General features: G+C 43.1%; 2 protein-coding genes and 1 pseudogene across 3 annotated transcripts in view; 1 reads left to right on the top strand and 2 right to left on the bottom strand.

Moving 5' to 3' along the window:
* IL17F (interleukin 17F) overlaps positions 1 to 686 on the bottom strand; it is a 9,505-nt gene extending 8,819 nt beyond the window's left edge. Inside the window, exon 1 of the mRNA XM_007972269.3 lies at positions 1 to 686. This exon is cut by the window's left edge and continues 1,175 nt beyond it. The gene's annotated coding sequence lies outside the window, so the exon portion shown is untranslated.
* Positions 687 to 883: 197 nt separating this feature from the next.
* Positions 884 to 1,789, top strand: LOC103221369 (mitochondrial carnitine/acylcarnitine carrier protein pseudogene; annotated as a pseudogene).
* A 17,706-nt stretch (positions 1,790 to 19,495) lies between these two features.
* MCM3 (minichromosome maintenance complex component 3) lies at positions 19,496 to 40,708 on the bottom strand. 2 transcript variants are annotated; one of them, XM_007972267.3, is made up of 17 exons: positions 40,523 to 40,708; positions 39,249 to 39,361; positions 38,621 to 38,829; positions 38,010 to 38,140; positions 34,992 to 35,230; positions 34,378 to 34,486; positions 33,146 to 33,299; positions 32,682 to 32,813; positions 31,886 to 32,094; positions 29,384 to 29,558; positions 28,875 to 29,001; positions 27,941 to 28,091; positions 24,432 to 24,572; positions 23,368 to 23,471; positions 22,439 to 22,524; positions 21,892 to 21,961; positions 19,496 to 20,256 (listed from the first exon to the last, which is right to left on the bottom strand). In XM_007972267.3, the coding sequence occupies exons 1-17, from the start codon at positions 40,598 to 40,600 to the stop codon at positions 20,058 to 20,060; spliced, it is 2,427 nt and encodes an 808-aa protein (XP_007970458.3). In that variant the 5' UTR covers positions 40,601 to 40,708; the 3' UTR covers positions 19,496 to 20,057. The 2 variants fall into 2 exon arrangements, with proteins under 2 accessions (XP_007970458.3, XP_007970459.3); XM_007972268.3 differs by lacking the exon at positions 39,249 to 39,361 and having other exon boundaries at positions 40,523 to 40,575.
* Positions 40,709 to 60,948: the final 20,240 nt, after the last annotated feature.

The raw sequence follows: 60,948 nt of genomic DNA on the forward strand, positions 1-60,948 counted from the left end.
CTGGGGTGCACTACCCTCCCAGCACAGGGATAAGCTACTGTTCACCTTTCTTAGAGCCTCCACAAGTTCAAAGGTCCAAAGACTCTTTGTATCCCATCTTCTTGGGCCTTTTATGGAATCTTCATTGGGCAGACATGATTACAACATGGAAAACTGTAAACAAATGTGATTGGATAAAAAGGGTATAACCTGATATTAATAGGTTGAATGAGGAAACCCAGCCAGGCCTGTCTGTTCAGATTCTTCTTGGCCTCTCTGAACAGCATTCCTTCCTCCTGGGTAGAGGGGAGGACCCTTCCTGAATTGAGGGTCTTATGGCCTATGATTAGACAAGGTAAGTCAAAGAATTTCTTTATGACCAGCCCCAAGACAAAAGGTGTGGGAGTGATGTTAGATGAGGAGATATTTTCCGTTTCTATTGTCTTGGGGAAAAAAGGTGGGCAAAAGTTCAGAGAGGGAGATTCTTTTTTCTGAGACCTATTTCTTAGGCCTAAAGTGCTCCAACATTACAATAAAAGACTGTCTTTTTCACCTTTATTGCTCTGAAGTTGTCTGAAGCTGCTTCAGTAACCAAAGACAAAAAAGCTAAATACCCCAATGAAAGATATGCTTATCATTTTTATCACTTGGGATATAATGAGGGCTGTGGGAGTTATGAACCAGGAGCCATGGACAAATATATACATATATATAATATCACATTTATACAACACATAAATGCCCATTACCTTGGCTATCTCTGAGAATGATTTTTTTTTTTAACCAAAATGAATTAGCAAGCAGAAGCCTTTAAATGCAAGACTGGCGGCCCTGGCGCTGCAGCTGGGGCAGCAGAGCCAGGACGGCCCAGGAACTGACAGACTCAGAGATAGGCAGACTGACCATGGCTGATCAGCCGAAGCCCATCAGCCTGCTCAAGAACCTGCTGGCCAGCAGCTTTGGTGGCATGTGCCTGCTGTTCATGGGGCACCCTCTGGACACCGTCAAGGTCCGACTGCAGACAGCTACCGAGTTTGCCTAGACAGCCTCCCATGTACTCTGGGACCTTGGACTGTCTCCCAAAGACTCTTAGAAGGGGCATCACGGGGCTATATCAGTGAATGGCTGCCCCTATCATCGGTGTCACCCCCATGTTTGCTGTGTGCTTCTTTGGGTTTGGTTAAAGGAAGAAACTATGACAGAAACACCCAGAGGATGTGCTCAGCTATCCCCAGCTGTTTGCAGCTGGTATGTTATCTGGTACATTCACCACAGGCATCGTGACCCCTGGAGCACCCATCAAGTGCTGGTTACGGTTTCAGGCTTCTTCAGGGGAAACCAAGTACATTGGAACCTTGGACTGTGCAAAGAAGCTGTACCAGGAGTTTGGGATCCGAGGCATCTACAAAGAGACCATGCTTACCCTTATGTGAGATGTTCCAGCTAGTGGAATGTAATTCATAACATATAAATGGCTAAAAAATATCTTCACTCCTGAAGGAAAGAGGGTCCGTGAGCTCAGTGCGCCTTGAATCCTGGTGGCTGGGGGCATTGCATGGAAGGGATCTTCAACTGGGCTGTGGCAATCCCCCAAGATGTGCTCAAGTCTCACTTCCAGACTGCACCTCCTGGGAAATATCCTAATGGTTTTGGAGATGTGCTGAGGGAGCTCATCTGGGATGAAGGAATCACATCCTTGTCTAAAGGGTCTGATGCAGTGATGAACCAAGCCTTCCCAACCAATGTGGCCTGTTTCCTTGGCCTTGAAGTTGCCCTGAAGTTTCTGAATTAGGCCACCCCCAACTTGTAAGGCTGAAGGCTGCTCAAGACTTCTGGATGCTGGAACTGTCACTGAGAAGGAAGAGTAGTGGGCAGAACTAAGCAGACTTGGAGAGTGAGGGGAGGGTGACGGTAGGATCAGAGCTCTGTGCATGGACTTGGTGAGACTATTGCCTTAATGACATCCTCTACCTTATATAACTTGGTGTGTCATTTCGAAACTTGAATTCATTCTTGTCAATGTAAGGGACCTTAAGAGGATTTGGAGATCTAGTAGTTTCTAGACCAGATACTACCTGTGGCAAGAATGCTGCCTACCAGTTGACGGTGGGCCCTACCTCACCCAAAGTGTTTCTCATTAAAGAGGTAATCTCAGCTTCTCACTGGAGGCACTTTGGATGTTTTCAACCAGCTGACCAGGGGCTGAGATCGTCTTCAATCCCTAGCCAGGAACACCCACTTGATTTCCAAAGTACCACCTAATCCTGGGCTGCACATGGGAATTTGGACTTGAGCCCCACATCTGTATCCAAGTGGACTGGGCTTATATGCCTAGGGAGAGATAACCCATTAGCTGTTGGATTTTGCCTTTTGTTTTTTTGTTTTTTTTTTTTTTTTTTTACATATGCAAGTAATCAAAAGTAAAACTACAGTAGAGTAGCCTAATTTCCCAGGAGCAGGTGAAAAACTTTCCCTCCTACACAGTGAGGACAGTCCCAGCCTGCTGGGATAAGTGAGAAAACCCAGGGTGAAGGAAGGCTCTTTTTGCACACTCTTTTCTCATGAGAGCACCACATTTTAACAAGAAACAATAAATGTTGTTTCTAATTTTTGAAGGAAAAAAAGAAGCCTTTAAATGCTCTGACATGAAACTTAAATGACCTGCAAAAAGTTAATTTGTCTCAGATCAGTTCAGGTTGTCAAACATTTGTTAAACACATTCTATATGTCAGACATTGTGCCCTAGAGATACACAGACATTCCCCAAAAAACAGTAACTTATCTTTTTTTACGTCCATTAAGATCGGGTAAAATTACACATAATCTTTTCACAAGGCAGGACACATTCTAGCAGGGCAAAGTTATTTTTCTCTAGCGTAACATGTTTGAACAACTCTTCACCTGAAGAAAATGAAGAGAAAGTTGTTCTTAGGTTCATTGGAGGGCCCTCCAAAACTGATCAAAATTCTGTGATCACAGGCCTTCCATCCACCCTGCTCCCCTCCATGCCTGTGCAGTCCTCTGCACCTCTCTCTGGAACAACCAGAAGTGTAACTTCTACAAAAAGAATTCTTCAAATCACCCTTTCAGGCAATGTTCCTTTCTTCAACCTCTTGTGCCGATACTTGGTGTATCCTGCCCTCACATACATGTTTTAGGATAGTTCCCTGGGGTCTTCATATATCTGGGTAACTTTACCCTGCTTCCCAATAATCTCTACCAGCCTCCTTCTCCAAATATACATCCTTAAATATACAATCTAGATTAAACAGTGTATTCTATGCAAAGATAGACTCAAGTCCCCTAGCCAACTCCTAGCCAGACTGAAGCCCCTAAGCCCAACTTATGGAGAATTTTCTAGGCCTCCCCGGGAGTGACCTTCCATGTGCACAGTGAAGCTAGCTCCATGAAATCAAGAGCCATGTTTTCATCTTTGCTTGTATCCCTTATGCTCCCAAAGCAACATGTGCAATAGGCCTTTAAATGTGTACTAAATTGAATGGATCGAGTCACTCATCTTCTTCAGTGATCTCTTTTCCATTCAGAGCCATACCTCAATGCATAGAATATACCAGCTCTCTTGAAAGAAAGAATGAATAAATCAGTTGGAACCAAGAGTACCTAATTCAATACAAGAGGATTTGCTAGATTGCAGGGGAGAACAAAATGGTTCTTTACGTAAGTAGGAGGCAACACTGACCTTTGCTAAATTTGGTCACAGTTTTCCCCTTTGGGGTAAAAACAACTGTCCTATCAGGATGCCAAACTAGTAACTGGCTATCACTGAGTTCAAACTGAATCAACAGATTCAGATCCTTATCTCATCAAACATTCATTGAGCACTTCCTATAACACAAATCGTGTGCTAATACCAGGGACACGATAACGAACATATGATGGGAACACAGCTGACAATGGTGGAACCCTTCACTGACTGGCTCTGTACCACTCATGATCTAAGCTGTCACCAGATTTAAGAGTTTCAAAAGTGCATTGGAGCCATTATTCAACACACTGACAGCTAGACTACTACAGTCAACTCCAAGAGCCCACAAAAAAAGACACCAGAAGACTCTGTTGCCTTAGCAATAAGTTATACACAGCCTCAAATGTAGTAAAATATTATAGTTTGTCAAACATCCAAATCAGCAAGATGTTTTCATGCCCTTATGTGTGCTTGGAGCCATGATACATTTTGTTGGGGCTACTATTACAGGTAATAGACTATACTATTAAAGTCTCTGCCTTAATGGGCTTAAAATAGTCATGGAAAAAAGTGAACATGCTCATGTAACCAATCAGATAATAACATGAGATAGCTGGGAATAATGATAATATAAATGTACACATTTGGTTTTACAAATCCAACTTTTAAAAGGTTTTATTCTCATTTTAAAAAGGTGTATCTAGCCAAGTGTGGTGGCTCACGCCTATAATCCCAACATTTTGGGAGGCCAAGGTGGGCAGATCACTTGAGGCCAGGTGTAGTGGTACACACCTGTAGTCCCAGCTACTTGGAGGCTCAGTTCAGAGGATCACTTGAGCCCAGCTACTCGGGAGGTTGAGGCTGCAGTGAGAAGAGATTGTGCCACTGTACTCCAGCCTGGGTTACAGAGTGAGACCCTCTCTCAAAAAGAAAAAAGAAAAAAAAGTGCATCTACTCAAGATATGCTACTGCAACATGACAGTATGTCTGCAGTTACAGAAATTCATGCCTTGAAGTAAAGTGCTATCATAACAAAAAGCATGAAAAAAAGTGGTCAGGTGGCACATCATAATGGCAATAAAATTGCAGGCTGGATAAATGATAATCCATGCTCTACAATGACAAAGCATTTAGTTAAACCATTACCTGCAATAACTTGAGAGGCAGATCTTGTACCTAATAAACTTGAAGCTCTAGAAAAAGAGATTAGAAAATAGAATGTTAGTTGCATGTGTTTGGATACTATTGTCTGCATTTGGCAAGGTAACACATGAAAGAGATGAGTTCAGGAAAGAGTTGGCAGGTTGATAAACAAAAATGAAAGGCAATGAAGAGAGTCCAGAAATTCAGAACCCTAATTAGCCAGGCGTGGCAGTGGGTACCTGTAACCCCAGCTACTATGGAGGCTGAAGCAGGAGAATCGCTTTAGCCTGGAGACAAAGGTTGCAGTGAACTGAGATCACAGCACTGCATTCTAGCCTAGGTGACACAGCAAGACCCTGTCTCAAAAAAAAAAAAAAGAAAAGAAAAGAAAGAAAGAAATTCAGAGCCCTGTAAGGTTGCAAAAACATTAAAAAATAAAAATAACTATTTCTATCCCTCAAGAGTAAAAGATAAGATTGAAAAAGCCTTTGAAAGAGAAATGCACAATAAAAGCTTTCAACCAAGTAAATTACCAAAGGGCAAGAATTAGAATGAAGCATCTGGAAAAAATTTTTAATTGGATAAAAGGACTCAATTAAAAGTGTTATAGTTCTAGTAATCTGCCATCAAATCAAAAGAGAGTTATAGGAATAAAGAAACAAAGAAATAGAAATGTTCTAGGAATTATGCCTCAAAAAGAATTGACTCAGATTAAAAGTTCACTAAGTTTTTGAGAGAGTTCTAGAAATTAATCAGGAACCAATCCTCAGTCCCCCAACCATCAAGGAACAAGAACTAAAGCTCTAAGAAAGGTAAATTCACCAACACCATGTCAGATGTGACCAAAGAGGTTACAAGGAGAAAAAAGATATTTTTTTAAACCTTCCAAGAAGTGGAACCAGGGACCACAGAGTAAAAGGGAAGTGAGCCTCTCCCAGAAAGCAGAAAACTACAGACCCCACAAACTCCACATCATCCTTGGTTTGTTTTTTTTTTTTTTCCCTTTTAATGCAAAAGATTTTCAGTTTCAGACTTTTTTGAACCTACTCATTCAATGTTTCCTATTTGTTTGAGTCAAATATTCAAAACCATTATGCACTTTCTAGAATCTCCACAAAATCACAATTCATAGAAACTAACTCTTCTTTTTAAAGATAATGATTAGGTATGAGTATCGTGGCTCATGCCCGTAATCCCAACACTTTGGAAGGCCGAGGTGGGTAGATAGCCTGACCTCAGGAGTTGGAGACCAGCCTGGGCAACATGGTGAGACTTCGTTTCTACAAAAAAAATACAAAAATTAGCCAGGCATGGTGGTACACACCTACAGTCCCAACTACTCATGAGGTTGAGATGAGGGGATCACTTTAGCTAGATCAAGGCTCCAGGCTCCAGTGACCTGTGATCATGCCACTGCACTCCAGCCTGGGCAACAGAGCAAGATCCTATCTCAAAAAAAAAGTAATGATTATTTGTCAGATGAAAACACTGTACTAGGGTCTTCATATGCCAATATTTGTGAGAGTAGAAATTACTTGGGGCTTAAGTAAACAAAAGATCAAAAAAAAAAAAAACAGAAGTCCTCCTTTCCCTTCTGTCTCTGTAGGTTTCTCTCATTCGTTCTCTTTCTCAAAGCATGCAATTTCTGATCTTCTGATGAAAAAAGAGCTGGGAGAGACGGCAGTGAGAGAAGGGGATCAGAGGCAAAAGTTGAGAAAAGAAAAGTAAGGAAAAAAAAAGACTTAGGAAAGGAGTTTCGCCAGAGTGCTGTGTGAGGATCCTGGGCGGAATACAGTTTAAGTGGCTGGACAAAGTTTCAGATCGCATGAGGGACCTCTCAATTCTGAATCTATTCTGTGGACCTGTGAAGGCTTTTGCATTCAAGTTTTATCTACTTGTTAGCAGAAACATCATTTATTAAACACTCACTCTGTACCACTCTCTGTGCTGGGTAAGAGGAAGAAAAAAGTGCTACCAAAAAAAAAAAAAATTGCCATAACAGTTTTCTCCTTCCAAGAGAGTGGCAAATTTTATGTCAGACCAGATGGCACTTTTGTCTTGAAGAGAACTTACCTTTTTGGAAGTACAAAGACAGAGCCTATTCCAGGGTAAAGACAGGGAAATTGCTACACATAAAAAATAATATGGTCAGGCACGGTGGCTCATGTCTATAATCCCAGCACTTTGGGAAGCTGACGTGAGAGGATCACTTGAGGCCAGGAGTTCAAGACCAGCCTGGGCAACACAGGGAGGCCTCCATCTCTACACAAAATTAAAAAAAAAAAAATGCTGGGTATTGCCAGGCGTGGTGGCCTACGACTGTAATCCCAGCACTTTGGGAGGCTGAGGCGGGCGGATCACGAGGTCAGGAGATGGAGACCATCCTGGCTAACACGGTGAAATCCCATCTCCACTAAAAATACAAAAAATTAGCCGGGCGTGGTGGTGGATGGTAGTCCCAGCTACTCAGGAGTCTGAGGCTGGAGAATGGCATGAACCTGGGAGGCAAAGCTTGCAGTGAGCCGAGATCATGCCACTGCACTCCAGGCTGGGCGACAGAGCGAAACTCCGTCTCAAAAATAAAAATAAAAAATAAAACGCTGGGCATGGTGGCGTGCTCCTGTAGTCCCAGCTACTTGAGGGGCTGACGTGGGAGAATCACTTCAGCCTAGGCAATCAGGGCTTCAGTGAGCCATGATCCTGCTACTGCTCTCCAGTCTGGGTGACAGAGCAAGATCTTGTCTTCAAAATAATTATAATAATAGGAATTTTAGTTAACCCTAGAGAGAAGAGAAATGAGGAGAGCTGCCACCCAGAAACTCCTAGTAGCTGAGATGACCAGGGAACTAAGAGTCATGAGCCTTATACTGAAATTGTTTCAATATGTATGTTGTGCTTTAATTCTTTAATTAATTCTTTAAGTCTCTTTCATTATTTCCATGTCTAAGGTAAACCTCTTTATATATGAAACAGGTTTATGACATCTACATGTGTATATATATAGAGAGAGAGAGAGACAGAGGACAACAGCTTCAGGAGGGGAGGCAGCACATAAGGATAGGGCAAGATTTGGAGTGAGAAAGTTGGCTCTTTCTTACCCCTCAGTCCTGCAATCTAGGAGAATCTTACTGCTCAAAGTTTGGTACTGGGAACAGCAGCATCTAGCTTGTTAGCACCTGGGGGCTTGTTAAAATTGGAGATTTTCCTGCCCCAATCCCACACCTACTCAATCAGGCTGCATTTTCACAAGATGCCTAAATGGTTCATATCACATGAAAGTCTCGGATGCACCTCGTTAGGGAACATTAGGGAAGGTGCTGAACTTCCCATAAAATTGTAGTGAGGTTCATGGAACACATTACATTTTCTGAAACAGAAATTAAGACTCAAGTATCCTTGAAAGGCTATTGAGATTAAAAACAAAACAAAACAAAACAAAAAAACAGAAGTCTTAAATCTCAGAGCTTCACTCCCTGATAGCTAAGAACCATACCTATCTTCCTACTTTGGAAGGTTCTTTGGCAAGCGTGGGGATGAAGAGAATAATGGGAAACTGAGGCTGTTCTTTGTCAACATTTGGTGGCAGCCTCCGTGGGCGTGGCCTGTCTTTGCAACCTCAGGCTGGCAGTAACTCCTCGGGGTTCCGTGCAGACTTCTCTTACTCAGCAGGCAAGCTGATTTCCTGCGTTGAGGTGGATGGAATTAATCAACACGCTGCCAGAACACAATGCCTGGGGAAAGCCCAGCTGAGCATCTGTCAAACGCTGTCACATTTTCCTGGCTTCCTCCCACCAAAATTTCTCCTCAGCTTGATGAACCTGGGATCAGCAACTTTTGCTCCTGTCCTTTCCCCCCAGTCATCATACTGACAACCAACAGAGTTTTGGGATGATGGGTGGGGATGACAAGCCTAGGCCCGGAAAGATGACCATTCTTGCCCAGGATTAAATTTCCAAGATTTTAGGCATTGGCCCAAATCTCATGCCTGCCCCCCAACCTCATTTATTAAAGCAAATTCCTTTCCCAAACCCTCCACATGCGACACACTCAATTTTCTGTTTTTGCTCCACAAAATAGTTTGAATTTCTGAGTCTTCACCCTCTCCAGGCTAGTGTCTTATTCCTGGAAAAACCATTTCAGTTCTGCTCACCTGGGTTCTACCTGACCTCAACATCCACGTCCTCAGACTCAAAATCCACTCGTGTCTTTCCTTCTTCCAAACTCTCATCATACTTTCATGACATTTCATTTAGCAATTAACTAGAGACGATGCGAGAAACAACTTTTTAACTGTCTACTTGAATGGCTATTTGTACGTGCTTTGGCTTTTTAAATTTTAAAGTATTTACTCCTAATCTGCTCTCTGGATTTAAACTTCCTGAAGGAGACAACTGTGACTTCTTTCTGCCTTTTGGCCTTCCCACCACTCTCACACCCCTAGCAAATTATTCTACCCATAGCTGTAGATATTTATTCACTTGATTTAATTTGTTGTCAAGGGTAGCTTATTTCTTCTTCTACCTAATTTCTTGCTACCTTCAATTTCTAATATATCAGTACTCACAAAGTTGTCAACAAAATTATTAAAGTCGGAATGTTCTAGAGAAGAGAAAACTTACACCACATATTTCCAAAACTTTAGAAATTTTTCAAAAGGGAAAGAGATTGGACTGTCTCTAGAACACCAAAGCTTGATCTGGCAGTGACGTTCCAGAGTGGAGTTATGCACGGAGGGGCTGTTTGGATTGGACTACCTCCAAGGTCCCTTCCAACTTTGTGATCCTATGGAAATTCAACAAAAAATCATATTTCATTTAAAGATACAATTTCAGTCTTGGAAGTAGGGGTATGTGTGTGTGCACACACACGCGCGTGGACGCACACATGTATATGGGGTGGGGTAATATATCTTCTGCCCTCTTTAGTTTTCTCCTCCTTCTGTGGAAAACAATCACATAACTCCAAATGCTAAAAATTCCAAGTGTCATAACTGTATGTTTCCCAGGAAGATCCAGATTGAGAAGAGAATAAGAGGCAGCAGAGATCCAGTGAGAGCATTGAAACAACCACACTTCTGAGAAATGTTACTTTCACTCCTGCACGGATCTGACTCAGAATGATGATTCTCAGCTTCCCCTAATTTCAGTTGAAATGCTGTAGAAGGACACGATGAAATGGGTTTCCTGTGAAGGATAGTTCTTCTTCTGTGCAGAGGTAAGGGCTTGAAGGATGTATGAGGGGCAAAGCAGAAAAAAATGAAGATGGGGAGGTACCTGGAAAGGAAAAGTGGAACCTGCCTGCTCTTCCCCGTCTGCCCTCAGGGCTCCAGAGCAGAGGGCAGGAGCTCCTAAGTTAGCAGGGCTCATTCCACTGCTCTCTCCAATGCTTTTGGCCCTGAGTGGGACTGGGGGCAGGGTATTGTCAAACGAAGGTGGATGAGAAAGGACACCAAGGAAAAAATAAAGACTGAAAAGGTTCTTGGCTATGCAGAGCCCCGCCCTTGTTTAAGCTAGAGAGAAGGCTTCTTGTAGATTGCACATTTATGTCAATTATGCAGATTTTGCGTTAAACAACTCGGGAGAATACCACCACTGGCAACTCTGTTATCCTGTGACATCTCTGATACCTTATAGGTCATTCCTAGACCTGGAAACCCATTAGTTTAACCATTAAGTCAGGCAAGACATCTCCTTATCTTTGATATCTGCAGCATCATAGATTTCAGGAGCCACACAGGTCTTCTGAAACAATCTGGTGCAACCCGCTCAGCTGATGATGGGGGCTCAATGGCTTTCCTACAGAGAGCCAGAGGTGGAGAAGCTTGGCCTGGACCCAGGCCTCTTGACTCCCTCTAGACTGTCTACAAATAAAGGGATCCCTCTCTCCAGCTCTTTCAGGGCCATTTTTCCCTGGTCTAACACTATCAGCTCTTTAAGAATGTGCTGACAAAGGAGGGAAATAATTATAATAGGAATAGCCCCGAGCTCTGAATCCTGTCAGATCAGCGAGGCATTAGATTCTCATGGGAGTGGGAATCCTATTGTGAACTGCGCGTGCAAGGGATCTAGGCTGTGCGCTCCTTATGAGAATCTAATGCCTGATGATCTGAGGTGGAATGGTTTCACCCCAAAACCATCTGCTCTCCGGCCCCACATTCACCCTCGGACTGGGAAAAAATGTCTTCCATGAAATCAGTCCCAGGTACTAAAAAAGTTGGGGGGTTGTCAGAGGACCAAATTTATAAAGCAAGCAGCACCTTCTCAGTGATACCTAGGACTTGGGGTCAAGATACCTGAGCAATTCTGTTCTCTAAAAATGAGAAATGAAATTAGTCTTTGGGCTTTTTATTCTGAACCCTTTTTAGCCTTTACATATTATCTTTGTATGAGGAAGTTTTTTTGTTTTGTTTTTTGAGATGGAGTTTCACTCTTGTTGCCCAGGCTGGAGTGCAATGGCACAACCTCAGCTCACTGCAACCTCTGCCTCCCGGGTTCAAGCGATTCTCCTGACTCAGCCCCCAAAGTAGCTGGGATTACAGGCATGTGCCACCACATCCAGCTAATTTGTTTTGTATTTAGTAGAGATAAGGTTTCACCATGTTGTTCTGGCTGGTCTCAAACACCTGACCTCAGGTGATCCACCTGCCTTGGCCTCCCAAAGTGCTGGGATTACAGGTATGAGCCACCGCACCCCGCCTGTATTCCATCCTAATGGAAACAGGATCAGACCAGGTGATTTCAATAATAGCTTTTTCCTTTTTTTTTTTTTTTTTTGGAGACAAAATCTCGCTCTGTTGCCCAGGCTGGAGTGCAGTGGCACGATCTCAGCTCGCTGCAACCTCTGCCTCCTGAGTTCAAGCAATCCTCCAGCCTCAGCCTCCCAAGAAGCTGGGACTATAGGCACGTGCCACCACACTGGCTTATTTTTTGTATTTTTAGTAGAGACAGGGTTCACCACGTTGCCCAGGCTGGTCACAAACTCCTGAGCTCAGGCAATCCACCCACCTCAGCCTTTCAAAGGGCTGGGATTACAGGCGTGAGCCACCGTGCCCAGCCAATGATAGTTCTTAAGATGCAATATTCCACCAACTTTTCACCTCAGGTTCTCAAAGCTTATACAGTGGTGAAAGTTGCCTTTTCTGCACTTTCTCTGTTAATAATAGGAAGAATTTTTAAACCATTTCCATAACTCTGAATTGCAGATGTTACTGAAATTATGTCATGAGAAGTAAGTCTATGTGTGAGACCTTAAAAATAAACTTCAAATCTCAACCAGACTACATGTGGCAATTTTTTAAAGTGGGGATGGGATTGAGGATTATACCCAGTGTCAGCAAAGACATAGGATAATAAAAGCATCCTCATACCTATATGTGGGATATAAATCATCAAGTTAATGAGGTATACCTAAAACTTTAATAATGTTCCTATTTTTGGTCCAGCAATTATACTTCTAGGAAATTGTCCTAAGTAAAATAAGCATGTGCACCCAAATTTGGCAACATGGTTTTTCATCACAGCATTATTTATAATCTAAAAAACTGACAACAAATATCCAACTACAGGTATCTGAAAAAACATACCAGATACGTTTTCTGTGGATTTTAAGTATCTTTTATTTATTTCTTATGGTTATTTTCTAGTGTTTCACCAATGAAAAGATCCTAGTTTTGTAATAGGAAAAAACATTTGAGTTGTTCTTCATTTAAGAATGTTAACAGGCTCCAGTAGGGCAGTTTCCTGGTAACTAGAGCACCTACATTAGCACAAGCTTTTTGAGACAATATGAAATAGCAAACACCAGTCATTACCAAATAGGCCCCTTTGCCCTCAGGGCAAACCCTGGAGATGGCTCAGAGAACATCACTAGCTATAGTCTTCCACTTCATCTCTGAATGCTGGTACCCACACCTTGTCACACTAGAATTGTCATCTAATCCACGAGATTCACTCGTCACACTAGAATTCTGTCATCTAATCCACGAGATTCACTCATAGATGTAGCTCTCTCTTGACCACCTCCAGCTCCCCAGAGCACTCCCAGCCCTTTGAAGGGAGCACACAGTATGCTGGTTAGAATATAGCAGTTGGCCAGGCACGGTGGCTCACGCCTGTAATCCCAACACTTTGGGAGGCCGAGGTGGATGGATCACCTGAGGTTGAGTTCACGACCAGCCCGACCAACATAGAGAAACCCCATCTCTATTAAAAATACAAAATTAGCCGGGCGTGGTGGTGCATGCCTGTACTCCCAGCTTGTCGGTATGCTGAGGCAGGAGAATCACTTGAACCCGGGAGGCAGAGGTTGTGATGAGCCTAGATCGTGCCATTGCACTCCAGCCTGGGCAACAACAGCAAAACTCCATCTCAAAAAAACAAAACAACATAGTAATTAAGAATCAAGAGTGCCAGTAGGATCTCCACCACATTCTAGCTCTGAGACCCTGGGCAAAGTATCTAATCTTTCTAGGCCTATTTCCTCTATAAAATTGAGATAATAAAATCCATGTCGGCTGGGTGCGGGGGCTCAAGCCTGTAATCCCAGCACTTTGGGAGGCCGAGACGGGTAGATCACGAGGTCAGGAGATCGAGACCATCCTGGCTAACACGGTGAAACCCCGACTCTACTAACAAATACAAAAAACTAGCCAGGCGAGGTGGCGGGCGCCTGTAGTCCCGGCTACTCGGGAGGCTGAGGCAGGAGAATGGCGTAAACCTGGGAGGCGGAGCTTGCAGTGAGCTGAGATCCGGCCACTGCACTCCAGCCTGGGCGACGGAGTGAGACTCCGTCTCAAAAAATATAAAATAAAAAAATAAAATAAAATCCATGTCACAGGTGGTAGAAACATTTATTATAATTTATATGGTGCCTAGTATATAGCAGCAGGGCCATCGCTTCTCATCTGTCCCAGTCACTGAGTACATAAAGTTGTGCCTGGGAGCCAAAGTTTGGTTGGGAGTTTAGAACCTATATACATCATCCCTATGTTAAACTCTCAATTTTCTCAGCTTTTTATTCTCCATTAGGGTTAAATGTGACCTGTGAACATTTGCCTTTCTCCTGCAATCAAAGCTTCAAACATTTGACTTCAAATTCAGTTTCAAAAACATTTTTTGTCCCTAAATTCCTAAACCATTGTTAATCTCAAGTGCCTAATCTGAAGCTTGCTTATACAACTGGATATATTATGAAGTGTCACTCTTAAAACTGGTTTTAAGATTCACCAAAAACGAGTTATAGTAGTTATATTAGGGTAATAAGATAATTTTTGTTCTCTAGCTTCCTGAATATTCCATGTCATATTTGTAGTAATATTTTGTTTTAAATAGTTCAGGTGCAGTGACTCATGCCTGAAAGGCCAGCACTTTGGGAGGCTGAGGTCGGAGGATTGTTTGAGGCCGGGAATTCTAGACCAGCCTGGGCAACATAGAGACCCCGTCTCTACAAAAAGATTTAAAAATTAGCCAGGCATGGTAGTCCCAGCTGCCTGGGAGGCTGAGGTGGAAAGACTGCTTAAGCCCAGGAGTTTGAGGCTGCAGTGAGCCATGTTTGCACCATTGCACTCCAACCTGGACAACAGAGCAAGACTGTCTCAAAAAAGACAGAAAAAAACCACCACACACTTTCGTTTTTGGAGATTTTTATCAGGTTTTATTGTGGTTCCTATTCAGGACTACATGCACTGAAATTACTAGAAAAGCAGCACACATATGCAATATAACAGGAGCTGACCTTTCTATTTCAAGGTTAAATAGTGGTACTTCAAGTTAGGAAGGTTTAGCTTGCTACAAAAAGTACCTGCTGGGAGAACTATTATCAGAATGGTAAATCTCAGCAGAGGCTAATATACTCCTACAGGCTGTGGGAAAATACTTAGAACTTAATAGTAAAAATATTCACGAAAAGACTGAAGAGAATGAGCTAGGATTACACACTGGTTAATAATGGACCAGCCAGAATCCAAGACACATCACTAAGGAGCCAGGTCTGAAAAAGAAAGTAAACCAGGTTTATTTTTCAGGAATTTAAAATGGAGTTAAAATTAATTTTGTTCTAAAGTGTTTCTAGGATGGCCAGATGTGGCGGCTCACACCTGTAATCCCAGCAATTTGGGAGGCCAAGGTGAGCGGATCACCTGAGGTCAGGAGCTCAGGACAAGCCTGGCCAACATGGTGAAACCCCCATCTCTACTAAAAATACAAAAAATAGACAGACATGGTCGCAGGTGCCTGTAATGCCGGTTACTTGGGAGGCTGCGGTGGGAGAATCACTTGAACCCAGGAGGCAGAGTTTGCAGTAAGCCACGATCAGGCCACTACACTCCAGCCTGGGCAACAAAGTCAGACCTCGTGTCAAAAAAAAAAAAAAAAAAAAAGTATTTCTAGAAATTCAATAAAATCTCTTGAAATAATTGGCAACATCCTGGGACACTACCCACAAAGATGTAATAAATAAGGAGGCATAGAAATCACTGTCCCTAAAAGGCATATTTAACATGGTGACCGACAACCCATTCTGACCTGCCTCTCCAAGCAGTCCAACCCAGGTTTTATCAAGCGGTGCCAGTGCTAACACATCTTGTGGGTGGAACTGACACTGAATGTAAAGAAAATCATGGCCAGGCATGGTGGCTTATGCCTATAATCCCCACAGTTTGGGAGGCTGAGGTGGGAAGCTCACTTCAGCCCAGGAGTTCGAGACCAGCCTGAGCAACAGAGAGAAACACCATCTCTACAAAAAATGTAAAAATTAGGCAGAGTGATGTGCACCTGTGGTCCCAGCCACTCAGGAGGCTCACCAGGAGGTCAAGGCTGCAGTGAGCCATGTTTGTACCACTGCAATCCAGCTTGGGCTACAGAGCAAGACTCTATGGCAATTTCAAAGAGAAAGAAAAGAAAATCACATGCATTACCAGAAGGGACCTCAGAAATCACGTAGTTCAACCAACTCCTTTTCCAGATATGGAAACCATGCACTTTCCTCTAAGTGGCCAGCCTATCTTGGCATGTTAACTCTGGTACCTAGTGTCAGAAAAGGAACTCAGATGCACATGCCTTTGCTTGCCAGTGCAAGGCTCATGTCACCCTGTCAACCTTTTAGCTCTCAGGTGAGATTTCCTACGCAACCAGAGTTTAATGCTCCCCCATCCTCACTTCCCTACATGTACAGCAGACGTGGTGTTACCTGGCTCTTGAGGAGGGAGGAAGGGAAAGGATGGCAAGGAAGGGAAAGAGCTTGCACAGAGTTGTTGTTAGGGCTGAGAACCTGAGGCAGCCAGCACACAGGTGATTCTTGCGCTTGCCATATTCCACTGACCAAACCCTCGAGGCAGAGTTCACTTCACAAGCTCAGAATCATAAGGACAACTGGTGTAGTCTGAAATCTCCTCAGGAGACGTGAGAAAGAGAGGGCTGGCAGATTCACTGGTTTCTGTGAGCCTTTCTCATTATCTCCCTCGATGTTTTCCTACCACCCTGCCCTGTTGTGAGGTAACACTGCCCTCAGGAGAAAGCTGAAAATGCACTGCCGAGCTAGCGCCCAGAGGGTCCTCTCTGGGGGAAGTGCTTGCCTCAAAGCCACACTGACCAGAATGTGGGAACCATCAGAGTAGAAAGGCAGGGAAGGGATGAGAGTTCAGGAATGCAGCCAGGGTGAAATCATTATAATTGGTTTTGATTAAAGGATCATGTTTCATAAACATTTGTCAAAATGAATCACTTTGTTTTAATGGGCCCTGGAACTTGCAGTAATCAAACCACTGCCATGAAGTAGTAATACGCCAGGCGGGAACCTGCCATCTGCTTTCCCAGTTATGTCTCACAAGCATCTTACAAGGCAAGAATCATCCCCATTTTACAGCTGAAATAAAGAGCAGCACAAAACTTACCTGAAGTTTTTTGGTAAATTGCAGAGAAGAGATTCAATCTCAGCAATCCTTACCAAACTGTCCTTTTTGAAAACCATCCTTTCATGTTGCCACTTCATTTATCTAGGGGAGTTAAGGAATAAGGTGCCATTTTTCAAGATACAACAACTTACTTCTCTAAGCCCCCCAAATTATTTTAACTACAGTATTTCAGACGACAAACCTAAATGTAAACAGACTTCTCTTTTGGAATCAGGCACGTAATTTAGTGATGTTCTCTGGTGAATCTGGGTCACCACTGCAATCTCTGAAGGGTGGCAAAAGTGATACCCTCGGGGGTGACTGGCCTCAAGACATGTCAGCCCACCTGAGCAGCCTCTTTCTGGTTCCCACAGTAGGTCCTGCAGTGGACCACCTGTCAACAAGCAAGAACCTATCCTGGAAAAGCTTACCAGCTCTTTTCTGTTATTGTAAGTTGGGAACTACACATGCAAGTTTCTTAAAACTCAATGGAAAGGTTGAGTCATGCTATTTTAATACAATTAATATCTATTGTGGCTGCTATATAGTCTTCCACTTACTATTCTTTTGACTAGTTTGAAGAGTGATGAAATGGTCAGCAAAGTACACCTGATATTATAGCTATTATCACAATGGTAGATGCACATATCCCCCCACCCTGTGCCTCAGTTTCCTCAGGAGTGAAGGACAGACTAAGAGTCCTATTGACAGAATGTTTGCCTTTCTAGAACAAATCACTTGAGAAGATCCCTAAAAACTCCTAGAGTCAAATGTCCATCAGTGACAGACTGGATTAAGAAAATGTGGCACATATACACCATGGAATACTATGCAGCCATAAAAAAGGATAAGTTTGTGTCCTTTGTAGGGACATGGATGCAGCTGGAAACCATCATTCTTAGCAAACTATCACAAGAACAGAAAACCAAACACCGCACGTTCTCACTCATAGGTGGGAACTGAACAATGAGATCACTCGGACTCGGGAAGGGGGACATCACACACCGGGGCCTATCATGGGGAGGGGGGAGGGGGGAAGGATTGCACTGGGAGTTATACCTGATGTAAATGACGAGTTGATGGGTGCAGCACACCAACATGGCACAAGTATACATATGTAACAAACCTGCATGTTATGAACATGTACCCTAGAACTTAAAGTATAATAATAATAATAAAGAAAGAAAAAAAAAAGAAAAAGAAAAACAAAAAACTCCTAGTTGTTCTTCATAGCTGTACCCTATCAGTAGCACCTGACATCCTCATGGTCCTCCCTGGATTCCTATATCTCTGTGTCTGCCCTTATTTGGTATATAATCATACTTAATTTTTTTAATAGAGACAGGGTCTCGCCATGTTGCCCAGGCTGGCCTTAAACTCCTGGACTCAAGCAATTCGCCTGACTTGGCCTCCCAAAGTGCTGAGATTACAGGCATGAGCCACCATGCCCAGTTGTATACTTTATATTTTTAAATTTTCACCAACATATTGACATATCCCCATTTTAGAGGCCTCAGAACAGAAAGCACCACTTTTGCACCCACTGCTGTACCTAGCACAACTTCTGACTCACTGCCAATGCTCAATGCATGGCAAATTCCTCCTTCTGGTACCACTGCACTGTCTTTGAAACTGGGTTCTCTAGACCACTTCCAATAGGACTTGGATCTCGCATCTGTGAGGGGGGGAAAAAACCACAAATAAAACAGAATTCCCCAACAATTTTGTACTGCTTTTAAGAAAAAAATCCCTTTGTCTTAACGAACCAAATATCTCCTGCTTTGTGGTAAAGGATGACCCTCAGCAAAAACAGAGAAGAAAGTATCTCAGCAATCTTACAGCCAAGAACTAGCACAACTTCAGAGCCACATCTGCCACCAGAAAGCAGCTTCCAGTCCATGTGACCCAAGCCCCCCATAAAGTCACATGATTCTTTTTTTAAGTAACTTGAAAAATTCTTCAAAAGCTATCCAAACCGTACAAGAGTAGAAGTCCCACCCTGGCCCCATCACAAGCTTATGTGCAAACAGGCTAACCAACCCCAGAGTGGACACCCAGGTAGTCTCAAAAGCATCCTGTAGGCTGGGCACAGTGGCTCATGCCTATCTCACAGTTTAGGAGGCCAAGATGCGAGAATCATTTGAGTCTAGGAGTTCAAGGCCAGCCTGGGCAACAGAGAGACCTCATTTCTACTAAAATAAAAAACAAAAACTTAGCTGGGCATGATGGCATGTGTCTGTGGTCCCAGCTACTCGAGAGGCTGAGGCAGGAGGATCACTTGAGCCCAGGAGGTCAAGGCTGTCGTGAGCTGACTGTACCACTGCACTCTAGTCTGGGCACAAAGCGAGACCCTGTTTCAAAAAAAAAGATGATCCTCTAACAGGATCTCATTATGGGCAAGAACGCCCAGGATTTTGAGGTGTCTGACATATCAGGTATTCTATCTTTATGAAGGGTAAGTTTAGATTCAGGCAAAAAGCTCCAGGCAGAGGGGTAATTCTTTTCCTGGACTTTTACTCACTGGCCTCCCCTGGCCATTTAGCTATTTTAAATTGGCAGGGTTTGGTCTGCACTATCAATTTTGACTGATAAATGCTGGTGCTGCTGAGGAAGAAAACTGTCTCTAGAGAAGACATGACCCCCAGAGAGAGAGCACAGCGGGCTGCTGCCATCGTGTGGTAGTTTGCTGCAAATGCGGGAGCAGCAAACCCTGCACGATTGCTCTCAAGGAAAACAAAATTCAATATATGTATGAAAAACAGACTATGACTATTAAGACCGCGTGTACAAAATGGTTAAGTTTATTCAACATCTCGGATATTCATCTGGATATTGGGTTTGTTTCGTGGTACAATATATATTCACCTTAACTGGTGCTATTGTAAAGAAAGCTCTCTTGACCTGCATGACGTGCATCAGAGCTTCTCTCCACCAGTTAGAGCCACCCCAAGCCTAGTCTAGACCACAGTGCTCTGCAGGAAAAAAAAAAACAGCGAACAGAAAACAGTTGTGTCCCCAAAAGTACTCAGAAGTCATGTTATTTACAGTTGGGTTTGTGTGGGATGGGAAGTAGGGCGGATGGATGAGCCAGTGCTTTTGCAATGAAGATGCAATAGTCCTTGTCCTCTCTCACTGTCTCCTCTTTCCTCAACCCATGGCAGCTTTCATGACCCATTCCCAAAGGGTCCACCGAGTCCTGACTCAGCTTCATCACCAACATTCCTCGCCTTCAGTTCAACACTGTTAGTCAGGGGAGTAGAGGCAAAGACTTGGGTCGGGGACAGGGTGGGAAACACGGAAGAAACTCTCTCGGCACAACCCAAGTTCAGAGACGAGGCCTCCTCAAATGAGGAAGATGATGCCCTCAGACACCATGACCTGATTGTCATCCTGCATCTTGCTCAGAGCAGCCTGGATCTCAACTGAAGAGAAGGGCTCTTCACTGTCCCGGTTGATGGATTCTGTGAGGCGATTCATGCCGACTGACTGTGCATGAGCTTCCCGGAACACATCCAAGAGGGCCACCTTGAATGCCTTCAACCTGCCCCAGACAGAAGAAAGGAGGAAGAGGAGTAAACAAACCCAAATGCTCTCAGGAAAAAGCTATTCTAGGAAAATCCATAGTATTAATACAGTAGAGACGTCCCCTCAATATTCTTTCTCACACACACATCTGCCTCTGATGGCAGCATTACCCTTGAGGAGCTCCCTTTAAAGTTAAACTATTATACTAGTGCCTGGGAAATTGGCATTCCCCTTGGCTGTAAAATAATAACCCGGTCAGCATCAATGGGGGACAATTTAGCAGCACTTACTAAAGCCTTAAATGTGTATATCCTTTGGCCTAGGGAGCCCATTTCTAGGAACTCACAGCTATACTTGCATGAGTGCACACTGATAAATTTAATACTGTTCTACTGTAAACAGGGAACAATCCAAATGTCTATCATCAGAGAATTTCGTTAAATAAATTTTTACCCATCCATACCATGGAAACCCTGCAGTCATTAAAAAGAATGAGATCGGCTGGGCGCCGTGGCTCACGCCTGTAATCCCAGCACTTTGGAGGCTGAGACGGGCAGATCACGAGGCCAGGAGATCGAGACTATCCTGGCTAACACTGTGAAACCCCGTCTCTACTACAAATACAAAAAATTAGCCGGGCGTGGTGGCGGGCGCCTATAGTCCCAGCTACTCGGGAGGCTGAGGCAGGAGAATGGCGTGAACCGGGGGGGTGGAGCTTGCAGTGAGTGGAGATCACGCCACTGTACTCCAGCCTGGGCGACACAGCGAGACACCGTCTCAAAAAAAAAAAAAAAAAAAGAATGACATCAAACAAGCACAGTGGCTTATGCCTGTAATCCCAGCCCTTTGGTTGGGGGGCCCAGGTAGGACTCCTTGAGGCCAGGAGTCCAAGACCACCCTGGGCAACATGGGGAGACCCCGTCTCTACAAAAAGTAAAAAATAAACACTGTAAAAAAGTAAAAAAAAAAACTGCACTCCTGTCTCAAAAAAAAAAAAAGAGAGATCTATACAAGCTGATTCAAGAGGCATTTTAAGATACAGTTGAATGGTTGTCTCTGAGGGATAGAGTTACAATTGATTTCTTTTTTTCTAAATACTTTTCAATCTTTTTCAAATTTTCTTCAGTAAATACATGGTGTTATGTGTTTAAAGTATACAAAGAAAAAACGTAAAACTTGGCTATGGAGTTTCTTTGGTGTTCAGTAAACAAAATTCATAGATAAAAATGTCTCCTAAAACCCTGGTGGTAAAAATTCATTTCAAAACAAATGGCTAAAATATATCTATCCCACCAAGAATAATCTGAGGTTACAGTAAGACATAAGTTGTACTTGTTGTAAAACTCTTCTTCCTAACCCCACACAGACATAATTCAAATTCTTAGAGAGAGAATTATTAATAAAGCAAATGGTAAAATTTAAACAACTGAAGATTCCAGGTAAAGGACATCCAGAAGTTCTTCATGTTTTTCTCGTAACTTTTCAATAAGTTTGAAATTAAATGAGAATATAAAATGTTAAAAGCCACGGGCCTCCAGCTTTGTGTTTTATTGATAACCAGCAGTTTGTTTCCCACCCTCTCCAAGGGAAAAAAGTCCCTTCCTCAGTGATACAGAATTCTTGAAGGGGCAGGAGCAACATCCCTACTCACCTGGATTCACTTAACTCCACTTTCTGGGATTCCTTGGTCTCCTGTGAGTCTGCCGTCTTTGGAGTGTGTACTTCAGTGGGTTGATGTTTGTAGAGATGGGGAAGATTAGCAAGGTGAAGTCATTTCCACAAACACTAGGGAAATCATCTCCACTCCCAATCCCTCACTCAGCCTGCTGAACACTCCTATTTCCTAGGGTTCTTATGGGGCCAGGCAGAACAATTAGGATAAAGGGAAATCTTTAATGGATGATGAAGGAATTTAGTGAGGCAGGAGACCCTCAAAATATATATTATGTGAAATGCTTATACCAGGTATAGCACAGCACAGTTCATCAAGGAGGTGTACACAATAGAGCAAAGCTTCTTCCAAAGTTTTTACTGTGGGTTTCCCCTGAAGCTCTCTTGGGACAAACCTCTTGGACATAGGCCCCAAACAGGAAGCCAAACAAACAAGAGTCCACAAGAAAATAAAGTGCACAGAGCAACTGGAAAAGTCCAAGAGTCACAGGAACAACCTCTTTCATCAGTAAGGGGTGCTCACTCACCTTGAGGCATTTCCTCCTCTGTGTCACTGAAGTCATAGGGGTCGTATGAATCCCCATCTTTGGCATCTGGCTGGCGAGTCTTCCTTCTAAAATACCCAGGGCAGTTAAGAGAGAGAAAGTTAGGAGACAGAAAGGCAAGGGAGCCCCATGTTGTGCTTCTAACTATGGAGAAAAGGAAACAGAACCACTAAGTCAAAGTGAAGCACTAGGCTTAGGCCTTTGCAAACTGCTACTTACTCTAAACAAGACCAAGTCCCCAGACTAGAACACAAACAGGCGCTGCTTCTAATGCTCTTTCCTACATCACTCACCCTTATAAGTTCAACCATAAGCATGAAGGTTTTTCCCTTAGAATTTTTAAGTATATATTCAAAACCCTCAGTGGTTGGGTTGCTGTTCCTACTATTTAGCATTTCTTCAGTAGAGGGGTTAAAAGCACATGAGAAGGTCTCACTCTTTCTCTTTCACCCACGTTATCTTCATCCGCAAACCCTGCAGGTCTAGGAACACCCTCCATGAACAACCTGACATCAATAAGCAGCGTTCATTCCACCCTCTACCCTCTACTCCTCTCCCCAGTCCCACTGGAACTTTTTTTTTGTTGTTTTCAGATAGGATCTCTCTCTGTCACCCAGGCTGGAGTGCAGTGGCGCAATCCCAGTTCACTGCAACCTCTGCCTCCCAGGCTCAAGCAATCCTCCAACCCCAGCCTACTGAGCAGCTGGGACCACAGGTATCCACCACCACGCCCGGCTAATTTTTCTATTTTTTGTAGAGACAGAGTTTTGCCATATTTCCCAGGCTGGTCTCAAACTCCTGGACTCAAGTGACCCACCCATCTCGGCCTCCCAAAGTGCTGGGATTACAAGTGTGAGCCACCAACTTTTTGGCCACCAACTTTTTAATCTCATTTGCTTGGCCCACCTTACCTCTTCCTCTTCTGCTCCTGGTCCTCTTGGCTTTTCTCCTCTTCATCTTCTGTCTCTGATTCATCCTCACTTCGCTTCTTACGTTTCTTCTCCTTCTCCAGAACCTAGGACCAAGGCAAGTGTGGGTGGGCTGGAGGGGTCACTGATGCAGGGGAACTGCATCAAGAACTCCGAGTCTCTTCACCATAAGCAGGAATGACTTCCATGTTTCCAATGGTTTACCTAGCTCCTCTTATCCCTAAGTCCCAGGACCAGGGGCAGAAGTAGAGACTGCTACCCATCCTTTTAAAATGCTGGGAAGTACGTTATATGCTGTTTATATAGTAGGTACTCAATAAATGTTTACTGAATAAAGAAACAAATGTCTAGCACATAATAGTAAAGTGGAAAACAATCTATTTCCTCATAAATCAGGTGTCTAATTGAAATCCAAGACAACCCTTAACCTAGCAAAAAGTGAGGAAGACTTTATCAGACTCACAACTCAACCCCAAAACTAAAATTCACCAGACGGGGGCTGGAGTGGGCAACTAGGAAAAGGGAGTCTAAGCTTTGAGGCTTAATATCTAAAATGACAGAGATGCAATGTCACAAACAGAAATTGGGAAACAGGATGAGGCAAGTTTGAGAGTTCAACTTTAAACATGAGCTTCTGAGGTGCCAATGGGACATTTGAAGAGACTACCAAGGGGAAAGGTACAGAGGGACAAGGAAGATTACCAAAGTAGCCCTTTTGAAAATACCTACTTTTTTTCTAAGATGCAAAGGAAGTAGGAGTACACAGAGAAGCAGCTGACTGAAAGTATAGCACATCAACTAAACCAGAATCTCTAGGAGCCCTGGAATCAGCATTTTAAAGCTTTCCATCGGATTCTCAGGTACAGTCAGGGTTGAGAATCACTGAGTGTTCCAGAGGAAAGAGTGAGGCAGACTGATCACTGGAAGACAAATACTGCTTTCTGTTGACGATCCAAATGTAGCTGTCAGTCATGGAAGGCTGGGAAGCCCATGCATCTGTAATTTATTCAGAAGAGCCTCTCATGCCCTAGCATCTGAATCCTCACCTTCTTGAAGTAAGCATACTGGACCAACTCCACAGCTTCCTCTGCATCCTGCAGGTCCACAGTCTTGCTCATGCGGGCCTTCGCATGGGCTGTGGCCAGTCGAATCAGAGTTTCCAGTGTTCGGGCTGTAACTGGAGATGTCTAGGGAAGAAAAGGGAGGATTGCTTATCCCAAATCCTTTAGGCATGCCCATCAATCCTACTGCACAGAAAAGGAAATGACACTACCAGAAAAGCCCCAGGAGGCCTAAGCAGAGAATTCAGAGCTCTGTGTTCTCTATAGATACCATATAAAAATGAGAAAGATGATAACAAGGATCAAGGAAATATACCCAAGACTGTTGCAGGAAGGAGGAGCAAGTGAACAGGGAAGAAAATTAGGCATCTAACAACTGGAAAGATAAAAGACTACAGCATAGAAAAGAGAAGGGAGAAAAATCATCAGTGATTGTAGGCCAGCAATGCAGCAGGAAGTCTGCCTTTATGTACATTCTGTCATTTCACCCTCTTAATAACTTGGAGAAGTTTTATACATGAAGGAAATGGGACTCAAAGACCTTCAAGGAGAGTTTCCAAAGTCACACTGAAGGAGAGATAGGAAAGGAGTCATCTGAGGACAAATATGTAGCTTGAGTCAACTCAGTCCAGAGAAGGAGAACTCTGACACATTCCTAACAAATGTTTCTCACAGGGACCGGTGAATACCAAACCAGGGTGCTTTTACCTTTTACAATGCTATTGTCTGAATGGCCTTCTTGACCGAATCAATCAGAATGAATTGGAAATGAATGAATCAGAAATCTGTGTTTGGGACTAGATATGTGTACAAGTTTCAGGTGATTCTGATGTGTCCAATCCTCTCATTTTATGGATAAAGAAGCTGACCTGACAGGTGAAAGGATTTGTCCACAGTCCAAAAGCTAGCTGCAGAGCTGGGATCAGACATGAAACTACTTCCAGGCCGGGCGTGGTGGCTCACACCTGTAATCCTAGCACTTTGGGAGGCCAAGGTGGGCAGATCACGAGGTCAGGAGTTTGAGACGAGCCTGACCAACATGGTGAAACCCCGTCTCTATTAAAAATACAAAAAAAGGCCGGGCGCAGTGGCTCAAGCCTGTAATCCCAGCACTTTGGGAGGCCGAGACGGGCGGATCACTAGGTCAGGAGATCAAGACCATCCTGGCTAACCCGGTGAAACCCCGTCTCTAGTAAAAAATACAAAAAAATAGCCAGGCGAGGTGGCGAGCGTCTGTAGTCCCAGCTACTCGGGAGGCTGAGGCAGGAGAATGGCGTAAACCCGGGTGGCGGAGCTTGCAGTGAGCAGAGATCCGGCCACTGCACTCCAGCCTGGGCGACAGAGCGAGACTCCGTCTCAAAAAAAAAAAAATTAGCCCGGTGTGGTGGCACGTGCCTGTAATCCCAGCTACTCAGGAAGCTGAGGCAGGAGAACCCAGGAGGCTGAGGCAGGAGAACCCAGGAGGCAGAGGTTGCAGTGAGCCAAGATCACGCTACTGCACTCCAGCCTGGGCAACAGAGCGAGACTCCATCTCAAAAAAAAAAAAACAACTTCTGTCACACCTTCCGGGTCTCCCATTATATGACCCATCACTGACGTATCCTGGTCCCTTCTTGTTTCAAGTTTCCTAAATTACCGTGTATATTCACAATGACATTCAAAACTAAATACATTCACATTTAAAATCATTCATTAAATTTTGTAATAATTTAGAAAGCTACCAGAGTTTGGAAGTCATACACTCCATGACAAGTTTTAATTCTTGAACCACTTGAAAAGCTGGTGAAATCCTAGCCTGCAAATAGCATACCTAGAGAATCCAAATTGTCTTGGAATTCACTTACAGACCTCACACTAGGACCTCAACTAAAATAGTGTATGATGCTCAGTTCTAGGTTCAACGAGAGGGCGGGCCACACACCAGAAGTTCGCATGGGGAAAGGAACAGTTAAAAAGAAAGTAAGCTGTTTAATGAGGAAGACAGGTGATACACAACCTCCAGAAAACAAGACTAACAGCCACAGGTAAAAGTTGTGAGGAAATAGGTTTAAGCTTAACAAATATTCTAAAATTTCAAAACAGTAATGTTCTGAGCATGCTGTCACTGGGGGTATTAAAAAGTTCCGGCCAGGTGCTGTGGCTCACGCCTATAATCCCAGCACTTTGGGAGGCCGAGGTGGGCGGATCACGAGGGTCAGGAGATTGAGACCAGTCTGGCCAACACAGTGAAACCCCATCTCTACTAAAAATTCAAAATTAGCCAGGCATGGTGGCACAGGCCTGTAGTCCCAGCTACCTGGGAGGCTGAGGCAGGAGAACAGCTGGAATCCGGAAGGCAGAGGTCGCAGTAAGCCGAGATCATGCCACTGCACTCCAGCCTGGGCAACAGAGCAAGACTCCATCTCAAAAAAAAGAGTCCCAGCAGGGATTTGAGAAGACAGAGTGGGTGAGGCTGGAGTAGATGATCTGGGATCATGTCTAATCCAAGTCTATGTCTATGTCACATAATAAGAGTTCTGGACTTGGGTTTTCTGCTGCAAAATCCACTGCCCCTAAAAGATTTAGACAAATTTGGGCCGGGCATGGTGGCTCACGCCTGTAATCCCAGCACTTTGGGAGGCCAAGCCGGGTGGATCACCTGAGGTCAGAAGTTCAGAGCAGCCTGACCAACATGGTTTCGAAACCCAATCTTTACTAAAAATACAAAATTAGTCAGGCATGGTGGCACATGCTTGTAATCACAGCTACTCCGGAGGCTGAGGCAGGAGAATCGCTTGAACCGGGGAGGTGGAGACTGCAGTGAGCTGAGATCACGCCATTGCACTCCAGCCTGGCCAACAAGAGTGAAACTCCATCTCACCAAAAAAAAAAAGATTTAGACAAATTCATGGACAGCTATATTAGGTTACCAGAAATTGCTCTGAATAACCATCATGGTTGCCTGTTAGTCATTTTTTCAAAGTCCAGTCCAAATATCGTACTCTCTGGGAATCCATCCTTGACATTCATACCCTTTCAGGGAAGTCTAAAAGAAAATTAACACTTTCTTCATCTATACTCAAATAGCCTTTCACATTCATTCCTTTGTAAGTACCACACTGAGATAAATATTTATAAATATGCACAGATGTCTTTCTATCTACCTTTGTGCTTCCTCATCCTGGATCTGAGCTCTTTGAAAAGAGTGCTTATTAATTTTACATTGCTTGTAAGAGAGACTAGGTCACTAGTCTAGGTCACTCCTATGTTCGCTGAATGAATCATAGCTTCTGGAGGCCAATGTCATTTTAACTAATGAGAGACATGTTACCTCTGGGGTCCTTATTTCATTTTCCTTTATAAAAGGAAATGACTAAAATTGTGTAACAGGAAACTCTTCAGACCATGGAAAAAAGTCACTAAGTTAAAATGCTTTCAAAGCTCCCAGATAGCAAGGACTCCTGCCCAGCCATATACCTAAGGGATCCTAGGCCCAGGCTCCCCCAGGCACTCACCCTGGCAGTGTCCGAGCTCATGCTATCTTGGCTGCGCAGGCGTGAATACTCTTCTGCAATGTAGGTGGCCGACTCCTGTGTCAGGATAGGCTTGATGATTCTGGCCACATGGATGTACTTCTTCATGAACGCTGCACTCACCATCTTCTCCCTGGAGCCACACACAGTGAATTCCATCTCCCTGCCACACCTTACCACCTGCCTGGATTAGTGGCTTTGCCTCTCAGAAAAGCCAGGATCAAAACAGACAAAGCCTAGAACCCATTATCATAACTCCCATTTATATGGAACATATACAAGATTCTTCCACATATTTTTATTTATTTCGGGTATTATTTGTGAGTTAGGTATTTTAGATAAAAAGTTTAGGTATTATTTGCTCTATTTTGTAGGTGGGAAAACTACAGCTCAGAGAAGCTGAAGTAGACTCAAAGTTTTCTGACTCCAAATTCTGCATTCTTAAACCAACAGCTTTGAAGATTATGCTATGCTTCTTACTGCATCATGACCAAAAATAGAGGTGTAAGATCCCACATTTCATGCTTTGAGCACCTGAACACACGTCTCCTTCACCCAAGTCTACTTACAACGTCTCAAATGCTTCCTATCTGCTGACCCTTCATCACAAATGGCTACATGACACGTGCCATCTTTCATGTATAAGGCACGCCCACCATCAGTTAAGCATGTCATCCAAACTCTATTTTAAGAAAAGACCTGAACCTGGGCTGAATCACCCAAACATTTACAAGGCAACTGGCCAGGATGAAGGATATATTGTGGACCCAGAAAAGAAGAGAATTAGTCCACATGGTTATGACTCCAGGCATGGTTTTGATCTGGGCACATAATGCCTTAGCTAAGCTGACATACACATGTTCTAATATAACACAAATTTCAGGTTCCCTCGAGGCAGAGTTATGAGAATGCTTACTTTTTCTTCTTGGTCCCATGTAGAAGGTTGTCATGCTTCTCATAAATCTGGGTGTCCTGCTGGTCTTCCTGGCTAAAGTTGGGATCATCTGTGGCCAGGATATCCACAGCACTACCCAAGGGCATAGCTGGTATACCCAAGTTAGGAGAAAGGAGAGTAATAAAGAGTTTAACCCAGGGGAAATTGCTTTTTCTATAGCACAAGAAGACACCAAGATTCATAAAGAAAGGGCTCAAAAAGAATCAGACACATGGAACCCACAGATAAAGATGGTGGAACTGCCTGGCCCACAGAAGATGCTCAAAGTTATTCCCAGACCCAGAAATGGACAAAAGACATACCTTAGGATAACCTCCAGTAAGCGAGAAGGGGAGGTGGCTAAACAGTTGAGGGCTCTTCAACATCAACCCAGACACTGAAACACCTACCACCACCTGGGTTGGGCCTGAGAAACTACCATCTGTTTAGCCCCTTTCCATTAGTTACTCTTACTATTCTCATAACCTCACCATCGCCATCCTGCTCCCCAGGTGCTCTGTAACGGTGCATCCGAAGGACATGGTCTGAGATCTCCCGATCCTGCTCAGGATCCATCTGATCCAGCATGATGAAGAGCAAGTCAAATCGAGACAGCAGTGAGTCCTGTAGTCCAATGTTCTCCATTGGAGTCTTATACTGGTCATACTGGGGAATGTGAGGACAACAGAAGTGGACATGACATCAATAGGAAGAAAGAACAAGGCTGCTGCAATTCTGGGAGTGGGAATGGAAGGCTTGACCTCAAAGAGCAAAACAGACAAAAAGCAGTGAAAAAGTGAAGTATTTTAAAGCCATTAAACAATGTAAATTATCTCTTCTACCTGCAACCCTTCTTTAACTGAGCTTCCTAGGAAGCCCCACTTCCTACTACAGGAACCTCTAACAGGCGGAATGTAGGTCTCTAAACCAGGCCCCTCATTCCCAAATCTTATTCTGCTCCTCTCATTCCCAAGGCAGGACCTGACTGAGAGATGATCCCTTTCCCCTACCTGTCATAAAGACAGAGCAAGTTGGTTAGGCTACAAGCACTTAGAACTTTTTGGAGTCCCTTACTCAGAAGATATGAGTAAAACCTCAACTAAAATGGTCAATGATGTACAAATCATAACATCTTAGAAACTGGCCAGACACATCCACTCACACCTGTAATCCCAGCACTTTGGGAGGCAGGTGGATTGCTTCAGCCAGGAATTCGAGACTAGCCTGGGCAACATGGCAAAACCCTGTACCTATAAAAATTAAAAAAGAAAAAAAAATTTGCCAGGCATGGTGGTGCACATGTAGTCCAAGCTACTCAAGACGCTGAGGTAGGAGGGTCACCTGCACCCAGGGAGCTCAAGGCTGCAGTGAGCCAGGATCACTCCACTGTACTCCAGCCTGGGTGGCAGGGTAAGACACTGTCTCAGAAAAAAAAAAAAAAAATCAAGGGAGTTTTTCCTCGGGATTCAAAAACCCCAATACTCTCCTTTCAATTCTGGGCCTACTGGACAGATACCTACCCATCCACATACACTTCACAATCAGAGAACATAACAACTTTTAGGTAATAATGATTTTGACCATGTTCACATTTCAGGTTCTGCCATTTTTCTTATATTTCCCAATCACTCTTGAGAATGACATAAACACACATTATCATTTATTTTACTTTATTTTACTTTTAAAGATGAGGTCTGACTATATTGCCCAGGTTGGTCTCAAACTCCTGGGCTCAAGTGATCCTCCCACCTCAGCCTCCCATAGTGCTAGGATTACAGACATGACACACTGCACCCAGCCCCATCATTAATTTTAAAACCTATGGTTTTCAACCTTGGCTACACATTAAAACTAAACCTGCAGAGCCTCTCTAAACCATAGCTACCAAGAGCTCCAACTCAGAGATTTCAATTCAGAAACTCTGAGCTGGGGACCATGCAACTGTATGTATAAAAAACACCATCGCAACAAGGTGTTCCCATACACTGTAGGATTATAAACTGCCGGGACACAGCATGAGCTCTGGGCTCAAATCCTGGCTCTGCCATTTTCAAGTTTGTGGCTCTTGAACAAGTTACATAATCTTTTGTACCTCTATTTTCTCATCTGTAAAATAAAGATAACTACACATTGTGAGGTAGTTACTGATAGAATAAAAGGAGTTGGTAAACACAAAGCATTTATGAGCATTCATTAATAGAAGTATTAATATGGTACAATCTTTAAAGAGGGTAATTTTGCAATCTCTACCAAAAGAAAAATGCACGTAACTCTTAATCCAGTAATTTCATTAATAGGTATTTATACTACAGATATATTCCCAAATCTGTAACAAAACACACATAAAGGGATGGCCACTACAGCTTCATTCAAAATAGGAAGGAAAAAAAGGAAGCCACTAAATACCCATCAGATGGAGACTAGTTAAATACATCCCTATGATGGAATACTAGAAATCTATTTTTTTAAAAGGAAAAACTCACCAAACCCCAGGCACAGACAAGTATGAAAGATTATATCTAGCACATCACAGTCATGATAAAAACAAAGATAAAGAGATAACTCTTAACAAGGAAATAGTGTATTTGCTGATACATGCTTAAATTTTTTTCCTTAAACACTTCAAAGCTGTTACCTCTTGGCAAAGTGACAGGAGAGGGAAGCAAGTCTTTTCATTTTCATACTATAGCTCTGTTCTGTTTAGAAATTCCTCCGCCACATGCATGTAGTCCTTTTATTTAATGGACTGTTAAATATGTTAAATGGACTGTTTAACTATAATGTTAAAAAGTTACTTTTAAATAAGGAACTTTCCAGGGGAGTCTGCTGTGCAGGAATGGGTGAGGAACGCTGCTCTAAACAAATGATAATAACAAGAAAATGGCCTTATTTTTAGTCTTTGCCCTGGGTCACCTAGAATACACTTCTCAGCCCAGTTAGTCAGCAAAATCAAATGAAGGTGAGGACAATAGTTGGGGCCTGATTCTACTTACCCTGCCGTAGACGGGGTTGGCAGCTGCCAAAACACTGCAGCGGGCATTCAACCGAGCATGGATGCCAGCCTTGGCAATGGTCACTCGACCCTGCTCCATCACTTCGTGGATGGCTGTGCGATCCATGTCAGACATTTTGTCAAATTCATCAATGCAAACCACACCTCGGTCAGCCAGGACCATGGCCCCCGCTTCCAGACGACGATCCCCTGGGAAATGAGGAGGTAAAAATACATGCTACAGTCTAGGTTATAGGGGCCAGAAGGGAAGGATTTCAATCTCCTTCCTAGGAATCTTTCACTTTGCACATGTGAATGCGGCAACGGTGTGTTGGCTGCGAGAAACTTAGAGGAAATCCTGGTGGGTCACCTTTTCAGCTTAAACCTAAATATTAATAGTATCTCTTTGTCCCACTTTGACCCCTAAGTAACTAGCTTCTCACAAATTTCCTTTATAGAGTCTCTCTTTGGCCTCATCCTCAAGTAATATCCCAACTAGGCCTCTGCCTTCTCTTCACTGGTCTCCAAATCCCTTCCTCTAGTTCATAAAATAGTACAATCGTTATTTTTATTTCCTTTCTAAAGTGCTAAGACTTTGTTTCAAATAGAAAACATTCCTGTAAATAGATGAACCAAGGACTTAAATAACTCACCCACCATTGCTGAATACTCAGTCCTCTATAATCTGGCCTCAACTAACCTACCAACTGTATCTTCAGAACACGAGTCAGGGCACACAAAGGATCTACGCTCAGTCTCTCTGCTGGGCCTTTTGCCAAGGACCCTTATACCCTTACCTGTTTCCTGGTCTGTGGCGACAGCAGCCGTCAGACCCACTCCCGAGGAGCCCCGGCCAGTGGTGGGGATAGCCCGGGGTGCAGTGCAAAGCACGTACCGCAGAAGCTGAGACTTGGCAACCGATGGGTCTCCTGTAGGGTGGGGGCAGTGATGACACTCTAGGAAACTCCCCAGCACCCCCAGCAAGTTCTGCCTTTCTAGCACAGCTCTTGACACAACAGTCATACAGTAATTGGCTTTTAATATTATTTCCTTCGCTTTTCCCTTCACCACTCGTGGAAGAATATATCATATACTATAAATCAAGAATTCCAGACATGATAAAAAAAAAAAAAAAGATTCATTTTAGCCTTTTGATAGGACTGAAATACTGCTAAGTACAGAATATACAATCTTACATATTATAGGTCCCGACAACCACTACACAAGAACAACAGTCTAAAGCAAATCCCCAACATCATACCTATTAGAAGAATATTGATGTCCCCACGGATGTGGCTGCCATTTTCTAAGTCTCGTTCCACCCCTCCCAAGAGCAAGCAGAGGATTGCTTTCTTGACATAGTCATGCCCATGGATACTAGGGGCCAATGACCTGGCCAGCTGGTCAAAGATATCCTACCGGAGAAAAAAACAATGGCAAGCCTAGTGAGATTCAATGGGACTTTGTGGAGCTCCACTTTATATACTTTGGCCTATAGAAAATACTTGAAGAGGGCCGAGCGCAGTGGCTCAGGCCTGTAATCCTAGCACTTTGGGAGGCCGAGGCGGGCAGATCACGAGGTCACGAGTTCAAAACCAGCCTGGCCAACATGGTGAAACCCCATCTCTACTTAAAAGACAAAAAATTAGCCAGGTGTGGTGGCGTGTGCCTATAATCCCAGCTACTTGGGAGGCTGAGGCAGGAGAATCACTTAAACCCAAGAGGCAGAGGTTGCAGTGAGCAGAGATCGCGCCATTGCACTCCAGCCTGGGTGACAGAGCAAGACTCCATCTCAAAAAAAAAAAAAGAAAAAAGAAAATACTTGAAGAAACATAGAAACATGCACACTGTTCCTAATTGCAAGTTTCTTCTCTAAGACAAATCACACTATCAGGCCATTATCAGAGTAGGCACAGAGGCAGAATTTCAAAATTTCAAATTTCAAAATTTGTTTAGAGGTTTAATCTCTAAGGGAAAAAAGTATTCCCAGGTTCAAAACATTTTAGGTTTAATAAGAACATGTACTATGCTTGAACAGTAACCGTTATCATCACACATTCATATATGTAGTTCAATTCTAAATGTGGATATACATCCTATCTTAAAAAGAAGAAGATAAGAAAAACAAGTTGGAGAACTAAAACAAAGAAAAAATATTTAAGTAGTAATGCATCACCAACGTCTTCAGTAATTAACAGACTTATTGGTACACTTGTAAGTTAACAGCTATCCTAATATTTGTATTAGGCTCATTTAGCAGCCCAGCAAGTAGCAGGTATTAAAATTGTTTAATAACAGAATTATTAAAGAATAAACAGCAAAAACACCCTTCATGTGTTGATTTACCCAAAAATAGAAGAAGCTAACACCAAACACTTTAGACAAAAAAATGTTTTTTGATCTTCTTCTGATCTAGTACAAAAACAGTCATGCGCCAAAACACAACTCTTAGAAATCCATTCCCACCCTCAAATTTCTAAACGATGCCCAGACCTTGGATCGGGTTTTACTGAACTTCTTGATCTTGGCTATATCCTCGGCAGAGAAAGAAGGCTGAGCATCCTTGCTCATCTGCTTAACATTACAGGCAATCAGGACAGTCCTGGAACAAAGAGAATAGAGGAAGCAAGTTATATTCAATTTCTAACATTAGTAGCTAGTACCCCCAGCAGTAGTAAGCCTTTTTAGGCTACCAAACTAGACCAGCCAATCAGAGCTGGGGAGGAGGGGGCAGGTAGTTGTTGTGAATTAAACAACTGGTTCTGTCTGTGACCCAAATATGCTGATCATGCCCCACCTCTGGAATTGACCCACAGAGCTTCAGACAGAACTGTGTATGGGGACGAAGCGTAATTAAATGAGAAACTCCCAGGAAAGCCATGAGGCTGTAATCACTGTCACCAATAACTCTCACTTTTGACATACGATGGTAAGTATCACCAGCTTTATCTGATAGAAAAGAGGTATTGAAGGTATCCTGTCTCCCAGAAAGGTAGAGTGCGCCACCTATCAGATATAACTCTGGAATACGGCAAACTGGAGAAAGGCTATTATCAGAAATGGAACCTGTCACCAGCATTACATACACTTTAGGGCAGACCCTTTACCTGAAAGTCCCAGAGGTGTAGCCTCCCTTCTTTCCAGGAAGGCAACGGTAGGTTCCCACCACCTGAACCCGGTCACCAGGCTTTGCTTTATCCACCAAGTCATCATCCAGAATGACGTCCACAGAGCGGGGGAGCTGGCCGGCTGGGGCCTTCTCTGGCATCTCCTGGATGGTGATGGTCTGGTGATCCTTGTAGACAGAAAGGCCATATTCTGTCTCAAGGGGATTGTTCTCCTCATCCTAGAAAAAGGCACACAGAGGGATAGAGTGAACTCTGTCCTGTCTTAAAAATGCCACACTCACCTGTCATGGCAAATAAGATGACTTCATAAAATTTCATTATTAAGGAACAAAAAAAGTCAAGTACCTTCCCTAGCTTTTTGTGTTCCCCTCTGTTTTAGTAACAAGCATCGAATGGAAGGGGCAACCCACAGTCTGAATGGACTATGGTTATATTAACATCTAAATTAAGATGCTTACTTCCCCTCTAAAGCTGAATATATGCTTACACTCTGAAGCAGTTTTTCCACTTCTAGATAATACCCAACAGAAACATTCACCCAAAGCCATGCATAGCATGTATTATGTAATGCTCATAGCAGCATTATGCCTAATAGTCAAAAATTTAAAAGTATAAAAATGCCATCAATAGTGCAATGGTTAAACATGGTAGAGTCACATAAATGAATACTATACAGCAATAAAAATGTATGAAACACACCTATACACAACATGGATAAATCTCATAAACACAATGTTGAGCATAAGAAGCCCAACACAAAAGAGTATTTAAATAAAATAGAAAAACAGCCAAAAGTAATCCATGCGGGTTAGACATCAGGATAGTGGTTACCCCTGGGTAACATGGGCCCTCAAGAGGGACTTTTGAGTGCTAATATTTCCTCATTTGGAGCTGGTTACACAGGTATACTCAGCTTATAAAAATTCATCAAACTATACACTTATGTGAGCTTTCCTGTACGTATATTGAAGTTTTACTTCCTTCACATTTGAATTTTCTAAAAAACACAGTTATCACTTATTGAGTGTTTGCTATGTGCCAGGCACTGTGCTATTACTTCACAAAATTATCTCATGTAATTATCACAACTTTGTAAAGAAGATATTTTCACACGTCATGGACAAGGAAACCAGGAGACTAGGAGAGATTAAATAAGTTCCCCCCGGTCACACAGTTAAGTAAAAGAGTCTGGACTTGACACAGGTATTAACTCCAAAGCCCATGCTCTTAAGCACCATCACAGACAATCTCCAGAAGATCTGGTCCAATGTATTTCACTTTTCAAGTACAGAAGCTTGGCCACAGTAATCAGCAGAAGAGTACTTCCGGAAGAAGAAATTTTAGAAAAGTGGAGACCTTAAGGTCCAAAGAAGACAACAGAATGACTTAGAGAATACAACTGGCATAAACTAAAGAGACACAGGTTCCAGTCCTTAAGGTCATCACTAACTGGGACCATAAGCAAATTGTTTAATTTCTCTGATTTCAGCATTTCATCTGGAGCTACCTCCAGATGAGCTACCTCCAGATGAAATGATGCTAAAGTATGTTTAAGTTATAATTCTAAGATACTCATTCTTGTTTTTGTTTGTACATTTCTCCACCACTGTGAAGACTGATGACGAGGACTGGGTCTTCTTTATATCCTTGTCCTCCATAGCACTTAACAGTGCTTTCAATACAGTAGTTCTCAATTAAAATTTGATGAGGAGAGGAGAGGAATTCTTTGATAGAATGAGTGCAGACATCAAGTAATCAATATTAATGATCTTGTCTCCAGAGGAAAGCCTTGCATTGTCCTCAATTCAGATCAATCTGAACACTAAGAATAAAGAAAGCATTTTCCTATGCCAGCCTTCTCCCAAATCCACAACGAAATATTTTTAAAGATTACATAACAGTCTAGCATATTTTTCTACTTTTTAAAAAGCAGATTACAAAATTATATGATTATAACGTTGTTAAAACATCTATGTCGATGACATCTTCTTTTGACTACTCCATAATTTTCTAAAACGAACAAGTGTTTTCTTAAAAAAATAATAAGAGTTACGCCTATAATCCCAGCACTTTGGGAGGCCAAGGCGGGCGGATCATGAGGTCAGGAGATTTGAGACCACGGTGAAACCCCGTCTCTACTAAAAATACAAAAAATTAGCCAGGCATGGTGGCGGGCACCTGTAGTCCCACCTACACAGGAAGCTGAGGCAGGAGAATGGCGTGAACCTGGGAGGAGAAGCTTGCAGTGAGCCGAGATCACGCCACTGCACTCCAGCCTGGGCGACAGAGGAAGACTCCATCTAGAAAAAAAAAATAAGAGTTGTGGCTGGGCATGGTGGTTCATGTCTGTAATCTGAATACTTTGGAAGATGGAAGCAGGAGGATCACTTGAGGCCAGGACTTCAAGTCCAGCCTGGGCAACATAGCAAGACCCTGTCTCTAGAAAAAAGTGAAAAAAAAATTAGCAGACCTCGTGGCTCATGTCTATAATCCCAGGTACTCAGGAGGCTAAGGTGAGAAGATTCCTTGAGTCCAGGAGTTTCAGGCTGCAGTGTTCTATAATCGCACCACTGCACTCCAGCCTGAGAGACAGAGATTCTGTCTCTTAAAAAAAAAAAAAAAAAAAAAAAAAGAATTGCGAAGCCAGGTGGCATAGCACAAGCCTGTAATCTCAACTACTTGGGAGGATCACTTGAGCCCAGGAGTTTGCAAATTTAGTGCACCATGATTGCACCATGATTGCACCTGTGCATAGCCACCGCCCTCCAACCTAGGCAACATAGGAAAACCTCATCTTTAAACATAAATAAATAAATAAACAAAAAAGAACTGTGGGATTTTCATATTAAACTCTGGCCTGCAATCAATCTTTCCTTTGGATTAATCCTTATTTTTCACCCTTTACAGAAAAAAGACTTCAGATACCACAAAACTCCTTGCCTTAAAACAGGTATCTTTGACTCCAACCTCCAAGACAGCTCAATTTATCCCCCTTACCTTGGTAGGATAGACAGAGCTGGAGGGAAAGGCCACCAGGGTGGTGAGATCAGAATAACGTCGCTCTATGGTCTTCTTAGTAGCAGGACAATAGTGGACACTGCGGACGACTTTGGGACGAACTAGAGAACCTAGGAATGGAAAATGTGCACATATAAACTCACCCAACTAGACGATGATACAAGTGGAACCCAAACCTATGCAAGCCTATGACTCCAAATACTGTGTTCTTTTGACTAGGTTACAATATTTCAATATTACCTTTTATTAATCTTATTTATATATAGACCACCACATCCATGTAAAATTATAAGTACCACCCATTCCCAACTAATAAAATAGGTGGAGTTAGGGTTTGGAATGAGAGATTGCCAGGAACCAAGACTCCTCCAGCTCTCAGCAGAATTCATCATTCTACTAACACCTGTGATTACTCAAGGTCCCCCTAATCAATGTACACCCTGAGCCCCTCCAAGTTTTACCACATAATTCCAGTGCTCCACCTCTTTGAAGCCACAAGCTACCCAGATCTACTTTGCCTCTCCTGCTTTCCCCACCTCCCTGTCTTATTCTATATTCATTTCCTTAGTGGCCCCCTTTATCCCACTTACATTTAGTGACAATGCCCTCCACACAGACCACACAGCTGAGGAAGCAGGAGGTAAGAGTCCGCGGGGAGACATGCTTGGAGCCAAAGCTGCCTTCCAATCCTACGTAGAACTCCTCATACTGCTTGGCATAGGTAGCATCAATGGAGGCCACAAAATCCTTTAAGGCCCGCTGGAAGGCAACCAGCTCCTCAAAGGCATTGTTCAGAAGCCTGTACACGGGCAGGAGAAAGAAAAATTAGACAGGGCGGAATTCAAAGCAATGGATCCTCAAAACTGCAGGATCATTGAATGGATCATTAAAAACAATGAGAAAATCCAGCTTCTGCTTTCTCCTGCCATCCTATAAGACTCAGTAAAATACCAGAACTAAGGACCAACTTTAATTCAACTTATCAAAGATATAAAAAATCATATTCAGCTAAACACTGGAAGGAGGAGCATTTGGGAGGAAAATGCCAACCGCCTACTTTTCGGAAAAAATAAAAATAATAATAGGTGCAGGTGAGCTATGAGGGCTTCTAGATCAATCCTATTTCATACAAGTCCTCTCCTGAGAGGCTGTTTCAATCTGGCCAAGAGGGAAGGGAGCCATTCTCATTGAGAGCGAGTGTATCTCCTTGCCACTCACCGGTTAGCCCTCTTCTCGTTTTTCCTGCGCAGGTCATTCACATTGACAATCAGCCGGTATTGGTTGTCACTGATTAGCTCCCGAACTTTGCTCTGATAAATTCCCTGGTCTTCCTGCAAAACAGCCACCACATATTACCATAGCCACAAATTCAGAAACAACGTTTCTAAACAGAAGTAGTTCTCACAGCCAGATAGCCACGTCAATCTCTGCAGCAGAGCTGAATCCCCAGTATGTATGTGCTCATCAATTTCTCCCTTTCATTCACTATCTTTAGATTCGAAATACATCCTAAGAGGGGACTGTAAGAATGATAATGACTTCTTCAAGGTCCATGCTGTTATTCCCATCATCATGGACGACTTTTCTGCATGCTGTAATTTCTGTCTTTAGTGGAGAATTAAAATGAGCTCGAGAAGTCTAAAAGGACAGAAAGTGCAAACTTTATTAAAATGTTAAGTTGAACCTAACAACGTGAATGTTAAAGGTAACAATGCGAATAGATGGATGTTGTTTCACTGTAGTAATCATTTCACCACGTATATCAAAACGTGCACTTCAAACATACACAGTAAAAATGTAAATTAAAGACTCTTAATAGTCACATTAAAATGGTTTTTCATTTAAGAATTACGTAAAAAGTAGTATTTTCCCCAATCATCTCTGCAATACGGAAAGGGTTCTCATACCCCGACCTAAAGGAATAGAGAATCTCAGCTACCTTCAAGATAGCTTTTTAACATTCTATGGCTTTAAGTCTTGAGTTGCACATAAAATCCCCTTGGCCTGCACACAAAACACTTTTTATCTGCATCTTAATTGGTATTGAAAAAGAATGCAGCCGAATTAGGGAATCTTTTCCTCCTGGTAAAAAGTCAGTCCCTAAAATCTGAGCACTCTGCAACGCGGCTGGTCACTATAGCCCTAGGGCAGCCCCTCCCCCCTCCCCGAGTCTCCCCAAATCAAGAGAGAGCAGTGAAATGCAAAAGGCCGAGGTGGGCTTTGCCAATCTGCTTGCACTTAATGGGAACCTGTCGCCTTTCGCGTGCCGGGACCATCGCTTGTACTTAGGAGAAAGTTGGCTTCCTAAGAGTTCACTTATAGAACACAAACTAGCGAGTCTGGCGTTAGAAGCTACAAGATTGGGGCTGGAGGCTCGGGCCCGGCAGGCTCCGCTGCGGCACACGGTATGGAGGTCTGGCGGGCCTCTCGCTTCCCGGGACGCTTATGCAGAGGCTCCGAGCGCTAAAGCCCCGCGCCGGCGCCTCCCTCACCTCGTCGTCCAGGAAGTCCAGGTAATCTCTCTGGGCCTCGCGCAGCTCCACATCGTCCAGCACCACGGTACCCGCCATGCCCGCTGCCAAAGAACTACCTCTACCAAAGAAGCGCGAAGGTTCCCTAGATAACTCCACCCCGGCGCGAAAACTTCCGAACTTTTCCCGCCACCAAAGGTTACCTGGAGGAAGAGGCGGGGACCCTGGGAGCATATAAACATTATGATTGGCTGAGTTATCTGACGCCGGAATAGCGACTGTCCAATCAAAAACTTATTCTTCTTCGGGTTTTCCGCTGGGCGCCGCGCGGTGGCGGGAAACGTACCATCCGGGATTCTCTGTTCCTCCCCTCCCTCTTCCTCCCTCACCGACGAGCAAACTGACCAATAGGGCTGAGAGGAGGCTCACAGAGGCTGGTCACTGGGCAGCTGGAGGGGACAGGCTGGCGAGAGGGAAAGCGCTGCGTTCTGGGAGTTGTAGTGTTCTCCCACCTTTCCGGATGTTTTGCAGGGTTTACTCAAGCTGCAGAACTTTGGACCCATGCAATGACCAAATTCAGGCCGGCGGTAGGACTTTACTTGAAAGTAGATTAAACGTCAGAAGATGGTGGTTTATAACGCAGGGAGATGAAAACATAAAAGCAAATCATTTTAAAGATATATCCAAATCAGAACTGCCCTCAAGTGGCATCCTAGTGTAAAAGTGGATTTTGAGAATCTATAGGATAGAATATGGAACTATAGTATCTTAGGGAAAGATTAGTTAAAATCTTTTGCTATCTGATACCGTTACCTGACGAACCCATAAAGACATCGCCGCAGAGGAGGATGAAGTGAAAAAAAAAAAAAAAATCGGTGTTTACCCCGCCCCCTAGAGACTGCATCGTGTGTTATACAAATTCTGGAAACCGTTATTACTCCATCTTACTTAATAACAGGTAAATTAAAGGCTTTCTGGTCTTATAAAAAGATCACAGGATCCTTTTAAGTAACTTAGCTTACCGAATGATCAACACAAGAGGGGAAAAAGTGTTTCATGCCGCTTTGATTAAATATCAGTTTGGGAGGCCGAGGTGGGCGGATCACGAAGTCAGGAGATCGAGACCATCCTGGCAAACGCGATGAAACCCCGTCTCTACTAAAAATACAAAAAAATTAGCCGGGCATGGTGTCGGGCGCCTGTAGTACCAGCTTCTAGGGAGGCTGAGGCAGGAGAATGGCGTGAACCCGGGTGGCGGCGGAGCTCGCAGTGAGCGGAGATCGCGCCACTGCACTCCAGCCTGGGCGACAGAGCGAGACTCCGTCTCAAAAAATATATATATATCAATTAGTAACTAAGCAAATCTGAAACTACAATGATTGAAAGATCATTGCATGTCCAAATTTGTATGTTTGTTTTTAGTCCGTCGTGGTTGGCTTTTTATTATATTTTTAGTTTTATTTTGAGATATAATGTATATACGGTAAAATGCACAAATCTGAAGTGTACAGCTCAATGAATTTGTACCTGTGCTTACACCCATGTAACCACTCTGCACAATAAAGAGCATGTCCATTGCCCCAGCATGTGTTTTTAATTTTACTGAACAAGAAGCTAAAATACCAGTTTGCCCAACACCAGACATTTAATAGCTCTTTATCTGAAATTTCAGCCAACTGATTATTAGCTTATGTTTGAAAGTCTTCAGGACTCACTATATACTGCTAAATATTCTAAGAATAATCTGCCTAAACTAAATATATATGCCATCTATTTGTGTGGGTACATGTATTTCTAGTTATTATTCAGTTTATAGTTACTATGTTTTATGCCATCCTAGTGGGCAGATAAATCGATCCTTAGTTAAAGCAAAAAGGCTGTCATTTGACAGCTTGCCTTTGTGTTAATTAACGGGCAAAAAAAAAAAAAAAGAAAATTCTAGAATAAAGATCCTGTTTGCAGTTATATAGCAAGAGGTAATTACTGATTTACTTAAGATTTTTTATCACGCCAGGCGCAGTGGCTCACGCCTGTAATCCCAGCATTTTGGGAGGCGGAGGCGGGCGGATCACGAGGTCAGGAGATCGAGACCATCTTGGCTAACACGGTGAAACCCCGTCTCTACTAAAAATGCAAAAAAGTAATTAGCCCAGTGTGGTGGCGGGCACCTGTAGTCCCAGCTACTCGGGAGGCTGAGGCAGGAGAATGGCGTGAACCCGGGAGGCGGAGCTTGCAGTGAGCCGAGATCGCACCACTGCCTCCAGCCTGGGTGACAGAGCGAGACTCCGTCTCAAAAAAAAAAAAAAAAGATTTTTTATCACTTGATCATAACTCTTATTTTGTTAATTTATTGGACAGAGTACTGAGATATCCACTGCTCTGGAAACAATTTAAAATTAACACTAAAAGAACCGGGAAGCTTAGCTCAAACTAGCAAAGAAGTCGAGTCATTTGTAGTAGAAAGTCCAAATGAGTGGAAATCTGAAAACCGTATGTTTGATTCTCACACTTTTTTCTGGGCTTGTTTCCATATATACAGTATAAGATGAAGAAACTGAATTAGAATATCTCTGATAATCTGTCTTACTCTAACATTCCATGAGCTAATGGCGAATTTGGAAACTATGTAAAGACAATTCTATTTAATGAATTAATCATGCCATGGACTTTGATAAAGACTTGATTTGTCCTAATATCATCATCTTTAGCTGTGAAGGATACATCGATATTTAATTGGTGTTTCTCCCTTCTTTCATTAGGGCATGAAATCTTTAAGCAGAGAAAATGTGTTTCCTTTGTTATCGCCGACACCTCCAAACTGCCCAAAATCAATCAGGTTGTTGCTACAGAAAAATTAGGAGCATTTGTACATATCTCATAAAAAGTCCAGCTGAGCTTACCCCATGCTCCTCCTCTATCCTGATTCAAAATTAAAAAACACATATAAGCTAATAAAGTAGTGTATCTACAGTTTCCACACTTGGGTCACATTCCTGCTTTCCTCCGTTTCAATTTTCTTTCCACCCTAGACTTCAATGGACTCAAGCCCATCTCTAAGGCTGCCTAAACGCTAGGGGGCTCCCTGGAGAGCAGAGTATACAGGAGGATAATGGAAAGAAAACAAGAGATTGCAAATAAATGTAATACTGCCATTTTTCTATGTCCGTAGAGTCCAAAAAATACCCAAAGACACAATACAAATTCCATAATAAATATTATTGACATGAAATTATATATACCTTTGTTCAAACCAATGAATATAATATGTTGCAAAACATTTCAAATAATACCCTGTAATTAATAACTTGTTTAGGCACTCAGGAAAGTGCCATAATTCACTAGCAGTCCTTTGACATTTACTCAAAGGTCACCAAAGCTTGGAGGTGAGCAAATCTATGCCTCCAGGTGTCACAGCAGCTCAAGGAATCATCGGCAGGCACAGGCTTGCCCTAACCTAGCAGTTCCACAGTGTGAAGTCAGAATCTTCAGATGCTAGAGCATCTAGAGTTTCAAGCACCAAGACAGGCAGATTTGGTTACTCTTTCTGGCTGCTCTGTATATTAGCTGTGCGACTAGGCAACTTACTTAACCACCCTGTGCATCAGTTTCTTCACCTTTCAAATTAGGTTAGTAGTATCCAACTCAAATAAAGGTTTAAGTATCCAGCGAAGTCATAACAGATGTAAACTACTGAAAAAAGTGCCTGGTATGTAGTAAGCATTAAATAAATGTTAACCATTTGTAGTGGTGGTAAATGGTAGTTGGAGAGCAGTCAAGGGATAGGAGAAGGGGAGGAAGCACTGTAGTGCATTCTGAAACAATTCAGACAACCAAATTCAAGCCCCCTTCCCACTTCCACCAAAAAACTTACAATACAACCAATCCACACACTTCCTTGAGTGGGACCTTTTCCTGCTGGAAGTCCAATTGGCTAAAAAATAATAATAACAACATAGGCAGGGTATTGTTTGACTTGGATTCTGACAGTGTTGGAAGCCATCAGATGCATTTACTCCACGCTCAAGGAACATTATGGAATACCAAATGGACTCCTTTAGAAGACTGTTTTAAAGGAGTCTGATCAGCGGGCACAGTGGCTCACACCAGTAATCCCAGCAATTTGGGAGGCCGAGGCAGGTAGATCACCTGAGGTCAGGAGTTCGAGACCAGCGTGGCCAACATAGACCCCGTCTCTACCAAAAATACAAAAAAAAAAAAGCTGGGTGTGGTGGCCGGTACCTATAATCCCAGCTACTTGGAAGACTGAGGCAGGAGAATCACTTGAACCCGGGAAACGGAGGTTGCAATGAGCCAAGATCACACCATTGCACTCCAGCCTGGGTGACAAGATTGAAACTCTGTCTCAATAAATAAATAAATAAATAAATAAATAAATAAAAGAGTCTAATAACCTTTCTTGTCTCCCTTTTGCACTCTTCTGTTGCTTCCTGGAGTCCTTCCAGTTAGATATGCTGAAAAGAGCCGGAAAATCCAGGAGCCAGACAGAGAACGTCAGTGATCCTGATTTTCCCATTAAATATAACAACACAGTTGGCTTGCCAACAATTAGTGATTCATTGGTATTTGCCAAGGTTAATTTCAGTAATCTGATTTCTCAGTCTGTAAGAAGTCATCCCCATTCTTTTTTTCTTCTTCTTCTTCTGAGAGATAGGTTCACTATGCTGCCCAGAATAGTCTTAAACTCCTGGCCTCAAGTGATCCTTCCACCTTGGCATGAGCCACCGTGCCCGGCCCCCAATCCTTTTCTTTTTTTTTTTTCTAATGAAGTCTTGCTCTGTCGCCCAGATTGGAGTGCAGTGGCACGATCTCGGCTCACTGCCACCTCCACCTCCCAGGTTCAAGCAATTCTCTTGCCTCAGCCTCCCGAGTAGCTGGGATTACAGGCAGATGCCACCACGCCTGGCTAATTTTTGTATTTTTAGTAGAGACGGGGTTTCACCATGTTGGTCAGGCTTGAATTCCTGACCTCATGATCCATCCAGCTCGGCCTCCCAAAGTGCTGAAATTACAGGTGTGAGCCACCGCACCCAGCTAAGCCCCCATTCTTAATTGTACAAGCCTTTACTGATGCTCTGAAGAGTTTTGCTTCAATGCTTAGAGCCACAGATTTGCAGAAGGAAATGACTAAAATTGAGTGAATATGAATATACATTTGAAATGCTCTAATAATAACTCCATTCTGTAAATCTGTCTAGATTTGTTGTAAGCATGCATTTTTAAAGATACGGTCCCTTAATGTAATAAAATGATGTACATTGGCATGGTAGGGGAAAAAAGAAATAAAAAGAAATAAATGTTTTTAAAAATGATGAAGAGCTTTAGCCATACCAAATAATCAAATATTAGTTAAGCATCTGTATACCTAATTCTTTCCACGAACAAAGATTTTTAGATCAGTGCTGCTTGATAGAAATATAATGCAAGACACATACATAATTCTAAATTTTATAGTAGCCACATTTTAAAAAGTAAAAAACAAACAGTTGAAATTAATTTAGTAATATATTTAACCTAACATATCCAAAATATTACCATTTCAACATGTAATCAATAGTAAAAAGTGTTGAGAGAATTTTTTCTTTTTCCTTTTTTTTTTTTGACAGGATCTTGCTCTATCACTCAGGTTGGAGTGCAGTTGCTCTCACTGCAGCCTCAGCATCCCAGGCTCAAGCAATCCTCCTGCCTCAGCCTCCCGAGTAGCTGGAACCACAGGCATGTGCCACCATGCCCGGCTAATTTAATTTTTTGTAGAGATAGGGTCTCGCTATGTTGCTCAGGCTGGTCTCGAACTCCTGGTCTCAAGCAATTCCCCCACCTAGGCCTCCCAAAGTGTTGGGATTACTTTTACTTTTTTTTTTTTTTTTCCTTTTTGCTGTCTTAAAAATCCCATGTGTACTACCCCCTCTCAGTTCAGACTAGCCACGTTTCAGGTGTTTCATCACTACATGTGGATACTGACTACTACATTAGACAGAAAGCTTTAGAGTATAAAAATCTCTCTTGAAGTAGTTTATGATTTAGCTTGAAGTAATAGTAACCATTCACTGAACATGTACTATGTGCCAGACACTTTGCTAAGCACTTTATAAACCATAAAATCTTATTGAATTTTTACCTCACCTTGTGAAGTGGTCATTTTTAATCGTCATTTTACAAGTGAGAAGACTAAAGTTTAAAAAGATCTCAGAATTCTGTACTAGCAAGAGGCAGGGGTAGGATTTGAACCCAGATCTTTATTACTATATCAAAGAGCATTTAAGAATAAATAAGGGCTGGGCACAGTGGCTACGCCTATAATCCCAACACTTTGAGAGGCCAAGGCAGGTGGATCACCTGAAGTCAAGAGTTCAAGACCAGCCTGACTAACATGGCAAAACCTCATCTCTATAAAAAATTAGCCAGGCATGGTGGTGTGCACCTGTAGTCCCAGATACTCGGGAGGCTGAGGCAGGAGAATCGTTTGAACCTGAGAGGCAGAAGTTGCAGTGAGCTAAGATCGCGCCACTGCACTCCAGACTGGGCGACAGAGTATGAGACTCTGTCTGGAAAAAAAAAAAAAAAAATGAATATGTTAAGGTTCAAATGTAGAATCTGATCCTTTACATTCAGTAGAATTTACTTCAATATTAAGTGAACAGGTATTTCTTATTTTAAAATATTTTAATTGAGTTAAAAATATGTGATATAGGCATAGTATCAAGCATCATATTTATTAAAAATAACATATACATTTGCATTGATTGAGGGAAAGCTAATGAGAGAAAGGAGTATTTGATTTGAGGATCAAAAGTAGGCAATATTGCCTCTACAGAGATGTGGAACAAGGACATTTTAAGTAAAGGCAGATGTGGCCAAGCCCTTAGCAGATACTAATGTGACTAGAATGAAAGGTCCACAGGAAGGTAAGTACAGAGTACAACTGAAAGTGGCCGGGTACATTGCGTCTGACTCTAGAGGTCACAGCCAACAGAATAAGTACACAGTGCCTGATTTAGTAGGAAAAAGGGAGTCATTGATGGCTTTTGAGCAAGGAGAGACTATATCAAAGTTGTATTTTAGGAACATTAATCTGGTCAGAGCATGTGTAGAATTAATTATCTCAATCAAATAAAAGGAAATGAGGCCATGGGCCGGGCTCAGTGGCTCATGCCTGTAATTCCAGCACTTTGGGAGGCTGAGGCAGGCGGATCACCTGAGGTCAGGAGTTTGAGACCAGCCTGGCCAATGTGGTGAAACCTTGTCTCTACTAAAAATGCCAAAAATTAGCCGGGTATAGTGGCGCACGCCTGGAATCCTAGCTACTCAGGAGGCTAAGACAGGAGAATCGCTTGAACCCAGGAGGCGGAGGTTACGGTGAGCCAAGATTGCACAATTACACTCTAGCCTGGGCAACAAGAGCGAAACTCTGTCTCAAAAAAAACAAAAAACACAAACAACCACAAAAAAGAAATGAGGCCAGGAAAAGATGTTCCAAAATGGGATCAGAAAGGAAGGGATGAGGGCAAGACATTTCGGAGGGAAAACTGACAGATAGAAAAGCTATTTGGATAGAAACAGGAATGAGGGAAAAGGAGGGTGATATGGTTTGGCTGGGTCCCCACCCCAGAATCTCATCTTGAATTGTAGCTCCCATAATTCCCACGTGTTGTGGGAGGGACCTGGTGGGAGATAATCGAATCATGGGGCAGTTTTCCCCATAGTGTTCTCATGGTAGTGAGTAAGTCTCACAAGATCTGATGGTTTTATAAGGGATTTCCCCTTTCACTTGGCTCTCATATCTCCCTTGTCTGCCACTATGTAAGATGTGCCTTTCACCTTCCACCATGAGTGTGAGGCCTCCCAGCCACATGGAACTGTGAGGCCTTTAAACCTCTTTTTCTTTGTAAATTACCCAGTCTTGGGTACGTCTTTATCAGCAGTGTGAAAACAGGCTAATACAAAGGGATAAAAATTCTATGTAGGTAGCAGAAATTAAACACAGTGCGTCAAGGGCCTAGAGAAAGCATACAAATGTTAAAGATCTTTATTTAGATCTTTAGTTAGAATGAACAGTTGTTTTATAGTTAACACAAAGGAAAAGAAATTTCAGAGACAGTCAAGTCTCCCAAAACATCTGTAGTCAAAAGAATAATTCCACCTTGACATTTAGTTTCAAAACTTTGTCTGGGACAGTATAGAAAATGAAGGGAAGTTACATTTTGTTGAAATTTAAAACAAAGTATCATATACAAAGTATGTCTCAATAAGGGAAAGTATACATAAAGTATGACTTAATCAAGTTTATTCTAAAAACCTAAGCAAAGGAAATAAATAAAAGTATAAAACATCATGACTGCATCTGGTTAGAAAGGGGGCTGGAGAGCCAATGCACCTTGAAATGAGTTGAGTATTTCTTTTAATTGGTTCCATGTTATTTGCCTGAGAAACTATAGTTCCTATCCACAGCATTCACACCATCAGTGTGATAGGCTGATAGAAGCCAGGGCTTGGGACTACTGAATCTCATTGTATCCTTTACTCACCAAACATTTGACAACACAGGAGCAAAACCTGAAAGATGCTTGTGAGGCACTGTGAGATACAAGCTGCAGAAATGGTTGTATTGATCAATCACTTGCCCTTTAGAGAAATATAATAAAATCACCTCTCCTATCCCTCACCCCAGGTCATACCCACAGCTCCCTTCTAGCATCTTACTATGTTCTTCCAGGTCAATTTCAGGAATCTTTAGATAAAAAGAAACACAGGCCTTTGTTACTGTTCTTCCAGCCCTCTTGTATTCTGCTGATTTTACAGAGTGTAGAAAAACTGTTGGAACTCTAATTTTATATTTTATGTGCTATAAGGATCAAAACAAAAATCTCTGAGAAGCTTAGAGATCTAATGTTCACCTCTTTTTCTCAGCCTTTCACTGGATTCTTTGATGAGCCTCCAAAAAAATATCTCTGATCTGAAACCAAACCCAGATGGAAATTTTTCCTGGCCTCTATCCATCTGGTCAGCCACCTGTTTCTCTCTATGCTAATATAGGAAAGGGATATGAGAAAACTGAAGGTGCTGGCTCAGAGCCTGTAGAGGTCTGGGAAAGGTGGCTTTTAACTTAATCATTCTTTATTCACTGGCATGCTTCAGTGCCACCTTCATTACTTGGAAATGCAAAGTACTCCAACAATATTTATTAAAAAAAATAAATGAGGCCGGGCGCGGTGGCTCAAGCCTGTAATCCCAGCACTTTGGGAGGCCGAGACGGGCGGATCACGAGGTCAGGAGATCGAGACCATCCTGGCGAACACGGTGAAACCCCGTCTCTACTAAAAATACAAAAAATTAGCCGGGCGAGGTGGCGGGTGCCTGTAGTCCCAGCTACTCGGGAGGCTGAGGCAGGAGAATGGCGTAAACCCGGGAGGCGGAGCTTGCAGTGAGCTGAGATCCGGCCACTGCACTCCAGCCTGGGAGACAGCGAGACTCCGTCTCAAAAAAAAAATAAAAATAAAAAAATAAATAAATAAATAAATAAATAAATGAATGTCAGAGTACATACTAAAATTTCAGAGCTGGAAGTCACCTTACAGGCCATTTAGTCTAAAGCTCCATTTCATAGGTTAGATAACTGAGGTCCAAAAAAAATCGATTACACTCTAAAATTAACATATTTAAAATGAAATGTTTTTTAAAGGTAGGGAAATACACAGGACAGAACAAGACCCTCAAAGAAAAGTAGATTTGAGCAAATCATACTTTTAGAATTCAAAAATACATTATTGAAAGATTAAATTAATGGACTGGTTGAAAGTAGAGCATACTTATTTGAAAAGAGATAAACTAGGAGATGAAGCTGAGGAGTGCTCATGAGATGGGCAGAGTGGGGGAAAAGGAGATATATTATGAAAAATAATATAATATTCTTTGCTCAGGATTTATATTTTATATCCCTACAAATGCAAAAACAATGGTAAGCAAATAAATTGGTAAACACAAAGGTAAATCTAAGAAAGTCTTGATTCTAAAAATCAATACTAATAATAATGACTAGAAGGCCAGGCGCAGTGGTTCACACCTGTAATCCTAGCAGTTTGGGAGGCCGAGGCGGGCAGATCATGAGGTCAGGACCATCCTGGCTAACATGGTGAAATCCCGTCTCTACTAAAAATATGAAAAAAATTAGCCGGGCGTGGTGGTGGGCACCTGTAGTCCCAGCTACTCGGGAGGCTGAGGCGGGAGGATGGCGTGAACCCAGCAGGCAGAGCTTGCGGTGAGCCCAGATTGCCCCACTGCACTCCAGCCTGGGCAACAAAGTGAGACTCTGTCTCAAAATAAATAAATAAATAAATAAATAAATAATAATGACTAGGCAGAGAGTTAAAAACTAGATGTAAATAGCTAGGATTGTCTTGCAGTATTTTCTTCAGCGACAGAAATGTTCTGGATCTGCTCTGTCCAATCTGGTAGCCATTAGCCACATGTAACTATTGAACATTTGAAATGTGGCTATGCAACTAAGGACAATAATTTTTAATTTTGTCTAACACTGATTAATTTAAATTTAAATAGACACATATGGCTAGTAGCTATTGTATTAGACAGCACAGTTTTAGACAATAATAACATGGCAAGTGACTAAAGCCAATTGAAGTTAAAAATTTAAGATCTTTGTATTATTTGGGAGGAGAATGCAGATTTTGAAGGCAGTTGTTTGCGTTAAAAATTTAAGGATAAAGGCTAGAAAAATCAAAATAGATTGTATCATTTCTAAAGTAATAGAGGAAAAGGAAACAAAACACTATAAATAAACACAAGATAGTAAGAGAGGTGAAAAAAATAAATCAAAGAAAAGCATAGTAAGTAGAAAGCACAAGAAATACAATGGAAATAAATAAGCAATGAACTAGTTTGTTCTTTGGTGGAATACAAAAGTTTAATGGAGCTACCATATGAGAACACTGAGTGAAAATATCAGGTAACAAAAGATATACACAGTATTAGGCCTTCTTATATAAAGTTTCAAAACATACAAACTTACTATTTATTTTGCTAACACAAAAATACAGCAAAATATAACAATATTCCTGGGATGAATGACACAAACCCACTCCTAGAAGAGGGACAAAAAAAGCGTGGGTCTTTGGTTGAATACAAATATTTTATCTAAAAAAATACTTGAAGGAAAATGTTAATATATGCAAAATGTGGGTAGTAAGTGTGAGTTTCAAACTATTTTCTGTTTAAAACTGATAATAGTTTCTTTTTCTTTTTTTTTTTTTTTTGAGACGGAGTCTGGCTCTGTCGCCCAGGCTGGAGTGCAGTGGCCGGATCTCAGCTCACTGCAAACTCCGCCTCCCAGGTTTACGCCATTCTCCTGCCTCAGCCTCCCGAGTAGCTGGGACTACAGGCCCCCGCCACCTCGCCCGGCTAGTTTTTTTTGTTTGTTTGTTTTTGTTTGGTTTTTGTTTTTTGTTTTCTTTTTTTTTTTTTGAGACGGAATCTGGCTCTGTTGCCCAGGCTGGAGTGCAGTGGCCGGATCTCAGCTCACTGCAAGCTCCGCCTCCCGGGTTCACGCCATTCTCCTGCCTCAGCCTCCCGAGTAGCTGGGAGTACAGGCGCCAGCCACCTCGCCCGGCTAATTTTTTTTTTTTTTTGTATTTTAGTAGAGACGGGGTTTCACCGTGTTAGCCATGATGGTCTCGATCTCCTGACCTCGTGATCCGCCCATCTTGGCCTCCCAAAGTGCTGGGATTACAGGCTTGAGCCACCGTGCCCCGCCAATAGTTTCAAGCTATTATCTTTTATAAATAAAAATTGAAATTCAAAAGGAACACATTGGGCCAAACCATACAAATACTTTCCTCTTTTCTTTGTGTTGGGTTATTTCTATCTAACTGGTTTAGATCTTAGGAATTAAACTTGGTTTCTTGTTGATTAGGAAAGTTCTGTCCACAAAATAATAATTTAACACAATTATTAATGCCCTTCGCACAGCGGAGGACTAAGGAGCTGGATATCCCATTTCCACAGGGAAGTTCTGTTTCCTTAGAATAGGGGTGATGTGGTTTAGATGTTTGTCCTCTCCAAATTTCCTATTGCAATGTAATCCCCAGGCCAGGTGCAGTGGCTCATGCCTGTAATCCCAGCACTTTTGGGGGCCAAGGCAAGTGGATCACTTGAGGTCAGGGGTTCAAGACCAGCCTGGCCAACATGGTGAAACCCCATCTCTACTAAAACTACAAAGATTAGCCAGGCATGGTGGCACGTCCCTGTAATCCCAGCTACTCGGGAGGCTGAGGCAGCAGAATCACTTGAATACGGGAGGCGGAGGTTGCGGTGAGCCAAGATTATGCCACTGCACTCCAGCCTGGATAACAGAGCAAGACTCTGTCTCAAAAAAAAAAAAAAAAGAAAAAAAGAAAAGAAAAGAAAAAAGAAATGTAATCCCCAGTCTTGGAGGTTGGAGGTGGGGCCTGGTAAGAGGCGTTTGGATCAAGAGGGAAGATCCTTCACCAAATGGCTTAGCACCATACTTCTGGTGATAAGTGAGTTCTTGTTCTGATCTGGTTGTTTAAAGTGTGTGGCATCTCCTGTCTTTCTCTCTTGCTCCCACTCTCACCGTGTGATGTGCCTGCTCCCCCTTTACCTTCTGCCATGATTGTAAGCTTCCTGAGGCCCTCACCAGAAGCCAGTGGACATTTGTTCCATGCTTGTACAACCTGCAGAACCATGAGCAAATTAAACCTCTATTCTTTATGAATTATCCAGTCTTAGGTACTCCTTGATAGCAGCTCAAAAATGGACTAACACATGGGGTTAGCAACACCTTCCCACACCCCCAGTGGATACCTGAAATGGCAGATAGTACAAACTACATATATACTACATTTCTTGCTCTACGTATGATAAAGTTTAATTTATAGATTACATTCAGTAAGAGATAAACAACAATAATCAATAATAAAATAGAAAATCATAATATACCAGCATCACTATTCTTACATTTTGGGCCACTATTAAATTTAATGAGGATTGTTGTTGAGAAGTGTGGGGATCCTTGGTTCTTGTCGTCTGACAAAAGGAATTCAGCCAAGAGACCAATTAGTGAAGCAAGCAAAAATGGTTTATTATGGAAATAAATGTACACTGTAAGAGAGGAGTGGGCTGACCTGGCTGGGAACAGCCCCGAGAGTTCTGCAATGTAGTTTTTATGTTGAACTTTTTGTTTAAGTTCTGGCCTCTGTCTCAAGTCTGCCTTTGTCTTTGTCTGGTTTCCTGGCTTCTGTCTTAAGTCTCTGCCTTTGTCCCCATCTAGTTCCCCACCCAGCCTTGTGGGACCCTCCCTTACTGTTGGTTAATGTGCATGATTGGGTCCCAGTGATCCATATGAATCCTACCTAATGCAGTGTGTCTCATAACCACCACCCCAGGAAGGTCAAATCTGTACTTACTCCGACTGTGTGTCTCTTAGGAATTCCCCTTTTGCCCTTTTCAAACCCTCCTATTAGCATGTAGTTAGCTACATTCTGACAATTTAACCACAAAACGAATGATTACTGGGCTTTTTTTTTTTTTTTTTTTTTTTTTTTTTTTTTTTGAGACAGAGTCTCTCCCTGTCATGCTCAGGCTGGAGTGCAGTGGTGCAATCTCGGCATACTGCAACCTCTGCCTCCTGGGTTCAAGCGATTCTCCTGAGTAGCTGGGATTAAAGGTGCTGGCCACCATACCTGGCTAATTTTTTGTATTTTTTTTTTCTGTATTTTTTTTGTGGGGGGACGGAGTCTTGGTTCTGTTGCCAGGATGGAGTGCGATCTTGGCTCACTGCAACCTCCACCTCCCAGGTTCGAGCGACTCTCCTGCCTTACCCTCCTGAGTAGCTGGGACGACAGGCACATGCCACCATGCCCAGCTAATTTTTGTATTTTTAGTAGAGACAGGGTTTCAACATGTTGGCCAGGATAGTCTCGATCTCTTGACCTTGTGATCTGTCCGCCTCAGCCTCCCAAAGTGCTGGGATTACAGGCGTGAGCCACCACGCCTGGCCTAATTTCTTGTATTTTTAGTGGAGACGGGGTTTCACCATGTTGGTCAGGCTGGTCTTGAACTCCCAACCTCAGGTGATCCACCCACCTCAGCCTCCCAAAGTGCTGGGATTACAGGCCTGAGCCACTGCGCCCGGCGATTACTGGGCATCTTAAGGGGTGTTTCAGGGTATTCCTTTCTGCACACCTTGAGAAAGTAACATTTCTCAGTGTCCCCTCCTTGAGGGGACATTCCTTTCGGTATTTCCCCTCCTCTCTGCTCATATTTAGCATGCATGTTTCAGGCAGTCTCTGAGGTGCTAGATTTTACAGCACTTCCTCTTCCAGAGGCCCCCTTTCATGATCACGTCTAACTATCTGCCTGTTCTAACAGGGTTACTTGAACACAAGCACTACAATACCTCAACAGTTGATGTGATCACCAAGACCAGCCTGCTAAGTGACTAATGGGTGGGTGCATACACTGGGCAAAGGGATGATTCACCTCCCAGGCGGAACACAGGGGAACAGCAAGAAACTTCATCATGCTGCTCAGAATGAACGACAATTTATTATGAATTATTTCTGGACTTTTCCATTGAATATGTTCAGGCCACAGTTGACTGTGAGTATCTGAAACCAAGAAAAGCAACACTGCAGATGAGTGGGGACACTTGTATTCAACTCTGTTCTATTAATGGAATTAGAGAGTGCCCTTAGGTGCCATTTTATAGCAGTAGAGGAGGAGGAAAGAAGAGACAGAAGAAAAGGATATAGATAGAAAGGAGTGAAGGGGAAAGAAGGACAAAGAGTTGTGGTAGAGGGCTCCCAATTGCCTTTGCTCACACAGAAGCCACCAGCACCATATTCCTATAAAAGACAGTAGTATGGAACAACCTAGTCTTCTTGCTTTGACATTTTTCATTGGGCCCTTCTTTCACCATATTGCAATTAGTGTTTACATGCCTGTTTACTCCGGTGAACCATGTCTAGTTCTGCTTCTTACCCTGAGCGCTTAGCCCAGTGCTTGACATAGAGTAGGCCTTAATAACGTCTGTTGAATTAACACTGAATACACAACTTCAGATCTTAATTGATTTCTTGCCCTCTTGTTTCCATTCATGCAGCTTCCTTTTGTTCCGTGAGCCCTCCAAGCCTTCCTCTTTTGCTTCATTTAATTCATGGTCCTTCTTTCAGGCCCTCAAAATTGGAAATCTTTATGCTTTTTCTTTTCTTTTCTTTTCTTTTTTCAGACTGAGTTTCACTCTTGTTGCCCAGGCTGGAGTGCAATGGCGCCATCTCGGCTCACTGCAACCTCCACCTCCTGGGTTCAAGTGATTCTCCTGCCTCAGCCTCCCGAGTAGCTGGGATTACAGGCATGCGCCACCATGCCTGGCTAATTTTGTATTTTTAATAGAGACGGAGTTTCTCCATGTTGGTCAGGCTGGTCGCGAACTCCCAACCTCAGGTGATCCGCCCACCTTGGCCTCCCAAAGTGTTGGAATTACAGGTGTGAGCCACTGCGCTGGGCACCTTTGCGCTTTTTCCATTTTTGGCTCTAAGTTGGGACACTTAAACTAGTTTCTAGGTGGCCCACAGAGTGCCTTCTCAGGAAGACAAAGGAAAGAGACTGGGCACAGTGTCTGCGAATAGGAACTTTCTGGGGCCCCAGAAGTATCGGTATCACCAATTCCTGAGCCTGACTTTTTTGACTTTGTGAGGCGTTTGACAGGGAGCTATAATTGAGAGCATAGAGGAGAGGGATGTGGCAGTTCCTGATACCAAGTTTTCATATCTTTCCCACCCCTTTGTCCCAGGCTGAAGCATGGAGCCCACAAGCACTTCCTCACAACTAGCCCTGGCCTGCCAAAGCCAGCCCTGGTCTTTGTGGTAACAAACCTCTCTCTCTTCCTCTCTCAATCTCTCTTTCTTTTTTTTTTTTTTTTTTTTTTTTTTGTGAGACGTTGTTTTGTTCTCGTTGCCCAGGCTGGAGTGTAATGGTATACAAACTCGACTCACTACAACCTCCACCTCCCAGGTTCAAGTGATTCTCCTCCCTCAGTCTCCCAAGTGGCTGGGATTACAAACATGAGCCACCACGTCCGGCTAATTTTGTATTTTTAAGTAGAGACAGGGTTTTCACCATGTTGGTCAGGCTGCACTCAAACTCCTGACCTCGGATGATCTACCTGCCTTGGCCTCCCAAAGTGCTGGGATTACAGGTGTGAGTCACCGCGCCCGGCCACAATCCTCTCTTTTCAAAAGAAATCAGCTGTGCTTACAGCTGTGGGTGGGGTGGTGCTGTCTTACTGGAGAAAGAAGTCTAGCCTGGCAAGATATTTCTGTCAACTGCACTGTGGGAACAAATCTGTTCTGTTAAGTTGTAGCTCAAGGGGTTTTCCCACAAAGACGTTGGGTGCAACTGGTCTCCTGGAGGCCAGTTGGCCCACCTTGGACCCATTTCCTCATTGGCCAACCAGCATACAGGACCTGCTCAGCGGGCAGCAGTGAGCTCATTGACAGCTATATTCAGGTGGAGGCAAGTAAGGAGGAAAGCTGAATGTGAGATATTTGCACAGTCTTCGTACACTACAGCGAGGCAGATATGTGTGGGCAGAGCCACCTGTGGCTTACTTACAGGAAGCCTGCTATTTGCTTCAAGAGAGGACAAGACCAACAGGTTCATACTTATCTCTCCCTCTCAGCAGATTTGAGTGGCTGTGGCTGGCCAAGGACACAGCCATGAGACAGACTCATGAGACAGTCAGTCTCACTGGGCTCTGGACAGGACTTGGGTCTCTGGATGGGTCAGCCTGGGTGAACGACAGCCAGGAGAACAACTCTCTGGTTCCATCCCTCCCTGCCTTAGGCTCCAGCTTGAGCAAAGCAGTGGCAGAGCACAGGGGCCTAGGACATTAGCAGTTCAACTATCTTGGAGCCTCCACAGCAGCATCTGTTGTTCTAGGAGCATCCCTGATGATCTCCAACAGTTAAAGGGTATGAAAACAATCACCTCAGCAAATTCTGCAGCAGTTGGAGGCATCCTTGGGAGTCTTTTTTCAATAACATTGTCCCTCACCTATTGCATGACCAGCCACTCTCTGAAATAAAGGCAGAAATAGGTGTAGGGTCTTTCAAGTTGAGCCTGGCTAAGTGAGGTCCACCCTGACCCTCCCATCGCCCACTGGGGTTGGAAAGAAAGGACAGGAATCCTCCAAACTTCCTGATCCACAGCTTTCTAACTGCCCCAATAGGAAGGCTATGCAGCAGGAGGGAGTTGTGAACTGTGAACTTTCACATAGCACAAAGGACTTGCCCAAACACTGTGCCAGGAGACTTGACCAGACTTCAGCCTGGCTTCTGCCTATACTAGACTGTGTCTCTGTCTTAGTCTGCTTGTGCTGATATGACAAAATGTCTGAAACAAGGTCATTTATAAAAGAACAGAAATTTATTTCCACACAGTTCTGGGGGCTGAGAGGTCCAAGATCAAGGTATTAGCACGTTCAGTGTCTGGTGAGGGCCTCTGTCTTTGCTTCCAAGATGGTGCCTAGAATGCTGTATCCTCACATGGTAGAAGAGCAGAACAGCAAAAGGAGGCTAGTTACCTCCAGTCACTAATAAGGTCACTAATCACATTTTATAAGGTCACTAATCACATTTATGAGGGCTCCACCCTCATGACTTAATCACCCCCGATGGCCCCACCTGTTAGCGCTATCACATTGGTGATTAAGTTGCAACATGTGAATTTGGGGAGACATTCAGACCATGACAGTCCCTAATGGTGGCCCCAGCCCCTGTGCTAAGTCTTTGCTCAAAAAAACCCAATGCTGCTAAGCTGCAAAATGTACTGTGTCCCAACCCACATTACCAAACAGTTTTCAGTACTTTTCCACTAACCCCTTCTGTAATTTTCCATTTTTCCCAGCCTTTCTTTGTCCTCTCTTTTTTTACTTCCCCAGACCCCCTTTTAATTACCTCTATGTTCTCCCTTTAAATGCCCCATTTACCACTGTCTTAGTTGGAGTGGGCTCAGTTTATACTAAAGTCTCTCTTCAATACTGCAGTGGTTCGAATAAAATCTCTTTCTTTAAAAAGTGACTGATGCTGCTTCTCTTTAACAAGACCAATCTGGAATTTACACCAGTGGCCTCAGCCCTCATGCTCCCAGGCCAGGAAATAGTGGGACCATCCCAGGCACAACAGTGGGATCCATATGGGGTCTGCTGAGCCCCAGCAGAGATATGACACAGGCTCACTATCATGGAGAAGCCAACCATCAAGAGGCCCCTGAAGATAGTTGACCACAACACTGCCCTCCTGACCTAATCACCTCACCTCCCAAAAAGCCCCACCTCTTAATATCATGGCCTTAGGAGTTAGGTTTCAACGCATGAATTTTGAGAGGACCCACACATTCAGATCATAGCACCATTAGACAACAGCTTCTCCCCCCTGCCCCTAGCTCTGGTAATCACCATTCTACTTTCTTTTTTTTTTTTTTTTTTTTTTTTTTTTTTTTTTTTTTGAGACGGAGTCTCGCTCTGTTGCCCAGGCTGGAGTGCAGTGGCCGGATCTCGGCTCACTGCAAGCTCCGCCTCCCGGGTTTACGCCATTCTCCTGCCTCAGCCTCCCGAGTAGCTGGGACTACAGGCGCCCGCTACCTCGCCCGGCTAGTTTTTTGTATTTTTTAGTAGAGACAGGGTTTCACCGGGTTAGCCAGGATGGTCTCGAACTCCTGACGTCGTGATCCTCCCATCTCAGCCTCCCAAAGTGCTGGGATTACAGGCTTGAGCCACCGTGCCCAGCCCACCATTCTACTTTCTATACATACATATGACTTTGATTACTTTAGGTACCTCATATTATTGAAATCATACAGTAATGTTCCTTTTGCAATTGGCTTATTTCACTTAGCATAATGTCCTCGAGGTTCATCCATGTTATAGCATGTGACAGGATTTCCTTCACAATAGAAAGGCCACATAATATTCCATCGTATGTATACACCACATCTTGTTTATCCATTCATCCATCAATGAACGTTTGGGTTGTTTCCACCTCTTGGCTACTCTGAATAATGCCACTATGAACATGGGTGTGCCTGTATCTCTTGACATTCTGTTTTCCGTTCTTTTGGATATATACCCAGAAGTGGATTGCTGATCATTCTATTTTTAATTGTTTGAGGAACCACCATACTGTTTTCCAAAGATGATGGGCATTTTTATTATTGGTGAATACCCTGGACTTAATATAATGCCTGGGCATAAAGTAGACCTTCAAACGCTTTTTGAATACATAAATAATAACAGAAGAGACTAAGGGTAATAAAAACACAGACTTAAGCCTCTCCACCATGACCTTTTTTAGCTAAGACCTAGCCATAATCATTAAAAGCCCTGATCCAGAGGCCTGTCTATTCCATGTTTCAAAGCTGAGACAGAATGAAACACAAGAGCAGAGTGCAGAGGCACATGACTGTAAATTCCAGCACTTTGGGAGGCTGAGACAGGAGGAACACTTGAGGCCCGGAGTTTGAGACCAGCATGGGCAGCATAGCAAGATGCCTGGTCTCTACCAAAAAAAGAAAAAAAAAAATTTAATTAGGCAGGGGTAGTGGCACATGCCTGTGATCCCAGCTACTTGGGAGGCTGAGGCAGGAGAGTCACTTGAGCCCACGAATTCAAGTTTACATGAGCTATGATCGCACCACTGCACTCCAGCCTGGGCAACAGAGCAAGACCTTGTCTTAAAATAAAAAAAAAGAAACACAATTCATTTAAGAATCTTTTAATTAAAATCCTACATTTCTTTTCCTTTTGTTCACTTTATTATCTATCCATTTCCTTTATTAAATTTTTAAATTTCTTCCAACAGAATAAGTATTGATGCCAGTTCCAATAGTTACTTTCCTGGCCTTTGGGGCAGGACACTTCAATATGTGTGCCTCCGGAAGCCCCAGCACACACTAGGAAGCCATCTTTGGTCCAGAACTTCTCTATCTGTGCTATCTTTCAGCACCTCCTCAAAGTCAGGCTGGTTTTCCAGGCGGTAACACAGATGGCATCCACAACCTCATAGAAGGCATGCTCGGCAATAGATCTGTCTACCCCAAGGAACGTAGCAACAAGCCACAGAGGCACCAGGGAGGCCAGCAATGCAACCCAGTAGCTACTTTCTGAGACAAACACAGAGGCAATTTTATGTGGATGGTTTTCCTTTGAAGACATGTGGCCAGCTTTTCAAAGATAAAGTAAAATATCTCCTAAGACATCAGGAAGGTTTGCCTTCAACTGTCGGGGAAGTCTGCCCACTCAGAGGTCCTGCTGAAGATGGGACAACGTGGAGAGCGCTCTGGTCCTGTGGGCTCTATCTCAGAGATCAGGCATCTGGCTCTATGAACAGAGAACAGATGAC

Source organism: Chlorocebus sabaeus, chromosome 17 (genome assembly GCF_047675955.1).
Source record: "Chlorocebus sabaeus isolate Y175 chromosome 17, mChlSab1.0.hap1, whole genome shotgun sequence".
Lineage (NCBI taxonomy): Eukaryota > Metazoa > Chordata > Mammalia > Primates > Cercopithecidae > Chlorocebus > Chlorocebus sabaeus.

Coding starts and splice junctions, on each gene's coding strand:
- MCM3 (XM_007972267.3), bottom strand. CDS start 40,600: ATGGCGGGTACCGTGGTGCTGGACGATGTGGAGCTGCGCGAGGCCCAG. Junction 32,095..32,681: donor CGCCACAGACCAGGAAACAG/GTAAGGGTATAA, acceptor CTCATTTCCCAG/GGGATCGTCGTCTGGAAGCG. Junction 29,002..29,383: donor TGGGGAGCAGGATGGCGATG/GTGAGGTTATGA, acceptor TGGGTATACCAG/CTATGCCCTTGGGTAGTGCT.